The sequence below is a fragment of the Myotis myotis genome, unplaced genomic scaffold (genome assembly GCF_014108235.1).
Source record: "Myotis myotis isolate mMyoMyo1 unplaced genomic scaffold, mMyoMyo1.p scaffold_m19_p_4, whole genome shotgun sequence".
Taxonomy (NCBI): Eukaryota; Metazoa; Chordata; class Mammalia; order Chiroptera; family Vespertilionidae; genus Myotis; species Myotis myotis.
In genome coordinates, this window is record NW_023416346.1 from 89,053,304 (window position 1) to 89,125,392 (window position 72,089).

Below are 72,089 nucleotides of genomic sequence, written 5' to 3' on the forward strand. Positions count from 1 at the left end.
TGAAAGAAGACAGAAGGAAGGCCAAGAGACATATGAAAAATGCTCGGTCACTAATCATCAGAGAGATCCAAATCAAAACAACAATGAGGTACCATCTCACACCTGTCAGAATGGCTATCATCAACAAAGCAACAAACAGCAAGTGCTGGCGAGGATGTGGAGAAAAAGGAACCCTCGTGCACTGCTGGTGGGAATGCAAACTGGTGCAGCCACTGTGGAAGACAGTGTGGAGTTTCTTCAAAAAGTTAAAAATGGAACTCCCATTTGACCCAGTAATCCCACTTCTAAAAATATATCCCAAGAAATCATAAACACCAATCAGAAAGGATATATGCACCCCCATGTTCATAGCAGCACAATTTACAATAGCTAAGATTTGGAAACAGCCTAAGTGCCCATCAGCAGATGAGTGGATTAGAAAACTGTGGTACGCTGAAACCGGTTTGGCTCAGTGGATAGAGCGTCGGCCTGCGGACTGAAAGGTCCCAGGTTCAATTCCGGTCAAGGGCATGTACATGGGTTGTGGGCATATCCCCAGTAGGAGATGTGCAGGAGGCAGCTGATCGATGTTCCTCTCTCATCGATGTTTCTAACTCTCTATCTCTCTCCCTTCCTCTCTGTAAAAAATCAATAAAATATATTAAAAAAAATAAGAAAAAAGAAAACTGTGGTACATATACACAAAGTAATACTATGCCGCTATAAAAAAGAAGGAACTTTTACCATTTGCAACATCATGGATGGAACTGGAGAGCATTATGCTAAGCAAAATAAGCCAGTCGGAGAAAGATAAATATCACATGATCTCACTCATATATGGTATATAATGATCAACATAATTTGATGAACAAGAATAGATCCAGAGACAAATGGTAGGAGGGGGGCAGGTTAGAGAGCAATCAAAGGACTTATATGCAGGCATATTAGCATAACCAATTGATACAGGCACTGGGGCGGTGGGGGTTTGCCCGGGGCTTGAATGGCTGGGGGGGGGGGGGTCAATTGGGTAATAAGAAGACATATGTAAAACTTTAGACAATTTAAAAAAAAAAGAAAAAACATTTTAATTGCCTACAAAAAAATGTAAGGCAAACAATTCAATAAAAAAAAAATGGACAGCCCTAACTGGTTTGGCTCAGTGGATAGAGTGTCGGCCTTCGGACTCAAGGGTCCCAGGTTTGATTCCAGTCAAAGGCATGTACCTTGGTTGCGGGCACATCCCCAGTGGGAGGTGTGTAGGCGGCAGCTGATCGATGTTTCTCTCTCATCGATGCTTCTACCTCTCTATCCCTCTACCTTCCTCTCTGTAAAAAATCAACGAAAATACATTAAAAAATAAATGGACAACAGACCTAAATAGACAATTTTCAAAAGAGGAAATACAGAAGGATAATAGACATGAAAAATGCTCAAAGTCACTAATCATCAGAGATGCAAATCAAAACAATGAGGTACCATTTCACACCTGTCAGAATGGCTATCATCAACAAATCAACAAACAAAAAGTGCTGGTGAGGATGTGGAGAAAAAGGAATCTTCATGCACAGCTGGTGTGAATGCAGACTGGTGCAGCCACTGTGGAAAACAGTATGGAGTTTCCTCAAAAAATTAAAAATGGGCCCTAACAGGTTTGGTTCAGCGGATAGAGGGTTGGCCTGCAGACTGAAAGTTCCCAGGTTCGATTCCAGTCAAGGGCATATACCTTGGTTGCGGGCACATCCCCAGTAGAAGGTGTGCAGGAGGCAGCTGATCCATGTTTCTCTCTCATCGATGTTTCTAACTCTCTATCCCTCTCCCTTTCTCTCTGTAAAAAAATCAATAAAATATATTTAAAAATAAATAAATAAATAAAGTAGACATCATTAAAAAAAAAGAAAAAAAATTAAAAATGGAACTTCCATTTGACCCAGTAATCTCACTTCTTGGAATATGTCCCAAGAAAACAGAAACACCAATCAGAAAAGATATATGCACCCCTATGTTCATGGCAGCACAATTTACAATAGCTAAGATTTGGAAACAGCCTAAGTAGATGAGTGGATTAAAAAACTGTGGTACATCTACACAATGGAATACTATGCTGCTTTAAAAACGAAGGAATTGTTACCATTTGCAACAGCATGCATGGAACTGGAGAGCATTATGCTAAGCGAAATAAGCCAGTCAGAGAAAGGTAAGTATCACATGATCTCACTCATTTGTGGAATATAATGAATGTAAACTTGAGACAGGGTGTCCTTCGGGGGTGAGGACGATGGAGTCCAATGTGCTGGGGTGTCCTGCATGCACGACTCCGGAGACCAGGTTCAGAGACACAGATCTAAGTTTATTGGGGAAGTACAGCCGTATAAAAAGGGGTAAGCTGCCAGTAGAATAGGGACACGCTTGCTATGTTATCCGATGGGCGTGAGGGTCGGGGCTAAGGGTAGGTCGCTCTTGGAGATTTGTCAGGTGGGCGTTGCCACTTCCTGGTGTGCCAAGGAAGTCTGGTCGCTGGAGTGTACTCACAGCATTGCTTCGGCCGCAGCACTGAGATAGATCTCCTGAGCTCTTCCCACATCTCCCCCTTCCCTTTTTATAAGTGCCTGCTGGATGTGGACAATCATAGCTTGCTGTGCATCTATTCTTTGGATCATGGAGTAAAAGCAGTGAAACAAGCAAAATGCAAGGAGGCCTCCTGTGGCTAGAACGGCCCGTATGAATATGTTAGCAGGATTTAACCAGGAGGTTAGATGGCTGAGGGCTTCACTTAAGAAACTAAACTCAACAGGTTTCACTCTGGTATTGTTGATTTTTAGGATTTCTCGCTGGAGCTGATAGGTGCTGTTTAGGAATGCCTGGCTGAATGGACCTTTAAGGAGATTTGCTAAATTTTTGTGCTCCCAGGAGGCATTTCTCACTGGAATGGGCATTACATAGATGGCAGCGTATCTTATATCACATTAGGTGTGTGATATTTGCCATAAATTATCGAAGTCTTCTTGGATTAAATCTATTTGTTGTTGTAAATTGAGTAACACCCACCATACCTGTTGGTTTATTGTTGCTTGTGTAGCAAAGGCTTGGGCCGTGACCTCTGATAAGGAGTTTAGACCCTGCGCTGTCAATCCCTCCTGGGCTAGGGAAGTGATTCCTGTGGCCATACCTACTATAGCGGCTATTATGGAAGAGACTATTAATATTACTAGTCCTATAGCCCTTTTTTCTATTTTCTGGAATTCCTTATGGATTATTAGTTAAGCTGGCCTGTCCCAGTCGTTGACTTCTACTGGAACCCAAAGTAGCGAGGGGGTGCGCATGGCTAGAGAGTAGTCATGGTTTGGATTCCAACAATTAGATAGTATACAAGATTGCTGGGTACAAGCAAAAGCGCTATAATTGCTTTGTAAGAAGAAGAAGGGGGGGGTCTCACACAGGGCCAATAACTAAAACTATGAGTGGCTTTGGGGTTGACTGTGACCTTGTTGTCCCATCTACTTCTTGGCTTTTTCAAGGTGCCATTATACAGGTGGGCCCCTTTTAGTCCGGGGAAGGCTCTTTGATCAACACATGCATTGGGCCCGCATAAATCCTACCCCAGGTAATGTTGTGGGCCCGTCAGTGTCTTGGTCGTCTCTGCCGCTGCCGGGGCTGGTTGTCCTCTATGGTAGGGCCTCTATTTCCTCTACCAGGGGTGATGGTGATGGTGGTCTATGGCTCATCGCTGGTGGTGCAGGGTTTGATGTTACAGGCAGGAATCCACGCGGGATTTTTCTCACCTTCTGGAAAAATACAAGCAAACCCTCTCCCTTGGATTGAGAGTGGGTCAGGGCCCTTCCAAACCCCGGTTAGTGGATCTCTCCACCGGACCAAGGGGAGAGGTGTTGGTATGTTTCTGAGACCTCCCCAATGTTTGAAAATGGGAGGAAGACCGTCGGGGGCAAAATGAAAATAATTGAGGGTTATGAGAGCCTGTAATAGTTGCTGTTGAGGCGTTAATCTTTGGTCTATCTTCCCCCCCCCCCCCCCGCAACCTTTTTCTTTAGTAAGCTGGATTTTTAATTCTTCATTTTGTCTTTCTATTATGGCTTGCCTTTGTGGGTTGTGTGGTATGCCAGTAACGTGCTTGATGTTATGTTTCGTGAGGAATTGCTGAAAACCCTCGCTAGTGTAGCAGGGGCCGTTATCTGTTTTAATTTCCCAGGGGAAGCCTAATGTTAAAAATGCTCCCTTGAGGGTTGCTATTGGGTGGCGAGTCTTTTGACCTGTGCGAGCTTGAGCATATGTGGCCCCAGGGCAAGTTTCAATGATTACATGTACATATTTGAGTCTACCGAAGCTGGGAATATGGGTCATCTCTGCTTGCCATAAGGCATTGGGTTGGAGCCCCTGGGGTTGACCCCTTGTGGCTGGAGGGGGCCTAAAGGCATTAGGGGGCTGCAGGTTTTGCATGCCTGTATGAGATGCTTGCAGCTAGAGAGGGTTAAATGAGGAAATAGCTTGTGCAAGCTAGCTGCGTCTATCTCTGGATTGTTTTTCCTCTTGTCTTCATGGCTGGAGCATTCCTGATAATTCCTCTCTGTTGCAGGAATCTACATGGCCTTGGAGTTGTTTTCTGAAAACATACAAACATATTCTCGACCAAAGGTTAATAAAGGAAACTTTACTTAGGGTTCTATTTATTTTTGCATAAATGAATTTCCTTTGGCTTATTTTGACACCACGTATGTTTTTCATGGGTATCTTGCTGTTAGAATTATAAATGAAAAAATTTTCTAGATGTAAATTAGTTACAGGATATTTTTCCTTACATGGTATTTTTCCACTATCCCTTCTTTTTTGATTTAATTATTAGAAGGATTTTTGGAAAATTTATAATGCAGTCTAGATAACTTTAAATTTTAAATTTTTGCACAAAAATATGACTGCTTTAGGTTCATTGCATGTTAAGCAATTTTTCCATGAAATGAAAATTTTTGTTAATACTTCTTGAGCCAATTTTAATTAATTTGAAAACTTGACTATTATTTTACTGTCAAATTTAATACTCTAATAACAATCTTAGTTTATACTATAAATATTGATGGAAAGGATTATTTTGTATCCTTTGAGAAGGCCCTGAGTATTCCTGGTGTTAAGCTGGATTTAGATATAGGGTACCCGCTGTTAGCCAAGTTTCTGTTATCTGGGTACCGATTTCGGCTGGGCTAAGTCTCTTTCTGTTATATGGGTCTCGATCTGAGCTAGGCATCGGAAGCGGGAAGCAGCCATGGGGGCAGGAGACCTCCCTCAGAAGGGGCGAGTGTTCAAGCCCTTGCATAATTGGGGGGGGGGGGTGAGGATCTGTGTTCCACCTCTATTGGCCCCCAACTTCTCTCCTGAGGCCCCTCTGAGACTGTGCCTGTCTTAGGTGGTTTCTCCCTGAGGAATTTTACCCATCTCTGGCTAACCAGTCATCCTCCCGGGCCAAGCAGGGTGATGTGAGGTTTAGTTCTGTCTCCTTGGTAGCCTATGTCCCTATGGCCTCCACGCCTAGTAACTGCCTTGGGATTCCCTCACCTGCTGGCGGGGCCCCAGCATTGATCACATATCTTGGGGAACCCAGGTTTCTTCTCCAGAGAGGGCCCAGCTCATGCCATTGGGCGAGAGACAGATTTATGGTACTAGCCAGCCGTGGGCAAACTATGGCCCGCGGGCCAGATCCGGCCCGTTTGAAATGAACAAAACTAAAAAAAAAAAAAAAAAAAAAAAAGACCGTACCCTTTTATGTAATGATGTTTACTTTGAATTTATATTAGTTCACACAAACACTCCATCCATGCTTTTGTTCCGGTCCAGTTTAAGAACCCATTGTGGCCCTCGAGTCAAAAAGTTTGCCCACCCCTGTACTAGCCACTATGAGGTTTTAACCTTAACATGAACAGAGAGCTCAGGCAACAGCTGTGGGCAATTGGAAGAGGGACCCCCTTGGCAAAAAGGGCAAGAGAGGTCCATATAGAATGCTTAAGTGCCTTCCCAGAGGGCCTTCCACACAGTGGAATGGATTAAATCATTTTATGTCCTTAAATTATATTGCTGCCAAACATTTAAAGAATTAGTTTGTAAGCTTGTTTGGAATAAATGTATAATATGCTGTTGTAAGATATTAAAAATTATTAATGAGCTTTTGTTATTTTAAATTATATCTTAAATTTCTACTGCTGTATTTTAAGAAATATTAAACAAAATAACTGGCCTTGCCCCTTCTTAGAGGCAAAAACTCAAGATATATATTCATTAACTTTTACCTGATAAAGCTCTCCATGTGATTTCAAGCATTTTAAATTGGCTTTATTAAAAGATCCTTTAAGAAGAGAGAATAAACTTTTGGAAACATTTTAGAGCCCATGAAATGTCCCAAAGTCATTCCTTGATCATAGTTTTGAAATCTAACTTGAAGAACTATTAAATACATATGTGTATATATTATCTAAAGACTATATACTTTCTATAATTATCAAGAGATACTAATCAAACCAAAACTGATCCCTGTATACAAAAATTTTGGTTGTGATTATAGAATTTATTCTCTTTTTTAATTAGACTAATGAGTAACATATTTTGAATTCCGAATTTTTCAGAGAAAGCACAAGATTTTTTTTAAAAAAATGAATATCTATATTTTAGACATTTAGTTACCACAATTATAATTTTTTCCCAATTTAATTTAACTAGAACTTTAAACTCTTAGCTGGCAAGTTAAACATTCAGCATTTCTTTAGATTAATAAGAGTAGGTGCTTCCTTCCTTATGTAATTTTAAGTATATTGTATTAGTCTAATTTAGTATTGGAAGGGTTAAAGAGAAGAAAACTGGACAGAGAAATTTGTTTTGCTTGCTAGCAGCTTGCGTCCTTGAGTCTGGCATAGTTTAAATAAGTAAAAACTAACAAAGAATTCTCTCTCCCTAGTCTCCCTGCCAACGGCCTTTTTTTTTTTTTTTATGCATTAACCGTTTGGATATTGGGAATATTGTTGCAGATCTGGTGGCATTTGCTGCAGCTGTGGGGTTAACATTTACAGGAAAGAGTCCAGGGGTCTCTAGCCCTAAAGATATCTTTGCTCTATCTCTCTGGCTACACATGGATTGATATATCCCCGTCCATGGATTATCATCCATGTCCCCCATGAAAGGATTACTTGGGGGCCGCTGGGCAGTTAAACTTTTTGGTCACTCTGCGAGGAGAGTGGGAGGGCGGGGGTGACTCGGGCAGGAAACCTCCTGGTGAGACTCCCCTGCTTTTACCTCGCTAGAGATTTTTCCTGTCTCAGTTTCAGCCTTCCTTGAGCTTTGAGAAACTACTTTTGGCTTGTTGAAAACAGCCCAGGGATCTTTGGGGGCAGAGGGCTCTGGAGGGGAATAGGGAGGCAGAGGGTCTTCTGTTCCCCCACCCGCACCACTGGTGGCAGAGAGCCAGAGGTTAAATGCTATTAGAACATCCCAGAGCTTTTGTAGCTCCTTTTCTGTTACTTTTACTCGCCTACTGTGTATCATCGCATGGAGTGCCCGATGGGCTGAAGGGGGAAGGTTTCCCATTGTTACAGAGGGTCACTCACCCAACGTGGTGCGTGCCATTCCGTGGTCCCTATCTAAGCGCCAGATGAAACAGGGGGTCCTTCGGGGGTGAGGACGATGGAGTCCAACGCACTGGGGCGTCCTGCATGCATGACCCCGGAGACCAGGTTCAGAGACACAGATCTAAGTTTATTGGGGAAGTACAGCCGTATATAAAGGGGTAAGCAGCCAATACAATAGGGACACGCTTGCTATGTTATCCAATGGATGTGAGGGTCGGGGCTAAGGGTAGGTGGCTCTTGGAGATTTGTTAGGCGGGCGTTGCCACTTCCTGGTGTGCCAAAGAAGTCTGTTCGCTGGAGTGTACTCACAGCATTGCTTTGGCCACAGCACTGATATAGATCTCCTGAGCTCTTCCCACATAAACTATAAACAAAAATAGAACCAGTGTCATAGAAGAATTGAACAGACTATCTAACCTATGAGGGAAGGCGGGGGCTGAAGGGGTAAGAGATCAAACCAAAGAACTTGTATGCGTGCATATGAGCATAACCAATGGACACAGACAGTAGAGGGGTGAGGGCATGTGCTGGGGGGTGGGAGCAGCCAGGGAGAGATCAATGGGGGAAGAAGGAGATTCATGTAATAACTTCAACAATAAAGAATTTAAATTTTAAAAAAAGAAAAAAAAATTCACCAATTTGGGGAGTTGATTGTGTATTATAAGCAATGCATCTCTGCTCTTTTCTGAAAAGACTAGCCATCTCATTGAGATGTCAGATGATGCATCACCAGAACATTTACTGTGGTCCAGAGGAGCTAGAGAAGCCTTTCAAATCCTTAATGTAGTCATTGTTTCCCAACTGTTACTAGGGGTTACTAAATTTGAAAAACTAGTCCACGTTTTCTGTCGTGAGAATAATGGACCTATTAATGGTGCACCTTTTTGAAAATTACGTTCTAATTATAGGTTTATTGCTTGTTTTTCTGTGTTAATGGGATCTTTTGTTCTGGAAATTCCAGCATATCTATAAGCCTTAGCAGCAGCTGGTCTTCTTGTTTACAAAGCTCAGGCTTTGGCAATACTTTCTAACATATTTTATGAGGCCAACATTGCTGTGACACCAGAACCTGGCAAGGAGGACACAAAAAAGAGGATTACAGATCAATATCTTTGATGACTACTGATGCAAAAACCCTAAACAAAATACTAGCAACTCAAATACAATAATACATGAAAAATAATACATCACGATCGAGTATGGTTCCTTCCAAGGGCACGAGAATCATTTAAAATATGAAAATTGATAAATGTGATACACCACATTAACAAAATAGAAGATAAAAATCATATGGTGATATCAGAGGAAAACCAAGATGGTAGCATAGGTAAATACCGGAAATTGCTGCCTGGCACAACCACTTCAAAAATACAGCAAAAAGACAAAACGGACATCATCCAGAACCACAGGAAGGCTGGCTGAGTGGAAATTCTACAACTAGAAGGAAAGAGAAAAGTACACTGTGACTCAGAGGAGGTGCAAAAGTGCAAAGGTACGGAGGTGCATGGGGCAAGGGCTGGCAACTGAGGACATGGCTGTCTTTTTGAATCTGGAGGGAGTCACAAGCCCCTGACTGCTCTGAACTCCAGTTCCGGGTGAGTCTCTGGGGACCTAGACTCAAACAGGGAGAAACTGGACTGTCTGGCAGTGGGAAGAACTCGGAACTCGAGGGCAGCTTTCTCTCAAAGGTGCTTGCAGCAATTACCGGGACACTGAGAAGCGAGGCCCTTAGGGCAGGGCTGAGGAACAGCCATAGCTGCTTGCTCGGCCCTGTTGATTGCCTGAGACTACGCCCCATCCAAGCTGTAGCAGAGGATTTGCATATGAATTTCCTGCCCCTTTGCAACCTGAAAATTACCTAACAAACTGCGCTGGGCCAGACAGACCCAGAACTTCCAAGAGAAGGCCCAAGGCCCCACAGCAGCTTGCATTGCTTCACAGCTGGGCCTCATTTGGGCACCTCCAAACCCCAAACAAGGAAGGGGACTCTGCAGATATCCTCGTAGCTCCTGCTGGGTAGCCTCAGGCAGAGGCTAAATTAGCACCTCCTTAGATCCAAGAGCCAGTGTACCCAGTGGTCAGAGTGGGACCATCCAATTACAACTCCTCAGATCCATAAGGGACACACTCAGGGGGCAGACTCAGTGAGCACCAAAGTCCCACTGAAGCAAGTCTAACCTCATAAGGGTGTCTACAGCACAGAAGTTCTCCCACCGTAGACACAGCTGATTCTCACAGCCAATTAGCCTGGAGGTCAATTCCTCCCAGTGATACCTACAAAAATCAAGGCTAACTACAACAAGACTGTGCACAAAGCCCACAAAGGGGTGCACCAAGAGTGTCCACCTCAGGTAATTGGGGAGGCTGAGCCAATGGGCCCTATAAGACACCTAGCGCACAAAGCCACTCTACCAACACAGGGAAGCATAAAAAATGCGGAGACAAAGAAAAAGGTCACAAATGACAGAAATGGAGGAAAGCAAACGACTGGATATAGAGTTCAAAACCACAATTTTAAGGTTTTTCAAGAACTTTCTAGAAACTGCTGATAAATTTAGGAAGACCCTCAAAAAGACTGGTGAGACCGCCAATAAATGTAGTGAGACCCTCAAGAAATCTAGTGAGACCCTCGAGGTTATGAAAAAGGACCAACTAGAAATTAAGCATACACTTACTGAAATAAGGGATATTATGTAGAGTTCCAACAGCAGACTAGAGGATCGCAAGAATCAAGTCAAAGATTTGAAATACGAAGAAGCAAAAAAACACCCAACCGGAAAAGCAAAATGAAAAAAGAATCCAAAAATACAAAGATAGTGTAAGGAGCCTCTGGGACAACTTCAAGCGTACCAACATCAGAATTATAGGGGTGCCAGAAGAAGAGAGAGAGCAAGATATTGAAAACTTATTTGAAGAAATAATGACAGAAAACTTCCCCCACCTGGTGAAAGAAATACTCTTACAAGTCCAGGAAGTGCAGAGAACCCCAAACAAAAGGAATCCAAAGAGGACCACACCAAGATACATCATAATTAAAATGCCAAGGGCAAAAGACAAAGAGAGAATCTTAAAAGCAGCCAGAGAAAAACAATTAGTTACCTACAAGGGAGTACCCATACGACTGTCAGCTGATTTCTCAACAGAAACTTTGCAGGCCAGAAGGGAGTGGCAAGAAATATTCAAAGTGATGAATAGCAAGAACCTACAACCTAGATTACTTTACCCAGCAAAGCTACCATTCAGAATTGAAGGTCAGATAAAGAGCTCCACAGATAAGAAAAAGCCAATGGAGTTTTTCACCACCAAACCAGTATTATATGAAATGCTAAAAGGTATCCTTTAAGAAGGGGAAGAAGAAGAAAAAGGTAAAGATACAAATTATGAACAACAAATACACATCTATCAACAAGTGAATCTAAAAATCAAGTGAATAAATAATCTGATGAACAGAATAAACTGGTGAATATAATAGAATCAGGGGCATAGAAAGGGAGTAGACTGACTATTCTTGGGGGGGGGGGAAGGGGTGTGGGGGATGCGGGAAGAGACTGGACAAAAATCGTGCTCGTATGGATGAGGACGGTGGGGGGGTGAGGGCAGAGGGTGGGGTGGGAACCGGGTAGAAGGGAGCTATGGGGGGAAAAAAGAGGAACAGCTATAATTATCTGAACAATAAAGATTTAATTTAAAAAAATCATATGATAATATCAATAGGGAAATAAAAAGCCTTTTACAAGATACAACATTTATTTATAATTAAGCACTCAATATAATGTGTGTAAAAGGAAAATACCTCAACATAATAAAGGCTACAAATGGCAAACCTTCAGCTAATATCATATTCAGTGGTGAAAACCTGATTTTTTTCTAATATGAGAACAAGACAAGGATGTCCACTCCTATCACTCTTATTCAACATAGACTGGAAAGTCTTAGCAAGAACAATCATGCAAGAGAAGTAAATGAAAGGCATCGAAGTTGGGAATGAAGAAGTAAAATGGTCACTTTTTGAGATGACATAATTCTTTATATAGGAAACCCTAAAACTCCACCAAGAAACTATTAGAAACAATAAACAAATATAATTAAGTTACAGGATACAAAATCAATGTACAGAGATACAAGAGCATACCAGAGTAGGTGGGAGCTTTCCTCACCTCCTCCCAGGACCAAACTGGAATTACAATTTAATTATATAAAAATCATCCTGGAGAGGAGAAAATAATGGCAGAGATGTAGCACACGTCCTCCTGGGGCCAGGCTGGAAAAGCAACTAAATCGGAGAACATACACCCAGAATTAACAAATTAGACACAGCTGAGGAAAGAATTTTCAATAAGGAAGGAAAGAGGATACCTGGAAAATGATAGGAGCAGGGATCTGGACAGGAGAGGGACACCCAGCTTCCACGCAGAGGGTGAGGTAAAGGATACATTGCACCAAAGCCACGTTCCTTGGTGACCAGAATAATACCGAAGTGTGAAAAGGAAAATCAGCAGAGCTGCTGGTGCCTGGGTAATCTAGACCTGGGACCAGAGCCACAGCAGGCTGTGCCCCAAAATATGGCTTGAAAAGTGGCCCTGGCAGCATGGTGCCAGGGGGAGAGAAACCCGCAGTTTTGTGGTTGTTTTGCTATTGTTTTGTCTTTTCTTTTATTTGTTAAACCCAGAATATAGGACTTTTCACCTGCAAAAACTCCCCCGAGGCTCTGGTGCAGGGAGAGGCATGGATTTGTGCAGCCTGAGGAGAGACTGGTGAGGGAGACACGGCAGTGAGATGTGGCTCTTCATAACCCTCCAAACCCAAGTTGCCATTTCTCCCCAGAAGAGCTGACCCCTCCCAGTGGCCTCAAGGCAAAGAATACAGCCTACCACACCCTGCCTGCATTTTGAGTTATACAAAAGAAACAAAGGCTCTCATAGCTCTAAAGAACTCTCTGGCTAGGTTGGAAGAGGGGCCAGCCCGCTTCACTCTTCTGGAAATCAGACTGATAAAAGCTCCAGGTTGCCAGCCAACCTCATTGGTCTCCATACAAAGATCTCTGACCTATCAAGGCCAGAGTTATATTTTGGGCCACTCACAGCAGAGTGGCCCTGGGTCTAGGAAAATACATCTATCTAATCCTGATAGCAAAACAGCACCAACCCAACCTAAAGCCCTGATGGAAATAGACGCTGGAGTGATTAAGATTGACAGCTGCCAGACAGGCAAAGCAGAAAGATTGGTCTTGCCTGCTTGCAGCCAGGGCCTGTGGAGACAGGCACAAGCAGAGGAACAGTGGATCACCAAATACAGTGCCTGACAGTAGATAGCACCTAAATACCTAGAAGGAAGCCCAGAGTTGGAAGACAGAACAGAAGAGTGGGGTCCTAAACCAGCCCACATGGGAAATTAAAACATGGCTGAAGTGAACGACACTACACCTTTTTATTTGTTACCTTTTTTATTTTTAATTTTTTAGTATTATATTTATTTTACTTTTTTCTTGTTATTGTATTTTCTTTCCCTTTTTCTTTTTTCTCACCTTTTTTCCTCACTTCTCCCTTTTCCATCCTGTTTTTCTTCTCATTTCCCACTTTAGCTTTTCCCTTTTCTTTTTCTACCCCTTGTTTAAAAGTGATCTTATTTATATGCTTTATTGATGTGTTATTATTATTGTAGTTTCTGTTAGCTTATTCATATATTGAATTTCCTCTCCCCTGCACCTACTCTATTTCCCCTTCTTTTTTCTTTCTTTGCTACTCAATCTTTTTCTCTTTTTTCCTTCTCCTCCTCTTGTTCTTTTATGCTCCTAATTTTTTAATTAGTTTAACTTCCTAAATTCAGACCTATCTGCTCTCTCCTCCATTCTCCTTTTCAATAAATAAATAAGTAAAATTTTATTTTTTATTTTTTCCTCTTATACACTCATTCTCTTTCTCCCTCCTCCATACTAAACTATGGTGCTTCCCCTATTTATCCAATTCCTTACCCTTATTTACGATCTGCCTCTACAGATTCAGCCCCCCACCAACTTCTGGGTATTTTTTGTTTGTTCTTTTTGGTTTCTTTGTTTTGTTGTGTTGTCTCCCCATATTCTTTCTTTTTTCTCTTGTTTCCTTTTCCTTTCCTTTTTTTTCTTTCTTTTTTCTTTTGCTATCATTTTTGCTCTCCATTCTCTCTCCTAATTCTCTTTTCTCTGGTGGTCACTTGTATTGGGGTTATAGGCCTCTTGAGTATATTCATTTTCTGATCTTTCTGTATCATGCCTTGTGTTGTGTTTTGTGCTGTTCGATCAACACCTCAACAATGGTTGGCATGACAGGCAAGAGAGCAAGCCATATAACCAGACACCTTGAGAGGAGACTCTATCCACAAATGGGAAAATAACATTCAAGACCAAACTACAACAAAGAGAACCCAAATATCTCAGGTAGGAGAAATCCCTAAAATACCCAACCTATAAGACCTGATAGATTAAACCACTGGGTTGTACATAATATCTCCTACATAATAAAAATTAAAAAAATCTGGGTGGCATAGTAGTTTGATCTAATACATAGAAACAATCACAAAGGAACAGCAAAAATGGGAGAAAAAACAACAACAACCCCCATATGAAAGAAAAGGCGGATCACCAGAGAAGGAAGTAAATGAAATAGAGGCAAGCAATATGTCAGAAAAAGAATTCAGAATAATTGTTATAAGGATGCTGAAAAGACTGGATGCGAAATTCACCAATATGTGTAAGAATCAAAAGCAAATGAAGAATGACGTAGCTGCAATAAAGAACACAATGGAACGTTTCAATAGTAGACTAGAAGAAGTTGACGACCGAATCAGTGAGTTAGAAGACAAGATAGGAAAAAACACCCCAGCAGAGCAGCAACTGGAAAAAAAACAAAACATAAAAAGCAGGAGGAGAGTACAAGGAAGCATTAGAACAAACTGGAACAAAACAACATTCACATAATAGGGGTACAAGAAAGCTGAGCAAGGAATAGAAAACTTGTTTGAAGAAATAATGACAGAAAATTACCCTGACCTTGGGAAGAAAAAGGCAACACAAATCTAAGAATCACACAGAGTCCCTACAAGATGAACTCAAAAAGACTGACAAGAATACAAATCATAATGTAATTGTCAAACATCAATGACAAAGTAAGAACCTTAAAGACTGCCAGAGAGGGACATAAAGTTACCTCTAAAGGAACTCCCATAAGACTATCCACTGATTTCTCAACAGAAGCACATCAGCCCAGAAGGGAATGAAATGAAGAATACAGAGTGATGCAAAGCAAGAGACTGAATCTAAGCATACTCTATCCAGCAAGACTATCATTCAAAATTGAATGGGAAATCAGGAGCTTAACAAACAAAAGAAAGCTAAGGGAGTTTATTACCACCATTCCAGCAATGCAAGAAATGCTAAAGGGATTGTTGTAAAAAGAAGAAATAGAAAGGGAAGAAGGAAAATAGGCATAAAGAATAAAAATGACAACAAAGAAGTACCTATCAATAATAACCTTAAATGAAAATGGATTAAATGATCCAATCAAATGATATAGGGTAGCTGAGTGGATGTGAAAACATGAACCATATATATGCTGTCTACAAGTGACTCACCTCAGAACAAAGGACTGACAGAGACTGAAAGTGAATGGATGGGAAAAAAAATTTAGGCAAATGGAAATGGAAAAAGAGCTGGGATAGCAATACTTACGTCTGACAAAATTGACCTCAAATTGAAGGTCATGAGAAGAGATAAGGAAGACACTTCATAATACTAAAAGGATCAATTCAACATAGGATATAACTCTGGTTAACATATATGCACACAATACCGGAGCACCCAAATACATTAAAAAACTTCTGGAAGATATCAAGGGAGAGATCGACAGCAATACAATCATAGTAGGAGACTTTAATACTGCATTGACACCACTGAATAAATACTCTAGACAAAAAAAAATCAGCAAAGCAGCAGCAATCCTAAATGATTCACCATATCAGATGGAATTAATTGACATCTTTATAACATTCCACCCCAAAGCAAAGGAATATAAAGTCTTCTTAAGTGCACATGTGACATTTTTAAAGATAGAACACATATTAGGACATAGGCTAAGTCTCTAAGAATTCAAGAAGATAGAAATCATATCAAGCATCTTCTCAGATCACAATGGCATAAAATTAGAAATCAATTACAATAAAAACAATCAAACACATGGAGACCAAATAGCATGCTATTAAACAATGATTGGGTTACCAACGAGATCAAAGAAGAAATAAAAAACCAAAGAGATCAAAGAAGAAAATAGCATGCTATTAAATAATGATTGGGTTACCAAAGAGATCAAAGAAGAAATAATTTCAACTGGAAATAATGAAAATAAAAACACAACAATCCCAAATCAAGGTACACAATGAAAGCAGTCCTGAGAAGGAAGTTCATAGTACGACAGGCCTACCTTAAAAAAAATAAGAAAAGAAAAACTGGCAGTAAGATAGATAACCTGACAACTGAAAGAATTGAAAAGAGAGAAAGAAGAAAAGCCCAAAGTAGAAGGAATGAAATGATAATAACAAGAGTGGAAATAAATGACATAGAGACCTAAAAACAATAGAAAAGATCAACAAAACCAAGCGCAGTTTCTTTGAAATGATAAAAAAGATTGATGATCCTCCAGCTAAGCTCGCTAACAGATAGGACCTATATAAACAAAATCAGAAATGGAAGAGGTGAAGTAACAACTGACCCTACAGAAATACAAAGGTTTGTAAAAAAAAAAAAAATACTATAAACAACTCTACTCCAAGAAACTGGACAACCTAGACGAAACAGGTATACTCCTAGAAAAATACAATCTTCTAAAACTCAAACAGGAAGAATCAGAAACATGAATAGGATGAAAATTACTGATGAAATTAAAGCAGTAATAAAAAATACTTCCAGCAAACAAAAGCCTTAGTCCATATGGCTTCATAGGGGAGTTTTACCAAACAGGCAAAAAAGAACTAACACCTATCCTCCTCAGACTATTCTAAAATTGCAAGGAGACAAAATACTTCAAAGCTCTTTCTGTGAAGCCAGAATTGCCCTAATCCAAAAACCAGATAAAGACACAACAAAGAAAGAGAACTACAGGCCAATATTCCTCATGAACATAGATACCAAAATCCTCAACAAAATTCTATCAAATCAGAACCAGAATTACATCAGAAATATCATATACCATGACCAAGTGGGATTTATCCCGGGGATGCAAGGATGGTAGAATATCCACAAATCAATAAACGTGATACATCACATAAACAAATTGAGAGATAAAAATCACATAGTCATATCAACTGATACAGAAAAACTTTTGACAAAATTCAACACCCTTTCTTGATAAAAACCCTCAGCAAAACAGAGGGATCATACCTCAACATAATACAAGCCTTAAATGACAAACCTACAGCCAACATCATACTCAAAGGGAAAATACTAAAACCATTTCTCCTAAGAACAGGAACAAGACAGAAATGCCCACTTTCACCATTCCTGTTCGACATAGCATTAGAAGTGCTAGTTAGGTGACCGGTTGAGGCGGCGCGGCGGCATAGGGACGACGACCTCACGCGATTGGCGTGTCCATATAATCCAAGAAAATGGAAACTGAACAGCCAGAGGAAACCTTCCCCAACACCGAAACCAATGGTGAATTTGGTAAACGCCCTGCAGAAGATATGGAAGAGGAACAAGCTTTTAAAAGATCTAGGAACACTGATGAGATGGTTGAATTATGCATTCTGCTTCAGAGCAAGAATGCTGGGGCAGTGATTGGAAAAGGAGGCAAGAATATTAAGGCTCTGCGTACAGACTACAATGCCAGTGTTTCAGTCCCAGACAGCAGTGGCCCCGAGTGCATATTGAGTATCAGTGCTGATATTGAAACAATTGGAGAAATTCTGAAGAAAATCATCCCTACCTTGGAAGAGGGCATGCAGTTGCCATCACCCACTGCAACCAGCCGGCTCCCGCTCGAATCTGATGCTGTGGAATGCTTAAATTACCAACACTATAAAGGAAGCGACTTTGACTGCGAATTGAGACTGTTGATTCATCAGAGTCTGGCAGGAGGCATTATTGGGGTCAAAGGTGCTAAAATCAAAGAACTTCGAGAGAACACTCAGACAACAATCAAGCTTTTCCAGGAATGCTGTCCTCATTCCACTGACAGAGTCGTTCTTATTGGAGGAAAACCTGATAGGGTTGTAGAGTGCATAAAGATCATCCTTGATCTTATATCAGAGTCGCCCATCAAAGGATGTGCACAGCCTTATGATCCCAACTTTTATGATGAAACTTATGATTATGGTGGCTTTACGATGATGTTTGATGACCGCCGTAGCCGTCCTGTGGGATTTCCCATGCGGGGAAGAGGTGGTTTTGACAGAATGCCTCCTGGTCAGATTATGATGATATGAGCCCTTGGCGAGGATCTCCTCCCCCTCCTCCTGGACGAGGTGGCTGGGGTGGTAGCAGAGCTCGCAATCTTCCTCTTCCTCCACCACCACCACCTAGAGGAGGGGATCTAATGGCCTATGACAGGAGAGGAAGACCTGGAGATCGTTATGATGGCATGGTTGGTTTCAGTGCCGATGAAGCATGGGACTCTGCAATAGATACATGGAGCCCTTCAGAATGGCAGATGGCTTATGAACCACAGGGTGGCTCTGGATATGATTATTCCTATGCAGGGGGTCGTGGCTCATATGGTGATCTTGGTGGACCTATTATTACAACACAAGTAACTATTCCCAAAGATCTGGCTGGATCTATAATTGGCAAAGGTGGTCAGAGGATTAAACAAATTCGTCATGAGTCAGGAGCTTCGATCAAAATTGATGAGCCTTTAGAAGGGTCCGAAGATCAGATCATTACCATTACAGGAACACAGGACCAGATACAGAATGCACAGTATTTGCTGCAGAACAGTGTGAAGCAGTATTCTGGAAAGTTTTTCTAAGACTAGTGAAGAACTGAAGGAGTCCTGCATCTTTTTTTTTTTTTTATCTGCTTCTGTTTAAAAAGCCAACATTCCTCTGCTTCATAGGTGTTCTGCATTTGAGGTGTAGTGAAATCTTTGCTGTTCACCAGATGTAATGTTTTAGTTCCTTACAAACAGGGTGGGGGGGAGGGTGTGCAAAAACTAACATTGAAATTTTGAAACAGCAGTAGAGTGAGTGAATTTTAATTTTTGTTCATTGTTGGTGGTTAGAAAATTACCCCTATGTAATTATTGTGAACACTTTGCTTTGTGGTCACTGTAACATTTGGGGGGGGGGGGGACAGGGAAGAAAAGTAATAATAGTCCGTATGTCCCTGGCATCTATTCAGAGCAGTGTGCAGAATGTAATGCTCTTTTGTAAGAAACTTTTTATGATTTTTAAAATAAATTTAGTGAACCTAAAAAAAAAAAAGAAGAAGAAGAAGTGCTAGTTATAGCAACCAAACAACAAGAAAAAATAAATATATACATTTTGGAAAGGAGGAATTAAATCTGTCCTTATTCACAGATGACATAATATTGTACATAGAAAACCCTAAACACTCCATCAAAAAACTACTAGATTTAATAAATGAATTTGGTAACGTAAGAGGATACAAAATTAACACCCAAAAATCTAAGGCATTTTTATACACTAATAAGGAACTCACAGAAAGAGAAACTAAAATGACAACAACAACAACAATCCCATTTACCTTTGTAGCAAAAATATTAAGATACATAGGAATAAACTTAACTAAAGAGGTAAAAGACCTGTATACAGAAAACTACAGGATGCTGAAAAAAAACGTAGTGGAAGAAATAAACAAGTAGAAGAATGTACCATGTTCATGCATTGGTAGAATCAATATCATTAAAATGTCCATACTACCCAAAGCAATCTATGGATTCAATGCAATCCCTATTAAAATAGCAATGGAATATTTCACAGACCTAGAGCAAACTCTCCAAAAATTTATATTTGGAGGTATTAAATTTAAAAAGTCCCTGAATAGCCACAGCAAATCTTGAGAAAGAAGAACAAAGTTAGAGGAATTACAATACCAGATATCAAGCTATATTACAAAGCCATTGTTCTCAAAATTGCCTGTTACTGGCACAAAAACAGACATATAGACCAATGGAATGGAACAGAGAACCCAGAAATTGATCTAAGCCATTATGCTTAATTAATATGTGACAAAGGATGCAAGAGAATACAATGAAATAAAGACAGACTCTTCAATAAATGGTGTTGGGAAAATTGGACAGATACATGCAAAAAAATGAAGCTAGACCATCAACTTACACCATACAAAAAAATAAACTCAAAATGGATAAAGGACTTAAACATAAGACAGGAAACCATAAAAATCTTAGAAAAATACATAGGCCGGAAAATGTCAGACATACCTTGTAGCAATATCATTACCTATACATATTCTAGGACAATGGAATCTAAGAATAAAATAAACAAATGGGACTTCATCAAAATAAAAACCTTCTGCACAGCACAAGAAACCATCAACAAAACAACAAGAGGGCCCACTGCGTTGGTCAATGTTAAATCCAGTAAGGTTCTAATCTCCATAATTTATAGGGAACTCAACTTAACAAAAGGAAGATAAACAATCCAATCAAAAAGTAGGCAAAGATCTTAAATAGACACTTTTGGAAGTGGACATACAGAAGGCCAAGAGACACATAAAAACATGCTCAAAATCATTAATCATCCAACAGATGCAAATTAAAACAACAAGGTACCACCTCACACCTGTCATAATGGCTATCATTAACAAATAAACCAATGACAAGGGCTAGCAAGGATGTGAAGAAAAAGGAACCCTCATGCACTGCTGGTAGGAATGCAGACTGGTGCAGCCACTGTGGAAAACAGTACAGCGATTTCTCAAAAAATTAAAAATCAAACTCCTATTTGACCCAGTAATTCAACTTCTAGTAATATATCCCAAGAAATCAGAAACACCAATGAGAAAGAATTGTCCATAGCAGCACAATTTACAATAGCTAAGATTTGGAAATAGCCTATAGTAAGTGCCCATCAGCAGATGAATGGATTTAAAAATGTGGTACATCTACAAAATGGAATACTACACCGCTGTACAAAAGAAAGAACTCTTACCATTTGCAACAGCATGGATGGACCTGTAGAGCATTATGCTAAGTGACAAGCCAGTACAAGAAAGATAAATATCACATGATCTCACTCATTTGTGGAATATAATGAGCAACATAAATTGATGAACAAAAATAGATCCAGAGACATAGAAGCATCAAACAGACCGTCAAATCTCAGAGGGAAGGCAGGGGAGGGTGGGGATGTAAGAGACCAACCAAAGGACTTATATCCATGCATATGAGCATTACCAATGGACACAGACAATAGGGGTGGGGGCATGTGCTGGGGGGAGGGAACAGGTGGGGAGAGGTCAATGGGGACAAAAGGAGACATATGTAAAATTTTCAATGAAGAATTTTTCAAAAAATCATCCTGAATAACCATTTGGAGATAAGTTGTAGAAAAGTCTTGTAACCAAGGATTTACAGAAGAAGCTATATTGAGATGTGGGAAGGGCAGAGATATGAAAATGCTGGCCCCACTCCCACAGATACCAGCTAAAATTCTGAGGTATATCTCACTGTGGGGAGAGGTCCCCATGAGAAATGTAGGGTCTAAACCACAAACTGGGTTCTCCAGCCCAGAACACCGGAACCAGGAAGAGGTAACCACATAATGTCTGGCTGTGAGAAACAGCAGGGATTCTGTTCACCAGGGAAAGACAAGAGTACCTAGTATACAAAAGATACTGGCATCTTCTTAAAAGACTAACACACAATATGTGGTTTTCAGCCACTGATCCTGTGCTCCAGTGGAGGGATGGCAGAGCATACTAGCATGGTGTGAGGAGAGTCTCAAGTTTGTGGCTTGAGGAAAGAGCTGAAGGGACAACCACCATGATCCCTGTTCTGAGTCATTCTCCCATACTGCAGATGCCATCTTTCTTGGGTGGAGCACTCCACTGCTTTTAGCATCAGCCTGGAAGAAAACAATGGCTCCATCCTCTGGACTCCCTATCACCCTACCCTTTTGAGCTCATGCCTTGCTGAGTAATACAGCTGGAGGCTTTTCCAGTGACTGAGCCTAATAAGTAGAAACACTTCAGGCGAGAAGGGAGTGGCATGGAGTATTCAAAGTAATGAAAAGCAAGGGACTGAGTGTAAGACTACTGTATCCAGCAAGACTATCAGTTAAAATTGAAGGTGAAATAAAAAAATCTTTCCAGACCAAAAAGAAAGGTTAAAGAGTACATTACCACCAATCAGCAATGAAAGAAATGTTAAAGGGACTGCTTTAAATAAAAGAAAAGTGGAGAGAGAGAGAGAGAGAGAGAGAGAGAGAGAGAGAGAGAGAGAGAGAGAGAGAGAGAAGAGAGAGAGAGAGAATCATAAGAATAAAAAAATAAAAATGGCAATAAGTAAATACTATCAATAATAACCTTAAATGTAAATGAACTAAATGCTCCAGTCAAAATACATAGGGTGACAGAATGGATAAGAAAACATGACACATATATATGCTGTCTACAAGAAACCCACCTCAGAACAAAAGATACACACAGATTGAGAGTGAAGGGATGGAAAAAAAATTCCACGCAAATGGAAATGAAGAAAGCTGGGATAGCAATTCTCCTACCAAAATAGACTTCAAAACAAAAGTGATAACAAAAGACAAAGAAGGCTACTACATAATGCTAAAGGGAATGATTCAACAAGAAAATCTAATCTTTGTAAACATGCTATAAACACCCAATATAGGAGTACCCAAATACATAACATCTCTTGATGGACTTCAAGGGAGATATCAGCAGCAATACAGTCATTATAGCGAACTTTAACACCCCCACTGACATCATTTGATAGATCTTCTGGACAAAAAAATAAAAAAAGAAATAGACAGAGGAAACCAAGAAGGCAGCATAGGTAAACACCGGAAATTGCTGCCTAGCAAAACCACTTCAAAAATACAACTAAAAGACAAAATGGACATCCTCCAGAACCACAAGAAGGCTGGCTGAGTGGAAATTCTACAATGAGAAGGAAAGAGAAAACCGCACTGAGACTCAGAGGAGGTGCAGAAGTAAAGGGCAGAGGTACGGAGGCACACATGGAAAGGGCTGGAAACTGAGGACACGGTTGTCTTTTTCAATTGGGAGGGAGTTTCAAGCTCCCAACGGCTCTGAACTCCAGTTCCGGCGAGTCTCTGGGGACCCAGACTCATAAGGGGAAAAACTGGACTGTCTGTCATCGGTCAGAACACGAGGGCGGCTTTCTCTCAGAGGTGCTTGCAGCAATTACGGGGACACTGAGACACGGGACCTCTTAGGGTAGGACTGAAAATCTGCCATAGCTGTTTGCTCCACCCTGTTGATTCCCTGAGACCCCGCCCCACCCAAACTGTGCACAGAGGCTTTTGCATATGAAAGGCCTGGCCCTTTGCAACCTGAAAATTACCTAACGAACTGCAACTGGGTCAGAGAGACCCAGAACTTCCAAAAGAAGGCCCAAGGCCCCACAGTAGCTTGCATTGCTTCACAGCTGGGCCTCATCTGGGCACCTCCAAATCCCAAACAAAGAAGAGGAATCTGCAGATCTCTCCATAGCTCCTTCTGGGTAGCCTCAGGCAGAGGCTTAATTAGCACCTCCTTAGAGATCCAAGAGCCAGTGTAACCAGTGGTCAGAGTGGGACCATCCAGATTACAACTCCTCAGATCCATAAGGGACACACTCAGGGGGCAGACTCAGTGAGCACCAAATCCCCACTGAAGCAAGTCTTGCCCCAGAATAGTTTCTCCAGCACAGAACTTCTCCCACTGTAGACACAGCTAATTCTCACAGCTAAATGGTCAATTCCTCCCAGTGATACCTACAACAATCAAGGCTTAACTACAACAAGACTGTGCACAAAGCTCACAAAGGGGTGCACCAAGAGTGTCCACCTCAGGTAATTGGGGAGGCTGAGCCATTGGGCTCTATAGGATACCTAGCACAGAAAGCCACTCTATCAACACAGGGAAGCAGCCAAAAGGCAGACACAAAGAAACAGGTCACAAATGACAGAAATGGAGGAAAGCAAACTACTGGATATAGAGTTCAAAATGATGGTTATAAGGTTTTTCAAGAATTTTCTAGAAACTTCAGATAAATTTAGTGAGACCCTCAAGAAATCTAGTAAGACCCTCGACAATATGAACAAGGAGCAACTAGAAATTAAGCATACACTGATTGAAATAAAGAATATTATACAGAGTTCCAACAGCAGACTAGAGGATCACAAGAATCAAGTCAAAGATTTGAAATACGAAGAAGCAAAAATCACCCAACCGGAAAACAAAAAGAAAAAAGAAACCAAAAATATGAAGACAGTGTAAGGAGCCTCTGGGACAATTTCAATCGTACCAACACCCAAATTATGAGGGTACCAGAAGAAGAAAGAGAGCAAGGTATTGAAAACCTATTTGAAGAAATAATGACAGAAAACTTCCCCTACCTGGTGAAAGAAATAGACTTACAAGTCCAGGAAGTGCAGAGAACCCCAAACAAAAGGAATCCAAAGAGGACCACACCAAGACACATCATAATTAAAATGCCAAGAGCAAAAGACAAAGAGAGAATCTTAAAAGCAGCAAGAGAAAAAAAGTCAGTTACCTACAAGGGAGTACCCATACGACTGTCAGCTGATTTCTCAACAGAAACTATGCAGGCCAGAAGGGAGTGGCAAGAAATATTCAAAGTGATGAATAGCAAGAACCTACAACCTAGATTACTTTACCCAGCAAAGCTATCATTCAGAATTGAGGGTAAGATAAAGAGCTTCACAGATAAGAAAAAGCTAAAGGGGTTCATCACCACCAAACCAGTATTATATGAAATGCTGAAAGTTATCCTTTAAGAAGAGGAAGAAGAAGAAAAAGGTACAGATACAAATTATGAACAACAAATACACATCTATCAACAAGTGAATCTAAAAATCAAGTGATAAGTAATCTGATGAACAGAATAAACTGGTGAATATAATAGAATCAGGGGCATAGAAAGGGAGTGGACTGACCATTCTTGGGGGGGAATGGGATGTGGGGGGTGGAGGAAGAGACTGGACAAAAATTGTACACCTATGGATGAGGACAGTGGGGGGGGGTAAGAGCAGAAGGTGGGGTGGGAACCAGATGGAGGGGAGCTATGGGGGGAAAAAAGAGGAACAACTGTAATAATCTGAACAATAAAGATTTAATTAAAATAAAAGAAATAGAGGTTTTAAATGACACACTAGGTCAGATGGATCTAAATGGTATTTACAGAGCATTTCACCACAGAGCAGAAGAATATCCATTCTTCTCAAGCTACATGGAACATCCTCAAGGATAGACCACAAGCTGGGGGACAAAACAAGTCTATACAAATTGAAGAAGATTGATACAATATCAAACATCTTCTTGCATTACAATGGCATGAAGTTAGAAATCAACTACAATACAAAAAATAAAAAAAATAAAACACTCAAATACATGGAGGCTAAATAGCATGTTATTTAACAATGAATGTGTTACCAAAGAGATCAAGTAAAGACTTCCTGGAAACAAATGAAAATAAACATATCAACCCAAAACCTATGGGATACAGCAAAAGCAGTCCAGAGAGGGAAGGTCATAGCTTTATAGGGCTACCTCAAGAAGCAAGAAAGAGCACTAATAAACTATCTAACACTACAACTAAATGAACTAGAAAGAGAACAGCAAGAAAAGCCCAAAGGTAGTAGACAGAAGGAAATAATAAAGATAAGAGTGGAAATAAATGACATAGACTAACAAAGCAGTTCAAATGATCAATGAATCCAAGAGCTGGTTCTGTGAAAAGATACAGAATTGATGAACCTCTAAACAGACTCATCAAGAAACAAAGAGAGAGGGCCCAAATAAATAAAATCTGAATTGAAAGAGGCAATATAACAACAGACACCACAGAAATACAAAGGATTTGTAAGCCAACACTATGAACAACTATGTGCCAATAAACTGGACAACCTGGGTGAAATGGAAAAATTCCTAGAAATGTATAATCTCCCAAGCTCAACAAGGAAGAATCGGAAAACCCAAATAGGCAATAACACCTGATGAAACTGAAGCAGTAATTTAAAAAATCCTTGAAAATAAAGTCTTGGACCAGATGGATGTACAGGAAAAATCTACCAAACATTCAAAGAAGAACTGAAACCTATCCTCCTCAAACTATTTCAAAAAATTCAAGAGGAAGGAATGCTTCCAAGCTCTGTTTACGAAGCCAGCATTACCCTAATTCCAAAACCAGATAAAGATACTACAAAGAAAAATATTACAGACCAATGTCCCTGATAAACACAGATGCTAAAATCCTCAACAAAATATCAAATTGTCTCCAGCAGTATATTAAAAAAAAATCCCACAACATGATCAAGTGGGATTTATTCCAGGGATGCAAGATTGTTACAATATTGTTACAATATTGGCAAATCAATAAAGGTGATACATCACATAAACAAAATGAACGATAAATCTCACACGATCATATCAATAGATGCAGAAAAAGCTTTCAACAAAAATCAACATCTATTTTTTGTTAACCTCTCAGCAAAGTGGGAATATAGGGACCATATCTCAACATAATAAAGTCCATTTATGGCAAAACTACAGCCAACATAATACTCAATAGTCAAAAAATGTTTCCTATAAGAACAAGAACTAGACAAGGATGTCCACTTTCACCACATTGATTCAACATAGTACTGGAAGTCCAAGTCACAGCAATCAGACAAGAAGAGGTAAAAGGCATCCAAATTGGAAAGAAGGAAGTAAAACTGTCATTATTTGCTGATGACATGATATTGTACATAGAAAACCCTAAAGATTCCACCAGGAAACCACTAGACTTAATAAATTTGTGGCAATGTAGCAGAATAGAAAATCAACATGCAGAAAATGGTGGCATTTTTATTTATTTTTATTTTTTATATATATATTTTATTGATTTTTTTACAGAGAGGAAGGGAAAGGATAGAGAGTTAGAAGCATCTATGAGAGAGAAACATCAATCAGCTGCCTCTTGAACACCTTCCACTGGGGATGTGCCTGCAACCAAGGTACATGCCCTTGACCAGAATCGAACTCAGGACCCTTCAGTCCACAGGCCAACCCTCTCTCCACTGAGCCAAACCAGTCAGGGAAATGGTGGCATTTTTATACAACAATAATGAATTATCAGAAAGAGAAACTAAAAACAAACAAACAAACAACAACAACAACAACAAAAAAAAAATCCCTTTTACCATTGCAACAACAACAAAAAAAATAAGATACCTAGGAATAAACTTATCCAATGAGGTAAAAGATCTGAACTTGGAAAAATATAGAATGTTGAAAAAAAGAAATAGAGGAATATACAAACAAATGAAAACGTATACCATGTTCATGGATTGGAAGAATTAACATAATTAAAACGTCTATATTACCCAAAGCAATCTATAGAATCAACACAATCCCATCAAAATACCAATGGCAAACTTCACAGAACTAGAACAAAGACTCCAAATATATATATGGAATCATGAAAGACCCCAAATAGCTGCAGCAATCTTGAGAAAGTAGAAAAAGTTGGAGGGATCTCAATACTGGATATGAAACTATACTACAAAGACAATATAACCAAAACAGACTGGTACTGGTACAAGAGCAGGCATGTAGACCAATGTATCAGAATAGACCACACAAATGACCCACACCATTATGGTCAATTAACGTAGCAAGAACAAGCATAAAATGTAGTAAAAATAGTCTCTTCAACAAATGGTGTTGGGGAAACGGAACAGACACATGCAAAATGATGAAACTAGACCACCAATTTACACAATATGAAATAAACTCAAAATGGATAAAAGACTTAAATGTAAGGCATGAAACCATGGAAGTCTAAGAAGAAAACACAGGCTGTAAAATCTCAGTCTTCTCATGTAGCAGAATTTTTGTTGATATATCTTGTAGGGCAAGAGAAACAAAGGAAAAAAATAAACAAATGGGACTACATCAAAATAAAAAGCTTCTGTAAAACAAAATAAACCACCAACAAAATGAAAAGGAAACCCTCTCTATGGGAGAACATATTTGCCAACCATACATGTGATAAGGGGTTAATTTCAAAAATACATAAAGTGCTCATACAACTCAACAAAAGGCAGACAAACAATCCAATTAAAAACTGGGCAGAGGACCTGAATAGACACTTTTCCAAAGAGGACATAGAAATGGCCAAGAGACATTTGATAAAATACTCAGTCACTAATCATCTGAGAGATGCAAATTAAAACACAATGTGTGCAAATTAAAACACAATGAGTGTTAGGGTGCCAGATATCACCTCACACCTGTCAGAATGGCTATCATCTAAAAATCAACAAACAACAAGTGCTGGTGGGGAAGAAAAAGGAACACTGTTTCCCTGCTGCTGGAAATGCAGTTTGGTGCATAGTGGCTACTATGGGAAACAGTATGGCGTTTCCTCAAAAAAAAAAAAAAAATGGAACCTCCATTTGACTCAGCAATCCCTCTTCTGGGAATATATCCTAAAAACCCCAAAACACCAATCAGATAGGATATACGCACCCCTATGTTCATATCACCATTATTTACAATAGCTAAGATTTGGAACCAGCTCAAGTGCCCATCAGTAGAGGAATGGAAAAAATAGCTATGGGACAAAAAGGGAAGATGGCTGCTGACGGGAAGGCAAACAGCAAGATAGTGTGTGAGTGAGAGAATGAAAGGGGAGGGTGTGGACGTACAAGAGAGTGTAAATTTGTGGGTGAGCGATAGCTATTCTCCAGAGGACTTTTGGAGACTAGTAGATCAGGCTCCCCTAACCAGGCAGCCTCCACTGCTGCTGAAATCTCTCCCGGAGAGGCTCTGCTGTGGAGACTGTGCCATCTTGAAGAGGAGAATGGCTGTTATCGGAAGTGTATACATCCAGGGGCCCTGCAACCATGGCTCCCAGGGACCAGCTACGAACCCAGGAACACCAGATCTCAAGCAGCGTGAATATGTGGACTTGGATGAGCCCTGCTCCTCCTCAGGGGAAGGTCAGATTTCGCCTAGATAAAGGATAGAGAGAGCTACATAACCAGCTACCCAGAGAAGAGAGATCACGGGGAGACAAAGAAACAGCCCGCAAAAGAAAGAAAAGGAGGCATCACCAGAAATGGAAGTAAACGAAAATGAGGCAAGTGATATGTCAGAGAAAGAATTCAGAGAAATGGTCATAAGGTGGCTGAAAAGAATGGAAGACAAATTCAACAATATGTGTAAGAACCAAGAGGAAATGAAGAAGAATCAAGAAGAAATGAAAAATGACATTGTTGCTGTAAAGAACTCAATGGAAAGCATCAACAGTAGACTAGAAGAAGCAGAGGACTGCATCAGTGAGCTAGAAGACGAGGTAGGAAAAAATACCCAAGCAGAGCAGCATCTAGAAAAAAAGTTAAAAAACAGGAGGAGAGCCTCAGGGAACTTTGGGATCACATGAAACGAAACAACATCCGCATAATAGGGGTGCTGGAAGGACAGAAAACTGAGCAAGGAATAGAAAACCTGTTTGAAGAAATAATGACAGAAAACTCCACAAATCCAATAAGCTCACAGAATCCCAAACAAAATAAGCCCCAAAAGACCGACACCAAGGCACATTATAATTAAATTGGCAAACACCAATGACAAAGTAAGAACTTTAAAAGCAGCTAGAGAGAGACAGAAAATTACCTACAAAGGATCCCCCATCAGACTAGCAACTGATTTCTCAACAGAAAAACATCAGGCAAGAATGGAATGGAATAAAATATACAAATTCATGCAAAGGAAGGGTCTGAATCCAAGAATACTGTACCCAGCAAGGCTATCAATCAAAATTGAGGGCGAAATCAAAAGCTTCACAGACAAAAAAGGCCTAAGGGGGTTCATTACCACCAAACCAGCAATGCAAGATGCTAAAGGGTCTGCTGTAAAAAGAAGAAATAGGAAACGAAGAAGGAACACAGGTGTAAAGAAAAAAAAATGGTAACAAATAAGAACCTATTAATAATAACTTTAAATGTTAATGGATTAAATGCTCCAATCAAAAGACATAGGGTAGCTGAGTGGATAAGAAAACATGACCCATATATGTGCTGTCTACAGGAAACCCACCTCAGAACAAAGGACTCACAAAGACTGATGGTGAAGGGATGGAAAAAAGATTTTTCAGGCGAATGGAAATGAACAAAAGCTGGGGTAGCAATATTTATATTGGACAAATTATATCTCAAAGTGAAGGACATAACAAGAGATAAGGAAGGCCACTTCATAATACTAAAGGGAGCAATTCAACAAGAAGATATAACTCTGGTAAACATATATGCACCCAATATAGGAGCAACCAATTACATAAAACAACTTTTGAAAGATATCAAGGGAGAGATTGATAGCAATACCATCGTAGTAGGGGACTTTAATACCCCACTATCACCATTGGACAAGTCCTATAAACAAAAAATAAGCAAAGAAACATCAATCCTAAATGATGCACTAGATCAGATGGAATTAATTGACATCTTCAGAACATTTCACCACAAAGCCATAGAATATACATTCTTCTCAAGTGCACATGGGTTATTTTCAAAGATAGACCATATATTGGGCCACAGGCAAAGTCTCTTCAAATTCAAGAAGATAGAAATCATATCAAGCACCATCTCAAACCACAATGGCATAAAACTAGAAATCAACAATAAAAACAATAAAAAAATTAAACACCTGGAGGCTAAATACCATGCTATTAAACAATGACTAGGTTACCAGAGTAATCAAAGAAGAAATAAAAAGCATCATGGCAATAAACAACAATGAAAATAAAACAATCCAAAATCTATGGGACACAGCGAAAGAAGACTTGAGAGGGAAGTTCATAGCTCTACAGGCATGCCTCAAAAAATAAGAAACAATAGTAATAAATTATCTAACCCTACAGCTCAAAGAGTTAGAAAGAGAGAAATAAGAAAAGCCCAGCATAAGCAGACAGAAGGAAATAATAAACATCAGAGTGGATAAATGACATAGAGACTAAAAAAAATAAAAAATAAAAAACAAAACAAAAGATCAACAAAACCAAGAGCTGATTCTTTGAAAGGATAAACAAGATTGATGAACCTCTAGCCAGGCTCACCAAGAAGCAAAGAGAGAGGACCCAAATAAACAAAATCAGAAATGAAAGAGGTGAAATAACAATGGATCCCACAGAAATACAAACGATTATGAAAAAATACTATGAACAACTCTATTCCAACAAAATGGACCATGTAGATGAAACGGGCATATTCTGTGAAAAATACAAGCTCCCAAAACTCAACCAAGAAGAATCAAAAAACCTGAAGAGGATGATAACTACCAAAGAAATTGAAACAGCGATCAAAACCTTCCAGCAAACAAAAGCCCTGGTCTGGACGACTTTACAGGGGAGTTCTACCAAGCATTCAAAGAAGAACTAAAACCTATCCAACTGAGACAATTCCAAAAAATTCAAGAGGAAGGCACACTTCCAAGCTCTTTCTATGAAGCCAGCATTACCCTAATCCCAAAACCAGATAAAGTCACCACAAAAAAAAAGAAAAATACAGGCCAATATCCTTGATAAACATAGATGCTAAAATCCTCAACAAAATCCTAGAAAATCGGATTCAGCAATACATTAGAAAGATCATACACCATGACCAAGTGGGATTTATTCCAGGGATACAAGGATGGTTCAATATCGGCAAATCAATAAATGTGATACATCACATAAACAAACTAAGAGACAAAAAATCGCATAATTATATCAATGGATGCAGAACAAGCATTTGACAAAATTCAACACCCTTTCTTGATAAAAAACTCTCAGCAAAGTGGGAAGAGAGGGATAATACCTCAATATAATAAAAGCCCTTTATGATAAACCTACAGCCAACATCATACTCAATGAGCAAAAACTAAATCCATTTCCCTTAAGAACAGGCACAAGACAAGGATGCCCACATTCACCACTCCTGTTCAACATAGTAGTAGAAATACTAGCCATAGCGATCAGACAAGAAGAAAAAATAAAAGGCATCCAAATTGGAAAAGAAGTAAAACTGTCCTTATTTGCAGACGACATGATATTACACATAGAAAACACCAATGACTCCATCAAAAAACTATTATACCTAATAAATGAATTTGGCAATGTAGCAGGATACAAAATTAACACCCAGAAATCTATGGCCTTTTTAAACACCAATAATGAACTCACAGAAAGAGAAATGAAAAAAACAATCCCATTTACCATTGCACCAAAAAAAAAAAATAAGATACCTAGGAATAAACTTAACCCAGGACGTAAAAGACCTGTACTTGGAAAATTACAGGACATTGAAAAAAGAGATAGAGGAAGACATAAACAAATGGAAGAACATACCATGTTCATGGATTGGTAGAATCAACATCATTAAAATGTCCATACTACCTAAAGAAATGTATAGATTCAATGCAATACCTATTAAAATACCAACAGCATATTTCAAAGACCTGGAACAAACTCTCCAAAAATTCATCTGGAATAATAAAAAAAAAAAAGACCCCGAATAACCACAGCTATCCTGAGAAAGAAGAACAAATTTGGAGGGATCACAATACCATACATCAAAGTATATTACCAAGCCACGGTTCTCAAAACTGCCTGGTACTGGCACAAGAACAGACATTTGGACTAATGGAACAGAATAGAGAACCCAGAAATTGACCCAAGCCATTATACTCAATTATTAGACAAAGGAGGCAAGAGCGTACAATGAGTCAAAACAGACTCCTTAATAAATGGTGCTGGAAAATTTGGTCAGATACATGCAAAAAAATGAAGCTATATCACCTACTTACACCATACACAAAAATAAACTCAAAATGGCTAAAGGACTTGAATGTAAGATGGGAAACCATAGAAATCCTACAAGACTCCATAGGCAGCAAAATTGCAGACATACATCGTAGAAATATCTTACAGACACAGATCCTAGGGCAAGAGAGACTAAGGAGAAAATAAACAAATGAGAATACATCAAAATAAAAAGCTTCTGCACAGCAAAATAAACCATCAACAAAACAACAAGAAAGCCCACTGCATGGGAGAACATATTTGCCAATGTTATCTCTCATAAGGGTTTAATCTCCATCATTTACAGGGAACTCATACAACTCAACAAAAGGAAAATAAACAATCCAATCAAAAAATGGGCAAAGGACCTAAATAGCTTTTCGAAAGAGGACACTCAGAAAGCCAAGAGACACATGAAAACATGCTCAAAGTAACTAATCATCTGAGAGATGCAAATCAAAACGACAATGAGGTACCACCTCACACTTGTCAGAATGGCTATCATCAACTAATCAACAAATGATAAGTGGTGGAGAGGAATCGGAGAAAAAGGAACCCTCCTTCACTGTTGTTGGGAACGCAAACTGGTGCAGCCACTGTGGAAAACAGTATGGAATTTCCTCAAAAATTTAAAAATGGAACTGCCATTTTATCCAGTAATACCACTTCTAGGAATATATCCCAAGAAAACAGAAACACCAATCAGAAAGGATATATGACCCCCTATGTTCATAGCAGCACAATTCACCATAGCTAAGATCTGGAAACAGCCTAAGTGCCCATCTGTAGATGAATTGATTAGAAAACTGTGGTACATCTACACAATGTAATACTATGCTGCCATAAAAAAGAAGGAATTCTTACCATATGCAGCAGCATGGATAGTACTGGAGAGCATTATGCTAAGTGAAATAAGCCAGTCAGTGAAAGAAAAATACCATATGATCTCACTCATTTATGTATAATAAAGAACATTATAACCCAATGAACAAAAAATAGATACAGAGGCAGAGAAGCATGGAACAGACTGTTAAATTACAGTGGGAAGGCTGGGGAGTGTTGGGTTGGGGGTGGTAAGAGATCAACTGAAGGACTTGTATGCATGAATATAAGTATAACCAATGGACACAAGACACTGGGGGGGTGGGGTGAGGGAATGTGCTCAGAGGTAGGGGAGGCCAGGGGAAGGTCAATGGGGGAAAAAAAAGGAGACATATGTACTACTATCTGTAATGCTTTAAACAATAAAATAAAAATTTTTAAAAAAGCTATGGGACATTTACACAATGGAATGATATGCATCTGTAAAGTACATGGATCTCTTACCCTTTGGGACAGCATGGATAGACCCAGAGGCTATTAAGATAAGAAAAATAAGCCAATCTGAGAAAGACAAATATCACATGATCTTACTTTTTTATGGAATCTAATGTACAAAGTGAATTGACTAACAAAAAACCTGGAAGTATGGAAACATGGAACAGACTGACAAACCTCAGTGTGAGGATTGGGGGGATGAGAAGAGATAAACCAAATACCTTATATACTTATATGCATAGCCCATGGGAACAGGTAATAGGGGATTGAAGACTTGGGGGTGGGTAGGGGCTGGAAAGACAGGTAAAGGGGAGTGGGAGATATCTATAATACTATCAACAATAAAAAATATAAATTTAAATATATATCCTATATAATAAAAGGCTAATATGCAAATCGACCAAACGGTGGAACGACCAGTCACTATGATGTACACTCACTACCAGGGGGCAGACACTGAATTCAGAAGCTTCCCCCTGGTGGTCAGTGCTCTCCCACAGGGGGAGCACCTCTCAGCCAGAAGCCCTGAGCCTGGCTCATGGCTGGCAAGCGCAACACTAAGGATGTCCATGGGGAGCGGGCCCAAGCCATCAATCAGACATCCCCCGAGGGCTCCTAGACTGGGAGAGGGTGCAGGCTAGACTGAGGGAACCCCCTCCCCACCCCCCCGCAGAGTGCAAGAATTTCATGCACCGGGCCTCTAGTAATAATATAATACACTGCACTGAGTGGCCAGATTATTATGACCACTTGACGTTTGTAGGCAAATTAGCCGTATATTGCATCATATGGGATATGGAAGCCGAAGACCTGTTCAAACACCTTTGATGTCTGCAGTTACCAAGATAAAACATCTTCAGTTCACACAAGATCACAAGTATTGGACAGCCGAGCATTGGAAAAAAGTCATGTGGTCTGATGAATCACGTTTCCAGTTGCATCATGCAGAAGGCAGAGTGAGAATTTGGCAGAAACAGCATGAAAGCATGCACCCCACATGCATGATTACAACCCTTCAGGCTGGTGGGGGCAGTGTTTTGGTTTGGGGCATATTTTCCTGGCATGATTTGGGCCCTTTAATTTGTGTGGAACAACGTCTGAATAACACAGCATACCTAAGTAGCATTGCTGATCAAGTTCATCCTATCATGTTGATGGCATATCCCAATGGAGATGGCTTCTTCCAACAAGACAATGTGGCATGCCACGGTGCTCGTATCGTGCAGGAGTGGTTTCAAGAACATGAGGGAGACTTTACCTTGCTTAGGTGGCCCCCACAATCACCATATCTCAATCCAATTGAGCATTTGTGGGATGAAGTTAAAAGAGCCATTAGGCAGCTGGTTCCACAATCATCAAATCTCACAGAACTGGACAGTGCTGTTCATCAGGCATGGTGTCAGATTCCTCGCATAACCTTTCAACATCTCGTGGAGTCAATGCCAAGAAGAATTGCCACAGTATTGAAGGCAAAAGGTGGCCCAATGAAGTACTAATAATCTGGCTACTCACGTACAAATATATCCCACGTTCAAAGGCTGTTAAATCACATAGTTTGCACATATCCTCAGGGGGGGAAAAAATCACTTCTACTGTCGTGGTAAACAACCTGCTTCCTTATTTATAAGGGTCTGGCCCTCTAGAAACTTCAGCACAAAATTATAGCTAATTTGCCTACAAACATCAAGTGGTCGTAATATTCTGGCCACTCAGTGTATATCATTGTCTTCTGCAGTGAGACTCAATGATTTGAACTTATGGCTGAGTCAATCAAACATGATTTGTCCATCAGCTTCCCTTGAAACTTCTTTTCCTTTTCTGCCCAAACAGGTCAGACAGAAAAGGCCCACTGTTTCCTCATGGGAAAATCTTTTGATATTTCCCTTAGTTTAATTTATGTTCTATTGGACAAAAGGGCTGCAGACAGGTGCGACAAGCCTACATCCAGAAAAGCTACTCCTCCAACCTAATTGGGGAAACTATACATTAGTCTTTCCCCTTTGTCACATGGGTTTCTGCATCTCACTAAACCTTTAGTTATAATAAGTCTCCTCACTTTTGAGTTTTGCCTTTTAACCTTCTTGTCAAGATTGTAATTTCCACACAGACACCAGGGAGGTGAAGGCATGAGTGTGTGTGTGTGGGGGGGGGGGGGGATGGGGAATAAGGACACATATGTAATACCTTAATCAATAAAGAAAAAGAAAAAAGATTGTCATTTCAAGAATGCCAGCTTGTCCAACACGTCATTCTTCTGGATATCTCCTGTGTCATCTCCCAGGGATACCAGACTGACCTGGACTTTTCAGAATCCCTCTTCCCTACATAAAAACTCCTTTCCAATTTTGCTTCCCCCTTTCTCTGTCAGTCACAGAGAACCTCTAAGCCTTGGGATAGGCAGGCTGACTCCCCACGACAGCAAAAGTAGCTACAGAAGGCAAAGACCTTCATCCATTTCTCCTTTATAAGATTTTAGATAAGTTCTGTTTTTCTCAGGATGGAATGATGCCATTGCAATAACCTGGTTATTATAACAGGAAAGGAGTGAAAGGGAAGACCAAGTAATATAGGCATGCTATTTATATATCTTTGCCAGAAAGCTTCATTTAACATTCTCCAAGTTTGTTCCCCACTGATCAATGGGGGAAAGGACTAACTAAGGTAGGTTAGATGCATGCCCAGTAAGCTCTGAGTGAAGTGGGAAGGTGCTTGCCCAGCAATCACACCTGGAAACAGGTAATTGGCCAGAATGGGCCTGGCCACTGCAAGAGCACGAAACCTGAATATTTAAACTGTCAAAGAATAGAAGTTCCCTCTCCTCTCTCTCTTCTCCCTCTTAGGACTCCTGTGGCAGGGGGATGCACTCCCCAGAGGGTCACATGGTGCAAGGGCACATTGGACTCCACATATGGCCTAATAGACTTTAATCTGGACTGAATGCTGAACTTTTCCCAGCTGCAACAAGGAATGGAAACTCTGGACACTGGCCTTGTTTCTGGCTCTGCTGGAACCCCAGCTGCATATTTTCCAGGACTGGCTAAAGGGGCATGGGAGTTTAGAACCTGAGAAATGCAATACATCAATAAAATCGTCCACATCTCCCCCCCCCCCCCGTTCCCACTCCAAAAAAGAATGTTTTGGGTGATATCTGGCTTGCCAGAAGTATTCCTATCAGCTAAAGCAAATGCTCAGTGTTTCAAGGACTTCCCAAGCTTTGGAATCCTGAATATCTGGAATCTGATAGGGAAAGTCATTTCATTTCTATGGTAACTTAGGAGCTGAATAAAAACTTAAAAATAACAATAATTTATTATACTCTTTATCATACTTAATCTATTGGACAAGGGTAGCAAATGAACCATATTCTACAGAATTCTTTGGCTAAAAATATATCAAGCTACAGAGTTTCACCATTAGTTTTATTAAAAATAAGGTCTATTTTCTTTTGCAAGCATGGTATTTCTGCTTTTAGTTATTGTTTGGAAGATTTATAAATTTAGGGTTTAAGTCTAACCCTATATCTGATATAACAGAAAAAAACACTTCACAATCAAATCCAATACTTAAAGGGTTTGCTGTCTCCCCAGCCACATTACACCATTGTGTGGTCAGATGCTGGAAAAATCCCCCTGAGGAGATGTGTTATTGATATTGACTAGAAAATAAAGTCTGTATGTTGAGTGTTTCCTTCCACGACTCGCGTGGAGTAGGGTTCGGTATCTGAAAGAGGAGCCGCACAGCAAATGAGAGAAAAAGACAAGAGATAATTTTGCAATATTGGGGGACCAGGCGGCAAGTCCCGAAGGACTTCTTTTTGTGCTCAGGCCTCACCAAGCTTTTATTGATCTGGGATGCCCCCATAGCATAGCCCTAGGCAGGTGACCCCCTGCAACAGGCTGACTAGCCCATCAGCAAGGATTTACATAATAATAAATGGGGGAGTAGTTTCAGCTACCACTGTCTGGACAAACAGAGGTGGCGCCTAGCTCTGGGCTTTGCTAGGGCTTCAAAGGCACCCAGCCTTCGGGGGGTTTCGGGGAGTGCTCTGTCTATGCTTATCAGATAGTGAAGGCAATAAACAGTTTCCCACATCTCCCCCTTATTTTTTCTTTAAAAAATAATCAAGTCCCAATTTCAATGTCCAAAAGTTCTGAGTCCATGTTTCAATGTCCAAAAGTTCATGTGTATACGCCAGCAATGAAATGTTGGTTCTGGATGGTGGAAAATGCAGGTCCGGTCCTTTCTGGTCTGGTCCTGGGCAGCCTGCAGAGACGCACAGCTGCTGACTGCTAGCATGGCAAGGCGTCTTCACCATCTCCATCTCTGAACTGTCTCTCTTGTCTTTGTGGCTGGAGCAATCTGTTCAGTTTCTCTCCTGGATCCCTTGTTGCAGGAATCCACATGGTCTTGGAGTTGTTCTCTGAAAGTATACAAACATATTCTCGACCAAAGGTTAATAATTGAAATTTTACTTGGGGAATCCTTTTTATATTTGCCCAAATGATTTTTCCTTTGGCTTATTTTGACACCACATATGTTTTTCATGGGTGTCTTGCTGTTAGCATTACAAAATGAAAAAAAGAAATTTTTCTAGATGTAATTTAGTTACAGGATATTTTTCCTTACATGGTATTCTTCCACTATCCCCCCTTTTTTTAATTAGGAGACTTCTTGGAAATTTTATAATGCAGTCTAGATAGCTTTAAATTTTTATTTTTTCTGCACAAAAATATGACTGCTTTAGGTTCATTGCATGTTAAGCAATTTTACCATGAAATGAAAATTTTTGTTAATACTTTTTGAATAATTATTTATTTCAAATTAGCCAAATTTAATTAATTTGAAAACTATTTTGCTGTCAAATTTAATATTTTAACAATAATCTTAATTTACACTGTAAATATTAATTGAAAGGATCGCTTTACATCCTTGTGAAGGCTCTGAGCATTCCTGTTGTTAGGCTAGATTTAGACATAGGGTCTGTTAGCCAAGCCTCCGTTTTTCTGGATTCTGATTTCAGCTGGACCAAATCTCTTCTATTTGGTTCCTGATCTGGGCTGGGCATGGGAAGCAAGAAGCAGCCATGGGGACAGGAGACCTTCCTCGGAAGGGGCGAGTGTTCAAGCCCGTGCACCGTTCAAGCCCGTGCACCATTGGGGGGGGTGAGGATCTGTGCCCCACCTTTGTTGCACCCCAAGTTTTCTCCTACTGGCCCCCAGCTGTGCCTGTCTTAGGTCGTCCCACCCTGTGGGATCTTACCCGTCGTTGACTACCAGCTATCTCTGGGCCAAGTAGGGTGATGTGAGGTCCAGTTCTGTCTCCTTGATAGCCTATGTCCCTCTGGCCTCCATGCCCAGCAACTGCCTTTGGATCCCCTTGCCTGCTGGCGGGGCCCTGGCATTGATCATAGGGAACCCAGGTTTCTTCTCCAGAGAGGGCCTAGCTTATGCCATTGGGCCAGAGACAGATCCATGGTACCAGCTTTTCATGATCCCAGCTTGAACAGAGAGCTCAGATAACAGCTGTAGGCAATTGGATTCCTCTTGGCAAAAAAAGTCAAGATAGGTCAATACAGAATGCTTAAGTGACTTCCCCAGGAGGCCCTCCACACAGTGGAAAGGAATAGATCCCTTCATGTAAAGCATTCAAATTCATTTGTAAATTTGTTTGGGATAAATGCACAATATACTGTTATAAAGCATCAAAAATTATTAATGAAACTTGTAGAATAATACCATGTAGGAATATTCTTTGCTCTAGGTCATGACAACTTAATTTTAAACTCAAGGTTTGGAATGAGGAACCTAGTTAGCAAAAAAAAAGCAATTTACAGAAGCAGAGACAGTATGCTATCTAAATTACAGTTTTGGGTCTCCAGAGCACTGAGTTGACACACTAACTGGATCCTTATACTGTCCTTCCCAGGTAAAGGAAAAATGTGCCTTCTAAGAGATATGAAACTTACAGTTTTTACCTGAATGAACTGTTACCATACTTCACTTTACCATGCCCCAGGTGGTCTCTGGGCTGTTGGTTGTCTGGCTTGTCTTCCTCCTGCTGGATTACACTTTGAGAACTTTAATTTAAAAAAGAAAAATCTTTCTTTTTTACACGAGGTAACTTATAGAGTTACTTCTTGGATGTTGACTGATAGTGCCGCAAGGCCATGTATTCCAAGTCATTAAACATTTATGGTGACTGTACTTATTTTCAGATTTGTATTTTAACAGCAAATCATTAGATTATCCTGTAAATATTAGTGGAAGATATTTCAAAATATTAAACTTTCTCCTTTTTATTAAATTTAAAATAATGTTTTTAAACAGCATTCCCTTTTGGCTTATTTGCATATACAGAGGGATCATGGGAAGCCTTCAGTAACTTTTTAGAAGAATTTTACTTTACTAGGATTCAATTGCTTACAAAGATTAGTAAATTTAGTCAAGTTTTATGTCTGATACACAAGGTGCAAACGCTGCTTCACTTCCAGCCTAATTTAAAACGCAGCGGTGAGGAGCTTTTAAATAAAAGACATTGCTAGTTTAAATAAAGACTTTGCTACTAATAAATCAATTCTTTCTTTTATTTGGCAGAAATTCCTTATGCAACCAAGTATATTATATTTTGAAATATTGCACTCGGGAAAAACTTCCAAATACATATCTAATTAAAACATTTTTAACACTTAAAAACAGTTCTCAACATAATAGGATCTAGTCTTGACCATGGAATCAATTACTCTTAATTTGTTTATGATATATGTATAACTGTGGTTCTACTGAGAATTTAAGATATCTTTGAAAAATGTATCTACAAGCCTTTTAAGAAATATGAGCTCTATTGTCGGCCCTTATAAAGCCAACTGCTTAAAACATTGGTCTATCATACCACTGAAATTATATTAAGACCGTGATTGCTAATTTATTAAGTATTAAAAATATCTTCTTAAAAATAGTATTAAATAAATCCACTAGGCAAGCACACTGTTTGCCCCATCCAAATTTCCGCAGTAAAACTCCGCCTTAAAACTCCACCCCTGAAATCCCATCCTGCCTCAGTGAGCAGACACTCCTTTTGTGATTGGCTAAGTCAGAGGGCGGGGCTGTTCCAAGATGGCGGCCCCCAGGGGCGCGGCAGGCCATGCGGCCAACATGGCGGCTGCCAAGTCAGGCAGCTCAACATTGTGGCTGTCTACACTGTTCTCTGACAGAAAAGATGATTTCCTTATTCTCAGAATAAACAAGGGAAGAGGAAACCAAAACCCCTAAAAGGTAGATGGCCAACATTATATTCAGACAAGCAGAAATCTCATTAGCTGTTTATACCCTTTATAATTATCTTAATATTAATTACATTTAAACTGGTTTTTGTATTAAAAATTTCAGTTGAGATCTTAAAAATTAATCCTCTTTTTAAAATCAGACCAAGAAGTAACATATTTTGAATTCCTAATCATTTAAGAGAAAACACATTCTATTTTTTCAAAAACAAGTTATACATTAGATATTTAATTAATTTCTCCCGATTCAATTTGCACTTTAAACTTTCAGAGCTTTAAATCTTAGACATTTCAAATAAAATATAAGGCATTTTCAACTAATAGATTAACTTCTATCTTCTAGACTTCATAATAGGCATACTCAGATCAACATTTCAGTATTATAAATTTCAATACTTTTAGATGATTTGAACTTAAAAGCTTTAAGTTTCCAGCCAATAAGCCTGGCATAGCTGCTAAAATGGTCACAATTTTCCTGTTGGGGAAGTCAAGAAACAAAACCATAGCTATTCACATGTAAAGTTGACTATCAACTTCCTGGTGGTACTTGCCTCAGGGCGGGAAATTTCAAGAGCTACTTTAAATCGCCTTGGGAAACCTGCTTGTATTTCTTTGTCAGGTTCATCTCCTCCATTTTTAAGAAAGAGTCTCAGGTTTTTATTCTGTACACAGCAAAAGGTCAAGTTCAGCTCAAAACTATGCGCACTCGTTTTTAAACTGGCCTTTTCCCTTTACATGTGCACAGAAATCCTGGATGCATTTATAAATTTATAAAAGCTTTTCAATTACTAGAAGGACTTTAATTTTAGAATACTTGGGGAGGGGGCATCCACACTGGATCGCCACATGCTCCTTCTTCCCTTTCCCCACATCCTGCTTTGGGGGAAGTTTCAGCAAATGACTCAGATGGTGTATTTTTCCCAAAGTCATGCTTAATAGAAGACATTTTAAATTTTTCCCTATTTCGCTTTCTAAAGTCATGGCTAGCACCCAAGGTTATCTTAGCCAAAGTTTGGTTGTCATAAGATGTTCTCCGGTAATTTTTAAACAAAACATTAAGTAATCTCATTGTGGGAGAGCTTATAACTCTGCCTTTTCCTGCCACCTTTGAATCTCTCCACACCAGAGGCAGACTCAGCAGCAGGGTTTCATTTCTTATTACAGATTTTAGATTCCAAATACAAATTAAGATTTTAATTTGGACAAGAAACCACATTGATGTGACCATGGCACTCTTTTTTCAGCCTGATCTTAAGGAGTACCTTTTAATATTCCAATTTCTTTATAAGTTGGCCTTTTTGCACAGGTGATTCTATTAACGGCAAATTAAACATATCAGGATTAGGACATGGAGGTGGAGGGAGCCATGAAGGCCATTCCTCCCATTTTTTCTTTTCTTTCTGCTCCTCTTAAGGAGCGGAGGGTGCATGGGGGAGGAGATCCATCCTCCTTGACCTCTCCTAAAGCCTCTAGGAAATGAAATGCCGTGTTCCACAAGGGGAAACAATTTTTGGCAAGTTCTGATTAACTTTTTGGCAAACTTTTAAGATCTAATGTACCTTTGTCAAGAAACCAAGGGTTATGTACTATAATATCATGCAAAAACTATAAGATATTACCTTCTAAAATTTTAATACTTTAAACATGCAAATCAAAAGTCTATAATAAAGTTTCTTACTTTTTTAAAAGCCAAATATACCTTTTTAAAGCCAAATCTACTTTTTTAAAGCCAAATCCTGCCCCGTTTGTTAGCCTGGTTAAGAAAACGTTCCCAGTTACTTACAGACCGGGCTTCTGTAGTTGATCCTGGGCATTGCCTGCGGTGGAATCCCCCTCACCTTTTGTCGGTGAGTTTTCCACACCTTTTCGGTGAAAACTTCCTTTTCTCGCTCCAGCGAGACCTGCACTTCCAGATTACCCGTTGGGCGCCAGATGTTGAGTGTTTCCTTCCACGACTCGCGTGGAGTAGGGTTCGGTATCTGAAAGAGGAGCCGCACAGCAAATGAGAGAAAAAGACAAGAGATAATTTTGCAATATTGGGGGACCAGGCGGCAAGTCCCGAAGGACTTCTTTTTGTGCTCAGGCCTCACCAAGCTTTTATTGATCTGGGATGCCCCCATAGCATAGCCCTAGGCAGGTGACCCCCTGCAACAGGCTGACTAGCCCATCAGCAAGGATTTACATAATAATAAATGGGGGAGTAGTTTCAGCTACCACTGTCTGGACAAACAGAGGTGGCGCCTAGCTCTGGGCTTTGCTAGGGCTTCAAAGGCACCCAGCCTTCGGGGGGTTTCGGGGAGTGCTCTGTCTATGCTTATCAGATAGTGAAGGCAATAAACAGTTTCCCACATCTGTATCAGTGGTTCCCAACCTGGGGCACATGCTCCACAGGGGGACAATTAGAGAATGAGCTATTAACTGAATTTTTTGCATTTCTTATGGTTCTAGGGGCCTCATATACAGTATATAAATATATATTATGACATATTTATGCATTTAAGTTCTCTATTATGTTTTGGAACTTTATTAGCTATTTTTTTTCATATCACTTCATATTATTATTATTTTTTAAACAATTTATTTTTATTTAATATTTTTATTGATTTCAGAGAGGAAGGGAGAGGGAGAGAGATAGAAACATCAATGATGAGAGAGAATCATTGATTGGCTACCTCCTACATGCTCCCTACTGGGGATTGAGCTCGAAACCTGGGCATGTGCCCTTGACCGGAATCAAACCTGGGACCTTTCAGTTCGTAGGCCAACGCTCTATCCACTGAGCCAAACCAGGTAGAGCTTTTAAAAAATTTCTTAATGATTTCTTCCTCAGTACTTCAACTGTCCTTTTGTTCTTTTATTTTTCTCTTTCATGGATGTCATGTTCTTTGGAAGCTTGTTTAGACCAAATTAATAGCCTTTTAGGCTTCCTCCACGTGAATAGGAGTTCACTTTTTGAATAATAAGAATTATATGTCATGGGGGGTTGGGGAATCAGGATTTTAGAGATACTTAGGTAGGGCATGGCTAAAAAGGCGTTGGGAACCACTGGTCTATTTCAGAGTGTTCCAACCACAAGTTGGATTGTCACCACCATTACATAAATAACTAAAGATGCTTACTTCTTCACAAAAAGCTTGGGCCATTAGCTACAGAAGCCTGTCAGTGCCAAAGTAATATTTTGCATATTCAGTTTTTAAAAATTAAAAAGCAAGTAATATTTTAGCCATTTAGAGCTTGCCTGCTTTACATAACTGCTGAAAATACACCCAACATCTAATAGATACACCGTAGATAAAACAAACCCTATAAAATAACTCAAGATGATATTGCCTATTGCAGGTCTGACCCTGAGATTCCCCATTATGCTGCTGAGTGATACTACCTAGACACATACACCTCCCTTGGATTCTGCTTTCCTCTGGGGGTTTCCTTGCCCTCTTCCCCTGCTTAGTGGTGGCCTAGTATGTCTCTCTCTGGAGGGTCTCTTGCTGTAAGGGACTTCCTCTCTCATGCATTCTGTCCAACTCCCACCCAAAATAAGCTTGCTATGTGCTACTCTCACATCATGGTCATGTATCAAAATCTTTGATCTAACTACAAGTGGTGATGAGGAAAAGATTCCCATGATGATCAATGAATTGTCATTAGGTCCACCCCATCAGTAAGATAATCAATTAACAACTTGATCACAGAAAGCCTTAAGTGATTGAGACGCAAAATTTGGAGCACTTCTAAGTCAATTTGACAAGGCATTGCTCTTTGCTGTACTTCACTATTTTTTGTTGTCTCCTCTTGTACCTTATTAGCTTACTCAAGTGGTAGCACCAGTATTTGAGTTAACCCACAACATTAGAACTGACTTTTGTGGTCAGGGGTACTGAGCTGCCAAAGGAAGATCAACTCACCCACCTGGGTCCCTCACAAGGTAGGTGCTGGAAGTTGTAAGACTCATGATCCTGAATAGGAAAAGGGGAGGAATACATGCTTCTGGACTAAGAGTGAGATGTCCCTGTTCCCATAATGGGCTATAATATGAAGAGCTCCTCTTATACAAGCTGGTGATTTTTGGTACTGTGAGATGAAAGTACATCCTTGTCATGGGACCTGCTATAGCAGGCAAAGGAGCCAATGAGGCAGACATCCATCTGAGGCCTGCCACCTAAGCAGCATGTGTCTGCTGTTGTGACCCTCAATTAGGCTTTTTCATATGTTGTCATTTTAGCCCTTCCACAGAGGGATATGGCGATCCCAACCCTTGGGTTGAGCTGGCTAAAGAATTTCTTAAAGTGACTTAAGGTGAAGAAATGTATATTCCTGCCTCTTCCAGGACTCCAAAGGAGATTATTGTCCTGTTGAACAGGTACTGGAAAACATAAGACTCTTGATAGGCCTCACTCTAGGCAGCTTCTCACCAGCATGTCACCAGGAAAGGAGGTAGGAGCCCAAACTTCCTGGTGACAAGATGGAGGGGAAGAACCTGGGAAGGAAGACATGCACTCTAGAAGAAAGGCAGCATGGTGTCACCATAATAGTGACTGGGATAATTTACCTTCTTCTTTACTGGTGACCACTCACAAAGTGATAAAGATAGAAAAGACAAAAGGGAAAGGCCAATAAGCAGGGGCTGGTGTTCTTTTGGTGTGGGAGACATATCCTCTCTCTCACCCTGAGGCTTAGTCTCTCCTTAATAACCTGGCCTAGGAACAAGATACAAAGGGGGTTTTCTGGGTATGTAGAATATATGGTGAGGAACAAGCTCTACCTAACAAGGGCTGAAATTAAACAACTAGCTGCCATAGTATGAGATAGAAAAATGGTATGCCTACTAAAGGATCTTGCCCAATTGTGCAGAAGTTATAATGAACCCCAGAGGAGGGTTTGGACTTTGGTCCAAATTTATACCTTGTAGATGTGGATTTTTATGGCACAGAAGGCTGTCCACTCTCTATATTAAGCCTTACAGTGGCCTAGGCCAACTATCAATGGAAAATGTTAGACAAACACAACCATCTACTCCACTAGTTGGCGATGTTGGAGTGGGTTTTTCAGGCAATGCATGATGTGTGGTATGATGACTTGGCAAGTCCTGAGGAGGCTGAATTGAGCCCTGAATCCACCCAGTTGTTTATCAGAGGGGCTCCTGAACAAATATGTCATCTTTCCTGGAAAGGATGGTTAACGTTAAAATATTAAAGAGGACATAGATGCCCTAGATTTAACAGAAACTCATGAAAGACATATTCAGAGTCCAGTGTTGCCTATTAATTCTACAAACAATAACCATTTGGCCTAAATCAAAGTCACTTTTAACAGTGAGGTTGCCTTTCTCCTAGGCCAAACAAACCACCTACAGCCAGCTCCCTAGTTGGGCATGAACCCTGAGATGGACAAGAGGGGTTATACTATACCTTAAGAGACTAGAGGGTCTAAATTGGATGATCTCTGGTAAATCGGTGCAATAGTTACAATACTAGAGTTAGATTACAACACATCATAGGCTTTCCCTTTGGAGGCAGTTTTATCTTTCATACATGCTCTTGATATCTGCCAGTGACAGGCTCTGCTCTTACATAGGGATCTACTGGTCATGAAGGTGCACCCTTCTCACAGAAAATGCCCTTTTTACCACATTAACTATGGTTTGGGTTCCAAAAATAAACAATATCAGTTGGCTCTGTTACACATAAGTACCCAAGTGTCCTGAATCCCAGGAAGCATTCCTGTTTTAAAAGGATGCCCCCCCCCCCACACACACACACACACCTGGGAGTTGACCAGCTTGGGAGGAAGATTAATTAAAGGGAAAACTAGCCCTAGCCAGTTTGGCTCAGTGGATAGAGTGTCAGCCTGTGGACTGAAGGTTCCAGGTTCAATTCCAGGCAAGGGCACATGCTTGGATTGCGGGCTCAATCCCCAGTAGGGGGCGTGTAGGAGGCAGCCAATCAATGATTCTCTCACATTATTGATGTTTCTATCTCTCTCACTCCCTCTCCCTTCCTCTCTGAAATCAATAAAAAATATATTTAAAAAATAAAATAAATGGGAAATTAACTGCTTAAGTATTAAAATTGGCTCAGTTATTGCTAAAAGATGCTTCTGTCCCAGTTGTTCTCTATCCCACCTTCACCATCCCTTTCCCCATTATTAGGATGGACCTCTTCAGTCAGCAGGCTTCTGGGATTAACTCCCATGGAGGATGGTGAGGTACCTGTCATTTTATAATCAGAACATCTATAAAAATAAAAGTGTAATAAGCTAATTAGACTGGATGGCTGAATGACCTCTGGATGTCCTTCCAGACATCCTTCTGGACAACCTTCCGGACAAAGCCGGGGCTGTGAGGGCTGTGCCCCTTGCACGAATTTGGGGCATCGGGCCTCTAGTTGTAAAATAATTCGTTTAGCTACTCTCTGGGTCAATTTAAATTCTTTATGTAGTTGCCTCCAATTTTGGTGGAATAGTTCATGAGATTGATGGGCTTCTAGTAAAGTAGCAGTCATTACTAAGCGGTCTACTTGATCATTGGCTTGTACCAGCAGTCCAGGAAGGGAACTGTGGGACCTGATATGAGATATAAAGAGAGGATATAACCGACCATCTAGTAGGGACTGGAGGCGAAGGAACTGTGTTAGGAGGGATGGATCTAATGTAGGTTTGATGAGTGAAGTTTCTAGGTTTTGTAAGATATAAACGGAATAAGCAGAATCACAAACAGTGTTCAGGGGTTGCGAGGGAAATGTATCTAGTGCTAGGATCAGTGCTCTAATTTCTGCTCTCTGAGTCAAGGTAAACCCTCCCCCACCATTGAATGGCACCATTAGGTGGCCAATGGATGGCTGATTTACTGTTTTTTTCCTGAGCCATCTGTGATCACAGTAAGTGCTCCTGAGATAGGGATATGTACAATCTTAGTGGGGTATATTAACTTAGTGTGGGAGAAAAAAAAGACCTCGAATAGTTGCAGCAATTTTCAGAAAGAAAAACAATGTTGGAGGGATCACAATATCAAATATCAAGCTACACTACAAAGCCATTGTTATCAAAACTGCCTGGTACTGGCACAAAAACAGACATATAGACCAGTGGAACAGAACAGAGAACTCAGAAATTAACACAAGCCATTATAGGCAATTAATATTTGACAAAGGAGGCAAGAGCATACAATGGAGTCAAGACAGTCTCTTCAATAAATGGTGCTGCGAAAACTGGACAGATATTTGCAAAAAATGAAACTAGACCACCAACCTACACCATACACAAAAATAAACTCAAAATGGATAAAGGTCTTAAACATAATATGGGAAACCATAAAAATCTTAGAAGAAGTCATAGGCAGCAAAATAGCAGACATATGTCGTAGCAATATATTTATTTAATGATACAGCTCCTAGGGCAATGGAAATGAAGGAGAAAATAAACAAATGGGACAACATCAAAATAAAAAGCTTCTGCACAGCAAAAGAAACCATCAACAAAACAACAAGAAAGCCCACTGCATGGGAGAACATATTTGCCAATGTTATCACTGATAAGGGTTTAATCTCCAACATTTACAGGGAATTCTTACAACTTAACAAAAGGAAGATAAACAATCCAATAAAAAAATGGGCAACGGGCCTAAATAGACACTTTTCAAAAGAGGACATTCAGAAAGCCAAGAGACATATGAAAACATGCTCAAAGTCACTAATTATCCAAGAGATGCAAATCAAAACGACAATGAGGTACCACCTCAAACGTCATAATGGCTATCATCAACAAATCAATAAACGACAATTACTGGAGAGGATGCAGAGAAAAAGGAACCCTCCTTCACTGCTGGTGGGAATGCAGACTGGTGCAGCCACTGTGGAAGACAGTATGGGGTTTCCTCAAAAAATTAAAAATGGAACTGCCATTTGATCCAGTAATACCACTTCTAGGAATATATCCCAAGAAACCAGAAACACCAATCAGAAAGGATATATGCATCCCTATGTTCATAGCAGCACAATTTACAATAGCTAAAATTGGAAACAGCCTAAACACCCATCAGCAGATGAGTATGAGTGGATTATAAAACCGTGGTACATCTACACAATGGAATACTACACTGCTATAAAAAGAAGGAATTCTTACCATTTGCAACAGCATGAATGGAACTGGAGAGCATTATGCTAAGTGAAATAAGCTAGTCAGTGAAAGAAAAATACCACATGATCTCACTCATTTATGGATAATAAAGAACATTATAAACTTATGAACAAAAATAGATACAGAGGCAGAGAATCATTGAACAGACTGTCAAATGAAAGAGGGAAGGCTGGGGAGGGTTGGAGGGTGGAGGGAAGATAAGAAATCAAGCGAAGGACTTGTATGCATGCATATAAGCATAACCAATAGATGCAAGACACAGGGAGGGGTTGAGGGCATGTGCTGGGGAATAGAGGAGGCTGGGGGGAGGTCAATTGAGAAAAAAAAGGAGACATATGTACACTATTTGTAATACTTTAAGCAATAATAATAAAAAAGAAACAAAGAGAGCCTGGCCAGCATGGTTCAGTGGTTGAGTGTCAACCTATTAACCAGGAGTTTACAGTTCAATTCCAGTCAGGGCACATACCTGGATTGCGAGCTCCATCCCCAGTGTGAGTCATTCAGGAGGCAACTGATCAATGATTCTCTCTCATCATTGATGATTCTATCTCTCTATCCCTCGCCCTTCCTGTCTCTAAAATCAATAAAAATATTTTTAAAAAAAGAAACAGAGAGGACCCAGATAAATAAAATCAGAAATGAAAGAAGTTATGTAATAACTAACATCACAGAAACACAAAGTATTATAAGAAAATATTAGGGATAACTATATACCAACAAAATATACAACCTGGATGAAATGGATAGACCTCTAGAAACATACAATCTTCCAAAACTCAACCAGAAAGAATTAGAAAGTGTGAATAGACTGATAACTAATGAAACTGAAGCAGTAATAAAAAAAATACCAGTAAACAGGCCTGGATTGTGTTGTTCAGGAGGTCAGAACATTGCCTGTGAACCAAAAGGTCAAGGCACATACCTTGGTTGAGGGTTTGGTCCCCAGTCAGGCACATACGGGAGGCAACCAATTGATATGTCTCTCTCACCCCTCTCTCTCTCTCTCTCTCTCTCTCTCTCTCTCTCTCTCTCTCTCATTAACTTAAAAAAAAAACAGTCTGGAACCATATGGCTTTACAGGCAAATTTTATCAAACAGTAAAAAAAGAATTAACACCTATCTTCTTCAAATTATTCAAAATTTTTCAAGAGAAGGGAAGATTTCCAAGCTGTTTTTATGAGGACAGTATTATTTTAATCCCCAAATTACATAAAGACACTACACAGAAAGAAAGTTATAGGGCAATATCCCCGATGAACATAGATGCTAAAATCCTCCAGGAAATATTAGCCAATCAGATCCAGCAATATGTTAAAAAGATCATACACCATTACCAAGCAGGATTTATTTTGGGGATGCAAAATTGGTACAGTATTGTCAAATCAATAATTGTGATACATCACATAAACAGAAGGAAAGATAAAAATTGCATGATCATATCAATAGATGCAGAAAAAGTATGTGATAAAAATGAACACTGATTTATGAAAAAATCTCTCAGCCAAATGGAAAGAGAATGAACATACTTCAGTATAATAAAGGACATATGTGAAAAACTTACAGTAAACCTCATAATCAATGGTGAAAACTAAAAGCATTTCCTTTAAGTTTAGGAACAAGACAGGGACTTCTGCTTTCACCACTCTTATTAAGCATAGTACAGAAAGTCCTAGCCAGAAAAAATCAGACAAGAAGAAAAAATAAAATGTATCCAAATTAGAAAGAAGGAAGTAAACAGTCATTGTTTACAGATGACATCATTTTATACATAGAAAAAAATGCTCAGTTACTAATTAACACAGAGATGCAAAGTAACACTATAATGAGGTATCACTTCACACATGTCAAAATGGCTACTATAAATAAACAATAAGTGATAGTGGAGATGTCGAGAAAAGGGGACCCTAGTGCACTGTTAGTGGGAAAGCAGACTGGTGCAGCCTTTGGGGCAGCAATATGGAATTTCCTCAAAAATTAAAAATTGAATTGCCATTTGATCCAGTGATCCCACTTCTGGAAATATAACCTAAGAATCCTTAAACACCTATCAGAAAGACTATATGCACCCCTATGTTCATAGAAGCATTATTGAAAATAGCCAAGATCTGGAAACATCCCAAGTGCCCATCAGCTAAGGAATAGATTTAAAAAAAAGCTGTGGTATGTTTACATAATAGAATACTATGCAGTTTTAAAAAAGTAGGAGCTCTTATCCTTTACAGCATGGATGGAACTGGAAAGTATTGTAAGTGAAATAAGCCAGTCAGAGAAAGGCAAAATATCATATTATCTCACCAATATATGGAAACTAATGAACAAAATAAACTAGTAAACAATTTGGAACCAGAAGCATGGACACATGAAACAGACTGGCTGGTGCCCGAGAAGAGGGGGTTGGGTTGACTGGACAAAGAAGTTGAAGGAATTAGCTAAAGAACATACATGCAGGAGGAGTCAAGATGGCAGCTGTCAGGATGGCAATGAGTGTGAGTGAGGGAGAAAAATGGGGAGTGTGTGGATGTGTGGTGTGTGTGTGTGTGTGTGTGTGTGTGTGTGTGTGTGTGTGTTTGTGTGTGTGTGTGAGTGAAGGGCAGTTCGATCATGCAGGGGTCTCAGGGTCCAGAAGTCCAGGTTCTTATAAATGGGGAGTCCCTGCTATCACTGCAAGCACTCCCAAGGAAGCCAGCTCTGGCACAGAAACCACACCATCTTGAAGGGGAGAGCTGCTGTGACTAGAAGCCCAGCCTCACCACCACCCAGACTGGCCTCAGACACCATACTGGACCCTACAGCAACTCTGGCAAAAGACCTGCTACCTTGTCTGAAGACCCACAGACACTGGAACACCAGCCTCCCCAGCCACAGGCTCCTGAGAGTCCTGGAGTGTGTGAGCCTCCTGCCAACCTGCCACTGCAGCCACAGGCCCTGCACATCCCAGTTCCTGGGCTCTCCAGTGACTCAGTGTGCATGACCCTCCACTGCATCCCTGAGCCTCACGCATCCAGGAGCCTAAGCAACCCTCCCACAAACCTACCACTGTGGCCACGGGACCCACACATCCTGTGCCTGGGCCCTCCAGTGACTCTAAGGGTCCACAACACTCCCTCCAAGTTCTCTAATTCAGCCACAGGCCCCATGTGACTCAGCGCCTGGACCCTTTGATGAGAGCAAAAATGGGGAGACAAAGAACCCCCAAAGGAAAGAAAAGGAGTTGCCAGAAAAGAAACTAAATGAAATAGAGGCAAGCAATAGGTCAGAGAAATAATTCAGAGTAAGGGTTATACGGTTCCTAAACTGGCTGGATGAGAAATCAACAATTTATGTAGGAATCAAGAAGAAGTCAAGAATGATATAGCTACAATAAAAACCACAATGGAAGGTTCAACAGTAGACTAGAAGAATGTGAGTACCCAATAAGTGAGTTATAAGATAGGACAGATAAACACACCCAACCTGAACAACAATTGGAGAAAAAAATTAGAAAGCAGGGGGAGAGTCTAAGGAAGATTTGGGACCACATGAAACAAAGTAACATACATATAATAGGGGTTCCAGAAGGACAAGAAGAGGAGCAAAGATTAGAAAACCTGTCTGAATAAATAATAACAGAAAACTTACCTGATTTGGGGAAGAAAAAAGTCACACAAGCACAGGGAGTCCCAAAAAAGAAGAATCCAAAAAGGCCCACAACAAGACACATTGTAGTTAGTTGCAATGGCAAATGTTAACGAAAGAGAGGGAGAATCTTAAGGACTGCAAGATAGAGAGAGTTACCTACAAAGGATCTCCCATTAGGTAATCAAATGATTTCTCAACAAAAACACACCAGAACAGAAAGGAATAGAATGAAGTATACAAAGTGATGCAAAGCAAAGGACTGAATCCAAGAATACTCTATCCAGCAAGGCTATCATTCAAAATTGAAGGGGAAATCAGGAGCTTCAGAGACAAAAAGAAGGCTAAGGGAGTTTATCACTATGAAGCCAGAAATGCAAGAAATGCTAAAGGAACTGTTATAAAAAAAAAAAAAAAGAAAAGAAATAGAAAGGGAAGAAGAAACACAGACATAAAGAATAAAAATTGTGGAAGGCAAAATGGTGGCGGAATAGGCAGACATGTTCTGAGACTTGTCCGGGAGCTGATAGAACAAGCAACTAAATCGATTAACATCCACCCCCAAATTGATAAGGTAGACAAGCTGGTGAGACAATTCGCAGCCAGGAAGGGCAGAGGACATGTGGAGAATGGTAAAATCAGGGATCTGGGCTGGAGAGAATGGTGAGACCTCCAAGCCTAGAGGCTGGGGAAAGGAAAGGATTAGGTGGAGGTGGCTGCGAGTCTGGTGCTGAGTCATACCTGATATGCTGGACCTAGGCAGCCATTTTCTCCTGAAGAAATAGCCACTCCTTGCAGTCTCTAGGCAACCAATACAGCCACACCCATAATACACCCTGAGCGGTACAAAGGATAAAAAAAAATTTGAATAGTCCATGAGAGCTCTCATGGACTAGCCTAAAAAGAGGCCATTCGGTCCCAGAAACAGGAAAATGAGAAGTGGAAGACAGCACAGAAGAGTGGAATCTTAAACCAACCCCATGGGGAATTAAAACTTGGTGGAAAGAAATAACACTTCACTTTTTCATTTTTATTTTTATTTTATTGTTATTTTGTTTTTTATTTTTTAATTATTTTTCTTTTTAATTTGTTTCTTTATTTTCTGTTTCTCTTCACATTATTTTTTCAACATACTAATTTCTTTATTTTATCCTAGTTTTTAATTACTTTTGTCTTCTTTCTCTTTCTTCTTATCCACTCATCTTCTTTCTACTTCCTCTATACAAAACTGAGGTCACACCCATATTCATCCAATTCCTTAACCTTACTTTCTGTACATGAGCTCGGCCTCTACAAATTCTGCCCCCACCCTTTACTGGGTATTTAAAAAAATTAAAAGACAGGAGGAGAGCCTAAGGGAGCTTTGTGACAACATGAAATGAAGCAGCATATGAATAACAGGGGTGCCAGAATGACAGGAAGAAGAACAAGGGTTAGAAAACCTATTTGAAGAAATGATGTCAGGAAACTTCCCTGATGTGGGGAAGAAAAAAGTCACACAAGCACAGAGAGTCCAAAACAGGATGAACCCGAAAAGACCCAAACAAAGATTACTGTAATTATGACGGCAAATCTTCAGGACAAAGAGAATCTTAAAGGCTGCAAGAGAGAGACAAAAAGTTACATACAAGAGATCGCCCATTAGATTATCAAGTGATTTCTCAACAGAAACACATAAGGCCAGAAAAGAATGCAAGGAGATTTACAAAGTGATGCAAAGCAAGGGACTGAACCCAAGAATACTCTATCCAGCAAGGCTATCATTCAAAATTGAAGGGGAAATAGGAAGCTTCACAGACAAAAATGGTTAAGGGAGTTTATCACTACCAAGCCAACAATGCAAGAAATGCTAAAGGGACTGGTGTAAAAAGAAGAAATAAAAAGCTAAGAAGGAACACAGGCACAAAAAATAAAAATGGCTACAAACAAGTACCTTTCAATAATAACTTTAAATGTAAATGGACTAAATGCCCCAGTAAAAAGACATTGAGTGGCTGAATGGATAAAAAAAAAAAAAAAAAAAAAACAACAACAACAACAACAAAAAAAACATGACCCATATATGCTGTCTACAAGAGACCCATCTCAGAACATGGGACTCATACAGACTGAAAATAAAGGGATGGAAAAATATCTTTCAGGGAAATGGAAATGAAAAAAAGCTGGTGTAGCAATACTTATATCTGACAAAATAGACCTCAAAATGAAGGCCATAACAAGATATAAGGAAGGCCACTTCATAATACTAAAGGGATTGATACAACAAGAGGATATAACCCCGGTAAACATACATGTACCCAATGCAGGAGCACCCAAATACATAAAAAACTCCTCAAAGATATCAAGGAAGAGATCGACAACAATACAATCACAGTAGGGGACTTTAATATCCCACTGACATCACTGGATAAATCCTCTAGAAATCAGCAAAGAAACAGCAACCTTAAATGACTCACTAGATCAGATACAGTTAGTTGACATCTTCAGAACATTTCACCCCAAAGCCACAGCATATATGTTCTTCTAAAGTGCACATGGGACATTTTCAAACATAGACCACATATTGGGTCACAGGCAAAGTCTCTTCAAATTCAAGAAGATTGAAATCATATCAAGCATCTTCACAGACCACAATGGCATAAAATTAAAAGTCAACTACAATAAAAACAATGAGGGGGAAAAAAAAACACCTGGAGCCTAAATAACATGCTATTAATGATTGAATTACCAAAGAGATCAAAGAAGAAATTAAAAATATTCTGGAAACAAATGACAATGAAAACACAAAAATCCAAAATCTATAGGACACAGTGAAAGCAGTCTTGAGAGGAAAGTTTATAGCTCTGTAGGCCTACTTAAAAAAAAAATGATAATAGACTTCCAAAATGGCGACCAGCAGGAAGGTAGGGAGGGAGAGAGTGTGAGAGCACAAGGAAGTGATAGAGGAGTGTGTGGACGCGTGTGGTGTGTGTGTTTGAGCTAGGGACAGTTAGATTCTGCAGGTCTTCTAAGGGGCTGCTAAACCAGGCAGTGTTAAGCAGCGGAGTCCCGCTCCCTGCGTAGACACTCCTGGGCGGCCAGCACAGGCACGGCGACCGGGCCATCTTGGAAAACAGAGCTGCTTGAGACTAGGATCCTGGTCTCAGCACCACCCAGTCTGATCTCAGACGCATACCAGGACCCTGCAGCCACTGGGGACAGAGACTTGTGACCACAGCTACAGACCTGCGGACACCAAAAGTTCAGAAATCCCCGCAGGAGATCCGTGAGTAAGAGAGCCCATCCCACCTTCCCGCAGGCTTGCTGGCAGCGCCAGAGTAACTAACTGATAGATCCACCCCTTGCCGGAGCCTCAGAGCTCCAGGAACGTTAGCCTGGAAGTGTGCTAGCACCTAAGAACTGATCCTATGCGCACTGCCAGCTTCTGAGCCCTGGGCTGGAAGCAAACTCGCTAACCCCAGGAACTGAGCCTAGGTGCACTGCTGGCTTCTGAGCCCTGGGCTGGGAGCAATCTCACTAACACCAGGAATTTGTCCCGCATATCACAGGCCCAGGGACCCCGATTCTCTGGGCAGGTGGCAGCACCAAGCACCAGTGACTTGACTGTGTTTCTTTTCACCTGCGCCTGAGATCCTGATTTCCTGTGCATTCATACTAAGAGCCAGTGACTCCAATTCCTGGTGCAAGGGCACACAGGCACCCTGATTCTCAAGGAAAGGTCACGCCAAGCAACAGAGACTCTGATACTGGAATCTGGGGAACTCTGACTCCTGGCGTACGCTAGGGGGCTCTGGTTTTCAACACGCTTCAGGGGGTCTCTTTCAGTACGGTGCAGGCCGGGTCCCTGATTCTAAGGGAGCCTACAAGGCCACATTGAGCGCTGACAACACTGACTCTGAGCAAGCCTGGTTTCCACCAACCCACAACAACCACACATCTTAGTGTCAGAGCTCTTCAGTGACACTACGGTGGTGAGAGGCTCCCACTGCACACGGCCCAGGCCCACGCAACTAGACGTTTGAACCATCAGGAGATAAGCAGAATGAAGAGACGAAACAACACCCAGAGAAAAGACAATGAGGAGTCACCAAGAAAGGACATTAATGAAGTTGAAGCATGCAATATGACAGAAAAAGAATTCAGAATAATGGTTGTACAATTCATTCACCGGATGGATGAGAAAATCAACAACCTATGCAAGAATCAGGAAGAAATGAAAAGTGATATAGCTACAATCAAAAACACCATGGAAAGTTTCAACAGCAGACTAGAAGAAGCAGAGGACCGAATTAGTGAATTAGAAGATAAGGCAGAGAAACAAGATCAATCTGAACAGCAACTGGAGAAAAAAAATAAAAAGCAGGAGGAGAGCCTAAGTGAGGTTCGGGACAACATGAAACAAAGTAACATACTCATAATAGGGCTGCAAGAAGGACAAGAAGAGCAGCAAGGATTAGAAAATCTATTTGAAGAAATAATGTCAGAAAACTTCCCAGATATGGGGAAGAAAAAAGTTACACAAGTACAGAGAGTCCCAGGCAAGATGAACCCCAAAAGACCCACACCAAGACACGTCATAATAACGATGGCAAATGTACAAGACAAAGACAGAATTTTAAAGGTTGCAGGAGAGAAACAGAGAGTTACCTACAAAGGATCCCCCATCAGATTATCAAATGATTTCTCAACAGAAACACATCAGGCCAGAAAAGGATGGACAGAAATTTACAAAGTGATGCAAAGCAAAGGACTGAATCCAAGAATATTCTATCCAGCAAGGCTATCATTCAAAATTGAAGGGGAAATAAGAAGCTTCACAGACAAAAAATGGCTAAGGGAGTTTATCACCACCAAGCCAGCAATGCAAGGAATGCTAAAGGGACTGGTATAAAAATAAGAAATAAAAAGCTCAGAAAGAAAACAGCCACACAAAAACAGAAATGCCTACAAACAAGTACCTTTCAATAATAACTTTAAATGTAAACGAACTAAATGCTCCAAACAAAAGACATCGAGAGGCTGAATGGATAAATAAACATGACCCATACATCTGCTGTCTACACGAAACCCACCTCATTAGAAGGGACTCACACAGACTGAAAGTGAAAGGATGGAAAAATATCTTTCAGGCAAATGGAAAGGAAAAGAAAGCTGGGGTAGCAATACTTATATCGGACAAAATAGACCTCAAAGTGAAGGCCATAACAAGAGATAAGGAAGGCCACTTCATAATACTAAAGGGATCAATACAACAAGAAGATATAACCCTGGTAAACATATATGCACCCAATGCAGGAGCACCCAAATTCATAAAAAATTCCTGGAAGATATCAAAGGAGAGATCGACAACAATACAGTCATAGTAGGGGACTTTAATACACCACTGACAGCACTGGATAAGTCCTCTAGACAAATAATCAGCAAAGATACAGCAATCCTAAATGACTCACTAGATCAGATGGACCTAAAAGACATCTTCAGAACACTTCACCCCACAGCCACGGAATATACATTCTACTCAAATGCTCATATGACATATTAAAAAATAGACCATATATTGGGTCACAAGCAAAGTATCCCCAAATTCAAGAAAATTGAAATCATAAAAAGCGTCTTCGCAGACCACGATGGCATAATATTAGATATAAACTACAATAAAAACAACCCAAAATACTCAAACACCTGGAAGCTGAATAGCATGCTATTAAATATTGATTGGGTTACCAATGAAATCAAAGAAGAAATTCGAAACATCCTGGAAACTAATGACAATGAAAACACAACAATCCAAAACCTATGGAACACAATGAAAGCAGTCCTGAAACGGAAGTTTATAGCTCCTCAGGCCTATCTCAAAAAACAAGAAAAAATGGTAGTAAATCATCTAACTCTACAACTCAAAGAATTAGAAAGAGAGCAACAAGAAAACCCCAGAGTGAGCAGAAGGAAGGAGATAATAAAGATTAGAGCAGAAATAAATGACATAGAGACCAAAAAAACAATACAGAAAATCAATGAAACCAAGAGCTGGTTCTTTGAAAGGATAAACAAGATTGACAAACCTCTAGCCAGACTCACCAAGAAGCAAAGAGAGAGGACCCAAATAAACAAAATCAGAAACGATAGAGGCGAAATAACAACAGACCCCACAGAAATACAAATGATTGTTAAAAAATACTATGGACAGCTCTACTCCAACAAACTAGACAACCTGGAGGAAATGGACAAATTCCTAGAAAAATACAACATTCCAAAACTCAATCAGGAAGAATCTAAAAATCACAACAGGCCAATAACTATGGAAGAAATTGAAGCAGTCATCAAAAAGCTTCCAGCAAACAAAAGCCCAGGACCAGACGGCTTCAAGGGGAGTTTTACCAAACATTCAAGGAAAAACTAAAACCTATCCTCCTCAGACTACTACAAAAAATTCAAGATGAAGGAACACTTCCAAGCTCATTCTATGAAGCCAGCATCACACTAATACCAAAACCAGGTAAAGACAACACAATGAAAGAGAATTACAGGCCAATATCCCTCATGAACATAGGTGCCAAAATCCTCAACAAAATCTTAGCAAATCGGATCCAGCAGTACATCAGAATGATCAAACACCATGACCAAGTAGGATTTATCCCAGGGATGCAAGGATGGTACAATATCCGCAAATCAATAAACGTGATACATCACATAAACAAATTGAAAGAAAAAAACCACATGGTCATATCAATTGATGCAGAAAAAGCATTTGACAAAATTCAACACCCATTTTTGATAAAAGCTCTCAGCAAGGTGGGAGTAGAAGGATCATACCTCAACATAATAAAAGCCATATATGACAGGCCCACAGCCAACATCATACTCAATGGACAAAAACTAACACCATTTCCCCTAAGAACAGGAACAAGACAGGGATGCCCCCTCTCACCACTCCTGTTCAACATAGTACTAGAAGTGTTAGCCATTGCAATTCGGCAAGAAGAAGAAATAAAAGGCATCCAAATTGGAAGAGAGGAAGTAAAACTGTCCTTATTTGCAGACGACATGATATTATACATACAAAACCCTAGAGAGTCCATCAAAAAGCTACTGGACTTAATACATGAATTTGGCAATGTAGCAGGATACAAAATTAACGCCAAGAAATCCGAGGCATTTCTATACACCAATAGTGAACTTTCAGAAAGAGAGATTATAAAAACAATCCCGTTTACCATCGCACCAAAAAAATTAAGCTACCTAGGAATAAACTTAACTAAAGAGGTAAAAGACCTCTACTCAGAAAACTACAGGACGTTGAAAAAAGATATAGAGGAAGACAAAAACAGATGGAAGAACATACCGTGTTCATGGATTGGTAGAATCAACATCATTAAAATGTCCATACTACCCAAAGCAATCTATAAATTCAACGCACTTCCCATTAAAATACCAACGGCATACTTCAGAGATCTAGAACGAACTCTCCAAAAATTCATCTGGAATAAAAAAAGACCCCGAATAGCTGCAGCAATCCTGAAAAAGACCAAAGTAGGTGGGATCTCAATACCAGATATCAAGATGTATTACAAAGCCACTGTTCTCAAAACTGCCTGGTGCTTGCACAAGAATAGGCATATAGATCAATGGAATAGAATAGAGAGCCCAGAAATCAGCCCGAACCAATATGCACAATTAATATTTGACAAAGGAGGCAAGAACATACAATGGAGCCAAGATAGTCTCTTCAATAAATGGTGCTGGGAAAATTGGACAGATATATGCAAGAAAATGAAACTAGACCACCATCTTACACCATACACAAAAATAAACTCAAAATGGATAAAGGACTTAAATGTACGACAGGAAACCATAAAAATTCTAGAAGAATCCAAAGGCAACAAAATCTCAGACATATGCCGAAGCAATTTCTTCACTGATACAGCTCCTAGGTACTTGAAACGAAAGAGAAAATGAACAAATGGGACTACATCAAAATAAAAAGCTTCTGCACAGCAAAAGAAACCATCAACAAAACAACGAGAAAACCCACTGTGTGGGAAAACATATTTGCGAATGTCATATCTGATGAGGGCCTAATCTCCAAAATTTATAGGGAGCTCATACAACTTAACAAAAGGAAGATAAACAATCCAATCAAAAAATGGGCAAAGGACCTAAATAGACACCTTTCAAAAGAGGACATTCAGAAAGCCAAGAGACATATGAAAACATGCTCAAAGTCACTAATCATCCGAGAGATGCAAATCAAAACAACAATGAGGTACCATCTCACACCTGTCAGACTGGCTATCATCAACAAATCAACAAACGACAAGTGTTGGAGAGGATGTGGAGAAAAAGGAACACTTGTGCACTGCTGGTGGGAATGCAGACTGGTGCAGCCACTATGGAAGACAATATGGAGTTACCTTAAAAAACTGAAAATGGAACTCCCATTTGACCCTGTGATCCCACTTCTAGGAATATATCCCAAGAAACCAGAAACACCAATCAGAAAGGATATATGCACCCCTATGTTCATAGCAGCACAATTCACCATAGCTAAGATCTGGAAACAGCCTAAGTGCCCATCAGTAGATGAATGGATTAGAAAACTGTGGTACATCTACACGATGGAATACTATGCTGCTCTAAAAAGGAAGGAACTCTTACCATTTGCAACGTCATGGATGGAACTGGAGAGCATTATGCTAAGTGAAATAAGCCAGTCAATGAAGGAAAAATACCACATGATCTCACTCATTCATGGATAATAGAGACCATTATAAACTTTTGAACAATAATAGATACAGAGGCAGAGCTGCCTCAAATAGATTGTCAAACTGCAGCAGGAAGGCCGCGGAGGGTTGCGGGGCAGGAGGTTGGGGGGTAAGAGATCAACTAAAGGACCTGTATGCATGCATATAAGCATAACCAGTGGACATAAGACATTGGGGGATAGGGGAGGCTAGGGGACTGTCTAGGGCGGGGGGATAAAATGGACACATATGTAATACCCTTTGTAATACTTTAATCAAAAAAAAAATCTATTTGAAGAAATAATGTCAGAAAACTTCCCAGATATGGGGAAGAAAAAAGTTACACAAGTACAGAGAGTCCCAGGCAAGATGAACCCCAAAAGACCCACACCAAGACACGTCATTATAACGATGGCAAATGTACAAGACAAAGACAGAATTTTAAAGGTTGCAGGAGAGAAACAGAGAGTTACCTACAAAGGATCCCCCATCAGATTATCAAATGATTTCTCAACAGAAACACATCAGGCCAGAAAAGGATGGACAGAAATTTACAAAGTGATGCAAAGCAAAGGACTGAATCCAAGAATATTCTATCCAGCAAGGCTATCATTCAAAATTGAAGGGGAAATAAGAAGCTTCACAGACAAAAAATGGCTAAGGGAGTTTATCACCACCAAGCCAGCAATGCAAGGAATGCTAAAGGGACTGGTATAAAAATAAGAAATAAAAAGCTCAGAAAGAAAACAGCCACACAAAAACAGAAATGCCTACAAACAAGTACCTTTCAATAATAACTTTAAATGTAAACGAACTAAATGCTCCAAACAAAAGACATCGAGTGGCTGAATGGATAAAAAAACATGACCCATACATCTGCTGTCTACAAGAAACCCACCTCATTAGAAGGGACTCACACAGACTGAAAGTGAAGGATGGAAAAATATCTTTCAGGCAAATGGAAAGGAAAAGAAAGCTGGGGTAGCAATACTTATATCGGACAAAATAGACCTCAAAGTGAAGGCCATAACAAGAGATAAGGAAGGCCACTTCATAATACTAAAGGGATCAATACAACAAGAAGATATAACCCTGGTAAACATATATGCACCCAATGCAGGAGCACCCAAATTCATAAAAAATTCCTGGAAGATATCAAAGGAGAGATCGACAACAATACAGTCATAGTAGGGGACTTTAATACACCACTGACAGCACTGGATAAGTCCTCTAGACAAATAATCAGCAAAGATACAGCAATCCTAAATGACTCACTAGATCAGATGGACCTAAAAGACATCTTCAGAACACTTCACCCCACAGCCACGGAATATACATTCTACTCAAATGCTCATATGACATATTAAAAAATAGACCATATATTGGGTCACAAGCAAAGTATCCCCAAATTCAAGAAAATTGAAATCATAAAAAGCGTCTTCGCAGACCACGATGGCATAATATTAGATATAAACTACAATAAAAACAACCCAAAATACTCAAACACCTGGAAGCTGAATAGCATGCTATTAAATATTGATTGGGTTACCAATGAAATCAAAGAAGGAATTCGAAACATCCTGGAAACTAATGACAATGAAAACACAACAATCCAAAACCTATGGAACACAATGAAAGCAGTCCTGAAACGGAAGTTTATAGCTCCACAGGCCTATCTCAAAAAACAAGAAAAAATGGTAGTAAATCATCTAACTCTACAACTCAAAGAATTAGAAAGAGAGCAACAAGAAAACCCCAGAGTGAGCAGAAGGAAGGAGATAATAAAGATTAGAGCAGAAATAAATGACATAGAGACCAAAAAAACAATACAGAAAATCAATGAAACCAAGAGCTGGTTCTTTGAAAGGATAAACAAGATTGACAAACCTCTAGCCAGACTCACCAAGAAGCAAAGAGAGAGGACCCAAATAAACAAAATCAGAAACGATAGAGGCGAAATAACAACAGACCCCACAGAAATACAAATGATTGTTAAAAAATACTATGGACAGCTCTACTCCAACAAACTAGACAACCTGGAGGAAATGGACAAATTCCTAGAAAAATACAACATTCCAAAACTCAATCAGGAAGAATCTAAAAATCACAACAGGCCAATAACTATGGAAGAAATTGAAGCAGTCATCAAAAAGCTTCCAGCAAACAAAAGCCCAGGACCAGACGGCTTCAAGGGGAGTTTTACCAAACATTCAAGGAAAAACTAAAACCTATCCTCCTCAGACTACTACAAAAAATTCAAGATGAAGGAACACTTCCAAGCTCATTCTATGAAGCCAGCATCACACTAATACCAAAACCAGGTAAAGACAACACAATGAAAGAGAATTACAGGCCAATATCCCTCATGAACATAGGTGCCAAAATCCTCAACAAAATCTTAGCAAATCGGATCCAGCAGTACATCAGAATGATCAAACACCATGACCAAGTAGGATTTATCCCAGGGATGCAAGGATGGTACAATATCCGCAAATCAATAAACGTGATACATCACATAAACAAATTGAAAGAAAAAAACCACATGGTCATATCAATTGATGCAGAAAAAGCATTTGACAAAATTCAACACCCATTTTTGATAAAAGCTCTCAGCAAGGTGGGAGTAGAAGGATCATACCTCAACATAATAAAAGCCATATATGACAGGCCCACAGCCAACATCATACTCAATGGACAAAAACTAACACCATTTCCCCTAAGAACAGGAACAAGACAGGGATGCCCCCTCTCACCACTCCTGTTCAACATAGTACTAGAAGTGTTAGCCATTGCAATTCGGCAAGAAGAAGAAATAAAAGGCATCCAAATTGGAAGAGAGGAAGTAAAACTGTCCTTATTTGCAGACGACATGATATTATACATACAAAACCCTAGAGAGTCCATCAAAAAGCTACTGGACTTAATACATGAATTTGGCAATGTAGCAGGATACAAAATTAACGCCAAGAAATCCGAGGCATTTCTATACACCAATAGTGAACTTTCAGAAAGAGAGATTATAAAAACAATCCCGTTTACCATCGCACCAAAAAAATTAAGCTACCTAGGAATAAACTTAACTAAAGAGGTAAAAGACCTCTACTCAGAAAACTACAGGACGTTGAAAAAAGATATAGAGGAAGACAAAAACAGATGGAAGAACATACCATGTTCATGGATTGGTAGAATCAACATCATTAAAATGTCCATACTACCCAAAGCAATCTATAAATTCAACGCACTTCCCATTAAAATACCAACGGCATACTTCAGAGATCTAGAACGAACGCTCCAAAAATTCATCTGGAATAAAAAAAGACCCCGAATAGCTGCAGCAATCCTGAAAAAGACCAAAGTAGGTGGGATCTCAATACCAGATATCAAGATGTATTACAAAGCCACTGTTCTCAAAACTGCCTGGTGCTTGCACAAGAATAGGCATATAGATCAATGGAATAGAATAGAGAGCCCAGAAATCAGCCCGAACCAATATGCACAATTAATATTTGACAAAGGAGGCAAGAACATACAATGGAGCCAAGATAGTCTCTTCAATAAATGGTGCTGGGAAAATTGGACAGATATATGCAAGAAAATGAAACTAGACCACCATCTTACACCATACACAAAAATAAACTCAAAATGGATAAAGGACTTAAATGTACGACAGGAAACCATAAAAATTCTAGAAGAATCCAAAGGCAACAAAATCTCAGACATATGCCGAAGCAATTTCTTCACTGATACAGCTCCTAGGTACTTGAAACGAAAGAGAAAATGAACAAATGGGACTACATCAAAATAAAAAGCTTCTGCACAGCAAAAGAAACCATCAACAAAACAATGAGAAAACCCACTGTGTGGGAAAACATATTTGCGAATGTCATATCTGATGAGGGCCTAATCTCCAAAATTTATAGGGAACTCATACAACTTAACAAAAGGAAGATAAACAATCCAATCAAAAAATGGGCAAAGGACCTAAATAGACACCTTTCAAAAGAGGACATTCAGAAAGCCAAGAGACATGAAAACATGCTCAAAGTCACTAATCATCCGAGAGATGCAAATCAAAACAACAATGAGGTACCATCTCACACCTGTCAGACTGGCTATCATCAACAAATCAACAAAAGACAAGTGTTGGAGAGGATGTGGAGAAAGAGGAACACTTGTGCACTGCTGGTGGGAATGCAGACTGGTGCAGCCACTATGGAAGACAGTATGGAGTTTCCTCAAAAAACTGAAAATGGAACTCCCATTTGACCCTGTGATCCCACTTCTAGGAATATATCCCAAGAATACAGAAACACCAATCAGAAAGGATATAGGCACCCCTATGTTCATAGCAGCACAATTCACCATAGCTAAGATCTGGAAACAGCCTAAGTGCCCATCAGTAGATGAATGGATTAGAAAACTGTGGTACATCTACACGATGGAATACTATGCTGCTCTAAAAAGGAAGGAACTCTTACCATTTGCAACGTCATGGATGGAACTGGAGAGCATTATGCTAAGTGAAATAAGCCAGTCAATGAAGGAAAAATACCACATGATCTCACTCATTCATGGATAATAGAGACCATTATAAACTTTTGAACAATAATAGATACAGAGGCAGAGCTGCCTCAAATAGATTGTCAAACTGCAGCAGGAAGGCCGCGGAGGGTTGAGGGGCAGGAGGTAGGGGGGTAAGAGATCAACTAAAGGACCTGTATGCATGCATATAAGCATAACCAGTGGACATAAGACATTGGGGGATAGGGGAGGCTAGGGGACTGTCTAGGGCGGGGGGATAAAATGGACACATATGTAATACCCTTTGTAATACTTTAATCAAAAAAAAAAAATCTATTTGAAGAAATAATGTCAGAAAACTTCCCAGATATGGGGAAGAAAAAGTTACACAAGTACAGAGAGTCCCAGGCAAGATGAACCCCAAAAGACCCACACCAAGACACGTCATTATAACGATGGCAAATGTACAAGACAAAGACAGAATTTTAAAGGTTGCAGGAGAGAAACAGAGAGTTACCTACAAAGGATCCCCCATCAGATTATCAAATGATTTCTCAACAGAAACACATCAGGCCAGAAAAGGATGGACAGAAATTTACAAAGTGATGCAAAGCAAAGGACTGAATCCAAGAATATTCTATCCAGCAAGGCTATCATTCAAAATTGAAGGGGAAATAAGAAGCTTCACAGACAAAAAATGGCTAAGGGAGTTTATCACCACCAAGCCAGCAATGCAAGGAATGCTAAAGGGACTGGTGTAAAAAGAACTAAAATACCCAGAAAGAAAGCAGCCACACAAAAAAATTGAAATGGCTACAAACAAGTACCTTTCAATAATAACTTTAAACGTAAACAGACAAAAATGCTACAATCAAAAGACATCGAGTGGCTGAATGGATAAAAAACATGACCCATATATTTGCTGTCTACAAGAGACCCACCTCATTAGAAGGGACTCACACAGACTGAAAGTGAAAGGATGGATAAATATCTTTCAGGCAAATGGAAATGAAAGAAAAGCTGGGGTAGCACTACTTATATCAGACAAAATAGACCTCAAAGTGAAGGCCATAACAAGAGATAAGAAAGGCCACTTCATAATACTAAAGGGATCAATACAACAAGAGGATATAACCCTGATAAACATATATGCACCCAATGCAGGAGCACCCACATACATAAGAAAACTCCTGGAAGATATCAGGGGAGAGATCGACAACAATACAATCATAGTAGGGGACGTTAATACACCACTGACATCACTGGATAAATTCGCTAGACAAAAACTCAGCAAAGAAACAGAGGTCCTAAATGACTCACTAGATCAGATGGACTTAATTGATATCTTCAGAACACTTCACCCCAAAGCCACAAAATATATGTTCTTCTCAAGTGCTCATGGAACATGTTCAAAAATAGACCACATATTGGGTCACAAACAAAGTCTCACCAAATTCAAGAAGATTGAAATCATACCAAGCATCTTCTCAGATCACAAGGCCATAATATTAGAAATAAACTACAATAAAAACAACTCAAAATACTCAAACACTTGGAAGCTGAATAGCACGTTATTAAATATTGATTGGGTTACCAATGAGATCAAAGAAGAAATTAAAAACATCCTGGAAACTAATGACAATGAAAACACAACAATCCAAAACCTATGGGGCACAATGAAAGCAGTCCTGAGAGGGAAGTTTATAGCTCTACAGGCCTATCTCAAAAAACAAGAAAAATGGTAGTAAATCATCTAAATCTACAGCTCAAAGAATTAGAAAGAGATCAACAAGAAAAGCCCAGAGTGAGAAGAAGGAAGGAGATAATAAAGATTAGAGCAGAAATAAATGACATAGAGACCAAAAAAACAATACAGAAAATCAATGAAACAAAGACCTGGTTCTTTGAAAGGATAAACAAGATTGACAAACCTCTAACCAGGCTCACCAAGAAGCAAAGAGAAGGGACCCAAATCAACAAAATCAGAAATGATAGAGGCGAAATAACAACAGATCCCACAGAAATTCAAACGATTGTTAAAAAATACTATGGACAACTCTACTCCAACAAACTAGACAACCTGGAGGAAATGGACATATTCCTAGAAACTTCCAAAACTCAATCAGGAAGAATCTAAAAATCTCAATAGGCCAATAACTATGGAGGAAATTGAAGCCGTGATCAAAAAGCTTCCAGCAAACAATAGCCCAGGGCCAGATGGCTTCACAGGAGAGGTTTACCAAGCATTCAAAGAAGAACTAAAACCTATCCTACTCAGACTATTCCAAAAAATTTAAGAGGAAGGAACACTTCCATGCTCATTCTATGAAGCCAGCATCACACTAATACCAAAACCAGATAAAAACAACACAATGAAAGAGAATTACAGACCAATATCCCACATGAACAGAGCTGCCAAAATCCTCAACAAAATTCTAGTAAATCAGATCCAGCAGTACATCAGAAAGATCATATACCTGACCAAGTGGTATTTATCCTGGGGATGCAAGGATGGTACAATATCCGCAAATCAATAAATATGATACTTCACAAAACAAATTGAGATATAAAAATCACATAGTCATATCAATTGACACAGAAAAAGCATTTGGCAAAATCCAACACCCTTTCTTGATAAAAACCCTCAGCAAATAGGAATAGAGGGATCTTACCTCAACATAATAAAAGCCTTATATGACAAACCTATAGCCAACATCATACCCTATGGGTAAAAACTAAAACCATTTCACCTAAGAACATGAATGAGACAGGGATGCCCACTTTCACCACTCCTGTTTGACATAGTACTGTAAGTGCTAGCCATAGCAATTATACAAGAAGCAGAAATAAAGGGTATCCAAATTGGAAAAGAAGATGTAAAACTGTCATTATTCTCAGATGACATGATACTATACATAGAAAACCCTAAAGACTCCACCAAAAATTATTAGACTTAATAAATGAATTCAGCAATGTAGGAGGATACAAAATTAACACCAAGAAACCTATGGCATTTTTATACACCAATAGTGAACTTACAGAAAGAGAGATTTAAAAAAAACAATCCCACTGTGATCACACCAAAAAAAATTAATATACCTAGGAATGGACTTCGATAGTTGTCAGTGGAACAAGGGTTCACAGCAGCATGATTTCCCCAAGACACTGGTTGACAAAGGCTCGAAAATGGTCCAGTTGAGTGACTTGGGAGGTACTAGTAAAAGCTGGTCCTGAGGCTGCCACAGTATCACTTGTCTGGTTTTGCTGCTTTTCTGGGCCTGGAGCTGAAATAAAACTGAGGCCTAGATGTTATCTTTAGGGAGGAAAATATCAGGGGTGTAAGTTGCCTAACTAGTGATATGAAATGGGAGGATAGGTTACCCTGGGGGTGAGCTTATTGTTTTCCCAGTTTTTCCCCTTGCTGGGCATCCAGACCTTTCTTCTAGGTCCTGAGACAGGACTTCAAAATAAGATGAGCAGTGGTTAGGCCTCCTATGACAGTTCCAACCTTTGCTGTGATGCCAAGGGTTATTAGGAGAGGGATTATCTGAACTGCCCTTTTGTCGGATATGGTGGGTTATAGGGACAGGTAAAGACTGATTATTGGGGGCTACATTGGGTGAGAAATAGATGAGAGTACAAGTTGCTGTCCAATTGGTGGGGAGACGGATGTATGTGTTCTCCTCATAGAGGAAGAAGAATTTCTGATCATGGAGACAAGCTGAAAGGTGTAGAGAGAAGAGGTGGACTAAAGGATATGAGGTTCCTTTTCTCGGTTCCATGCTCCAAGCTGAGAGGGTAGTTGCCATGGCACTACCAATAAGGGGTGACAGATGAGTGGTTGAGATTTTATTGCAGTGAAAGTGGGAGGGAATACTAGAATGGGCTGTTATCCAAGGGAAAAGAGAAAGGAAAGGAAAGGAGCAGTTGAAGCCTGGGGCCCGGTTGGTTGGACAAGAAGTAAAATGGACTGGCTGTAGGAAAGAACCATTGGCTTCTAGGGAGACCTGGTAGTCTACCCATTGGGACCAATGACCATTTGGTAGTTCTAGGTTAACTGTTGTGTTGCAAGCTGATAATGGGAGATGGCTCTTTGTTATATTGCCCCGTGGCCTGTAAGGAATAAAGGGGCTTGGGCAATTAGTGGGCTGTGTACTTTGATAAAACCTGTCACCGGAGGTAGGAAGGAGCTACTTTAGTAAGAAATAGAATATAAGTATAGAAAAGAAGGGAGGCTTGATTGCCTGGGCTGTAGGATAATTACCTAGAAAGGTATCTTGCCTTTTTCTTTTTATAAGCTAGAGTGATTTTGCCTGATTTCATCTCTTTATTGTTATAGGGGTGGTGGTATATACTGAAGAGGGAAAGGAGAGGGAAAGCAGAGCCAGCAATTCCTGGCTAAGGAGGGAATGAGCAAGGTTAAGTGTTCGTTCAAGATGAGTGGACGTGAGAAAGTTCCTAATGGGTGTAGGAGAGGAGGAATGGAATAGGATGAGAAGTAGAGCTAATTCACACTTCAGGGTGAGGATTGTCCCAAGTGGAGAAAGGGTCTGTTTAGGATCTAGGAAGAAGGAAATCTTGTCCCACAGGTAATCAAAGTCCCCTTGTAGAAGGGCGTCCCATAGAAAGGTGAGAATCCTGATGCAAAGGGAAAGGGGGAAGTAGCTAGGACCTGGAGGATTTGTATTGGGAGAAGAGGTGGGTTTTCAGGGAAGTCAGGGTTATTAGGGTACATAGGGAGCACCTGCAGGGGTGCATACTCATGTGTCCTCTTCTGGGATGCGAGTAAGGTGGAGTCGGTTGGCCTGATCAGGTGGCTGTAATACTTAGGGGACTCGAGCTCATGTGATGGAGGTGTCTAGGAATGGGTTTTAACCTGGAAAGGTGGAACCATGGGTATGCCCTGATAGTTTAGCTGCAATTGGGGCAATTAATAGTACCTGATAAGGGCCTTGCCTTCAGGGCTATAAATTATTGATAGATTTCCTTAAGTGGGAGTAGGGGGGATGTCTCCTGTAAAAGTCAAGGAAGACCTAATCAGCATGTTCTTCAGTAATTGTCAGATGAGATTTAAATGGGGACATAGTCTCTGAGAGGGGTCTCTGTGGAAGGGAAGTTTCTTAATAAGAAGGGTCTTTCATACATGAGTTCAAAGGGACTAGAAGAAGGGTTCATGGGGAAGGGCCTGGTGTCATAAAGGCTAGAGGTAGGAGAGTGTTAAGGTCTTTAGTTTTGAGAGTTAATTTATTTAGGTGAAATATAATTAAGAATTTGCCTTTTCTACTTTGCCTGAATATTGGGGCTGGTAGGGGGATGTAAGTTCCACTGGAGTCAGAGTGGAGGAGACCTGTGAGTTATTTGGATCTGAAAGCAGGTCCATTTCTGATTGTAATGAGGTGGGTCAGACATAGTGGGGGATGGCTTCTACCCACCTGAGGACAGTATCTATTAGGGGTTAAAAGATATTGCTCTTTAATAGGGGGCATATGAGTGAAGTCAATATGCCATCCTTGTCAGGGATTTGGACCCTGACTGATGAGTGGGGAAAGAAGGTTAACTTGTCCTTGGGGAGATACTGAGTAAGTATAGTTAGAACAGGTTTTGGTGATATCTTGCAGTAGGGAGGCTAGGCTAGGACATGTGATGAGGGGTTTTAGGAGTTGTAAATGTGTCCTATGTGTAGGAATTGTGACTAGCCCATAAGATATCGTGGCTAACCCTGGGGAAGAATATATTTTCCTTGAAATTTTAACTGTGGATCTTCCTGAGTGGCCCCAAGAGCTAATAAGGACTGAAGTTCCTCTGGAGTGTATTAGGGTGTTATGTAGGGTATAGCCAAGAGTTGGGGAGACAG

General features: G+C 40.0%; 1 pseudogene; it reads left to right on the forward strand.

Annotated features, from left to right (window-relative positions):
• The first annotated feature begins 17,165 nt into the window (after positions 1–17,165).
• LOC118654611 lies at positions 17,166–18,632 on the forward strand (annotated as a pseudogene).
• Positions 18,633–72,089: the final 53,457 nt, after the last annotated feature.